This window comes from Leucoraja erinacea, chromosome 21, assembly GCF_028641065.1.
Source record: "Leucoraja erinacea ecotype New England chromosome 21, Leri_hhj_1, whole genome shotgun sequence".
Lineage (NCBI taxonomy): Eukaryota > Metazoa > Chordata > Chondrichthyes > Rajiformes > Rajidae > Leucoraja > Leucoraja erinaceus.
Genome location: NC_073397.1, coordinates 33444765 through 33516853, shown reverse-complemented (window position 1 = coordinate 33516853; position 72089 = coordinate 33444765). Strand labels below are relative to the sequence as shown.

Genomic DNA, 72089 nt, shown 5'->3' with positions numbered 1-72089 from the left:
TGACAGTTTCTAGTATTAGTTTTCTTCATTATAAAGTTGTCACTACAACTTGTCAGAACTTGAGTTTTCGTAACATACTAAGAATGGTCTAATGGGTGATAATAGCATACTGAGTATTTTTGGGTTGAAAACTCTAGTTACTGGAGCATGCATCCAGTTTTCTAGAAGGTGTTTGCAATATTTAGCTGAATACAGTTCTGTCTCATAATTGCCTCTTAAGGGCCTGTCCCATTTGGCGGTCATTTGTGTGCCATTTACACGACCTGCTAGCATGTGGGTAGCGCGGGACGGGCGCATGGAGTGGCGTGGAGGAGTGTGGACTACGTCCTGAACGAAATCTTCGCGCACCACCGGCCTGTCGCGTAACTGACGGCCAAAGTGGGACAGGTCCAAGACCCTGGCGCGACGCAACGTCTCACCTCCAACAGCAGCAGAAGCAGGCAAACGATCGCCGGGCTCACGGCCATTGCGGATCTGGATCTGCCCCCACTCCTACGACCAGAGGGGGGCCAAAACGATTGGAGGTAGACACAAAATGCTGGAGTAACTCAACAGCAGCATCCCTGGAGAAGCACAATGAGAAAAAGACTGTTGAAGAAAGGTTCCAACCAAAAACATCATCCATTCTTTTTCTCCAGAGATGCTGCCTGACCCGCTGAGTTACTCCAGCACTTTATGTCTATATTCATGATTCATTTTCTGCTGTGCACAAGTGCAAAGCAACATGGCAGGGAAATAACGAATCATTTTATTTAGAACACAAAAAATATTTTCATTGCTCAATATAATGTATTGGTATTTTATTTAAATCATGAAGTGTTATATTCCAGTATCTTAGAATACCAATAATAGGCAGTTTGATTACTCAAATTATAAAATATTATAGCTGCATCATATATCTTCACTGATATGTAACCCATTCTCAACCTAAAGCATGATTTAAAAAAAATCTTTATTGCAGCATAGTTTTTTATCTCTGTCACTACTAAAGATGTGTATTTGTATTTTGTTTTTGTAGTTCTAGACCTAAACAAAATTCCGCCTTATCCTCTGATAATATGTTTGAGGACTGGTTGAATGACGATAATTCCTACCAAAGGTAAATGGATGCATCTCATGTTATATTGCTGTTCTTGCTCTTGTTTACAACAAAGCACTAGCGATTAATTACCTTTCATTATTTCAAGTGGTGGAGGACAAGCAAGTCCGGATAATCGCTACGTTGGATTTGGAAACACCGTTCCCTCTTCGAAAAAGGACGACGATTTTCTCAACACCGCCATGACTTCTCTCTATTCGGTATGAAAATATCACCGTTTGTTCCGGTTATAATTCTACTTCTGGATTACAGTAGATGATTTCTGTGGGTGCTAGTTAATGCTTAATTTTAATTGAGCATGACCATGCAGTGACATAGTTTCATATAAATTTTATCTTCTAATTCTACAATGATTTTGGATTAACCATGTATCTAATCTTAACTATGCACTCAATGTAAACGAGTTAAGAATGTTTATTGAAGAAACTTAATCTTTTATTGGCTTTTAACAACCTGTCTTCAGACTAGAGATTTGTTTTGCTGGGAATTGATATTGAGGGTTTATTGCAAGCTTTCACAAATAAAAAGAATGTGAAAATATGTTGCAGGCATTTTTATGAAATGGGCAATTTCTGAAGATCAGCAACAGTGGAAGTTGTGGCAATATTACTGCGCTTATTGTAGTATTAGGAAAGGGGAAATGTACAGAAGCTATTATAAATTTGTTTATAACCATGTTCAGTATATCTATTTACAGCAGCTATATTTCCTAACCTTAGAGATGACATTCTGATAACAATAATGTACTTGTATAATATAGGTTCTATTGGTACGTAATACCATGAGCGGGATAGAGAAGTATAAAGGGCCTGTCCCACTTGGGCATCATTTGCACGTCATGCAGGTAGCGTGCGAGGATTTTGAGAATCCCAAAATCCTAGGGCGCTGCGCGCTACTGCTAGTCACTGCCTACGCCACCACGTCTCACCACTCGCCATGCGCGCATAATGCACGCCGCGTGCGTCGTGGCACGTAAATTATGTCGCGTAAATGACACGCAAATAACGCCCAAGTGAGACGGGCCTTAAACTTACTGTTCCGTTCTCTCTTTTCTGTACTTTTTTTAAAAGACCTCACTTGGCAATGAATTACTTTAGAATTTGATTTATAAGCAAAAACAGTAGCCAGTTTATGCAAGGTTCTCTGAAGAAGAAAGGAGAGGAACGATAGTTACGGTGTTTCACAGTCGCCTGAAAAATCACCTTAGTGGGACATGCCCATAAGGGATCAATTTCGAGAGTCTCCATGTAACCCTCTAGTTTTCTAAAGTTCTCAGTTTTACCTACTGTATTTTGAGGTAAGCAAACCTCCAATAATAACTGGAATGTCTGCTCGCATACATAAATGTGTGTAATAATTTAATCTTCAGCGAAGGCTGAGCATTCAGGTCCCTCCTCTCCTCGCCCAGACCTCTTTGTGACCCTGGGGCACTCCTGGAGCCGACCTTGAAGGCGCTGGATGCATTACCCTCCTACTGGACCTTGCTCTTTAGACGCCCCATCTTCTAGTTGTCACCTTCACTGCCTGCCAATTGACTGCTTATTTGGAACCTACGAAGGACGGGGGGGGGGGGGAATTATTGTTTAGCCTGGACTAGAGGCTTCATGTGACTGACCATTTCTCAAACGTAACTACTTGTTTAATTACAAACCTAAATGACAGCATGGAAAAGCTAATTTAGTTAATATAGATGAACAAAGATTAATGATGCTGAAGCATTTCATTCGATTATATTCACTGATTTACAGGGTTGGAGTAATTTTACCGTTGGCGCCACCAAGTTTGCATCCGCAGCAAAAGAAGGAGTAAGTAATTCTTAATACAAATTCACTCGTATACAAAACTGTTGTCCAATTCGAAATGCGCAAATGGACAGTTTTTTAATTAATGAACATTCAAATGTATTAAATCTTGATCTTCTGAAGAGAATTTAATGTATTTAGTTTAGCAACTCACAGGTGGATATATGCTTTGGCAGGCATGTGTAGGAAAGAACTGCAGATGCTGGTAAAAATCAAAGGTAGACACAAAATGCTGGAATAACTCAGCGGGACGGGCAGCATCTCTGGAGAGAAGGACAGAGTGACGTTTTGTGTTGAGACCCTTCTTCAGACTGAAGAAGTAACTCGACCCGAAACGTCAAACTATCCTTCTCTCCAGAGATGCTGCCCGTCCCGCTGAGTTATTCCAGCATTTTGTGTCTACCTTTGATTTTTGATTACCAGACTAAATAAAACAGTATTAGAATGAAGGCATGTGGATAAATATAAACAATCTTATTCTATTCAAACAGGCAGTGAAGCTTGGAAGTCAGGCAACACAAAAGGTATGTTCTTTTAATCCACGACTATTTAGGGTGTTGGTTGGTCTGACTGATGTAGTTAACTATCTATAGTTAATAAAGGTTTATTTTTCTGCGACAACTCGAGCTCCATTTCTAATTTGATTATTGCAAAGACTTTCAATGATTTAACAGTGCTTCATTTGTCATACATGCAACCGCACAGTGAAATTCGTTTTTGCAAATCTTACACATACAGGTGCTGCCATTTTGGCGCATTATTCAAAGTCTGGTCCGCCCACGCGCTCGATGTACTGGGGCAGATCCTGCGACACACCGTCCCTCGCCGCTCCTCCTCGCCCGGCCATCTTTGTGTCCTGGGGACACCTCCTGCAGCTGACCTTGAAGGCGCTGGCGGCATTACCCCAGTTCACCCACCTTTGCTCCTCGTGTCCGGCCTCTCCAGCTCCCTCGCGGTTTCCGATGTCCGATGAGCCTTCGCGCGGGTTCCTGGACCCGCCGATCAGCGACCTCCTGCCTACTTTGGGGTCGGAGGGGGGGTGTTTGATTATCATTGTGGTGCTGTCCATCTATTGGTGGTTTTGCAGCTTGTGGTATATTTGTGGTGTATATCTTAATCGGGGCAAGGATGCAAATGCTGAGCTGCTAAAAGACACTTGTTCTGTCCTTATTGCTGTCCTGCTGGATAAAAGGTCTGGGGCTCCAAGCAGCAGCTAGAGCCGGTAAATTTCTTAACTTCTGCATGTCTTGTTCTTTAGTCCAACTGTATCCATTATCATTTGCCATCAAGATTTTCTCTTGCATTCCTCCAAATCACTTGATATTCCAACAGTAATTTTCGAGGCATTTAATTTAAGCCAAATGTTAGGCTATGGAATTAATACATCTTTATTGTATAATAAGGTAGTAACTTCATTATATTTGCTTAAGAAGTAACTGCAGATGCTGGTAAAATCGAAGGTAGACTAAAATGCTGGAGAAACTCAGCGGGCGAGGCAGCATCTATGGAGAGAAGGAATAGGTTCTCTCCATAAACTTTCTTTGGTTTTGAGGTCCATTGAGTACAAGATGAGCAAAAACTGGTATCACTAGTGTACTAATGATGGATAGAGACATACAGCACGTAAACAGTCCTTCAGCCTAAACTGTCCATGCCAACATACAGCACAGAAAGAGATCCTTCAGCCCAAACAATCCATGACCATCTCTGCTAGTCCCATTTGCGTACATTTGGCCCATATCCCTGTCCAAGTGCCTTTTAAATGTTGCCTCAGCTTTATCCTCTAGCAGCTCATTCCATGTACCCAACACGCCCTCAATGAAAACGTGTCCACTCAAGTTCCTATTAGATCTTTCCCGTCACACCTTAAACCTGCGTCCTCTGGTTTGTTGATTTCCCTACCGTGGACAAAAGCGCAATTCACGTCATGTTTTTATACAACTTTATAAGATCACCTCTCAGCCTCCTGCTCTCCGAGGAATGAAATCCTTGCCTGCCCAACCACTCCTTACAGCTCTGGCCCCTTTCACGTCCCTGCAACATCCTTGTAAGTCTTCTCTGCACTCTTTATACTCTGATGCAATATAACTTTCTTCCCTCAACGCATTTTAATTAATCTTGATCTTATCTTTGTGTCCGGTTTAAGTTAAAGTTGGCTGAAATATGGAAAGATGTTGGACTATATTCAGCAATCAATAGACAATAGGTGCAGGAGTAGGCCATTCAGTCCTTTGAGCCAGCACCGCCATTCAATGTGATCATGGCTGATCATCCCCAATCAGTACCCCATTCCTGCCTTCTCCCCATATCCCCTGACTCCATCATTAAGAGCCCTATCTAGCTCTCTCTTGAAAATATCCAGAAAACCGGCTTCCACAGCCCTCCGAGGCAGAGAATTCCACAGACTCACAACTCTCTGTGTGAAAAAGTGTTTCCTCATCTCTGTTCTAAATGGCTTACCCCTTATTCTTAAACTGTGACCCCTGGTTCTGGACTCCCCCAACATTGGGAACATGTTTCCTGCCTCTACCGTGTCCAACCCCTTTATAATCTTAAATGTTTCAATAAGATGCCCTCTCATCCTTCTAAATTCCAGACTCTACAAGCCCAGCCGCTGCATTCTCTCAGCATGTGACAGACCCGCCATCCCGGGAATTAACCATGTAAACCTACGCTGCACTCCCTCAATAGCAAGAATGTCCTTCCTCAAATTAGGGGACCAATATTGCACAAATTGTTTTATTTTCCTTTATAGTCAGTCACCTGAAGTGTAGAATTCTGATTAGCAGTCCTGGTGACTAACTGTGCCTTGTGTCAGCCTGGACACTTGACCTACAGTAGACTATTTAACCTTAGTAGTCAACAGATCGTTTTCACACAATGACCTTATGCCCAACTGTGTCTGATTAGCAAGCTTGAAAATAATTGAAAACATTTATTTTGCCAACTAAATTTCTATACAAAATTTAAAATAATATTTATATAATAAACGATATTAGCACTTTTCTAACATATTCTTCCTGTTCCTGTGGAAGAATGTTTATAACTATTATAGCTTTATTACTGTTTCAGATAGAAAGCTTCAAAGGTCATAGTGTCAAAGTAATTTCAAAAGTTAATGGCTTACAAATGTGATTACATACTTGTACAGAAATTCTTTACAACAGTGGAAGTTTAGCCAACTAGTCAATAATTTTTGTTAAATGGATTTGGAGATTATCCAGTAAAATTTATTCCAAGGCCTTGGGGTAAAATGCAGCTTCTGATTTACAGTAAAATAACACACCACCTCATAGTAGAGGAAGCCCATTTTTGTTGGTAAAAATTTGACTGCTTTGTATTAAATTTTGTATTCATGCTGCAGTTAAAATTGCCCACTCCAACTGATAGAAAAATCAAAAACTTTAATGGTTTATTGGAGAAAAAAAGTGAAGTGAATGTCCATGTATTTTGAACTATTTTGTAATCTAACCTTGACCTTTTTATTGGGCCTTTTGGAATACTTTTCTCAACTGGAATAACATTAGGCTGTTTTTGCTGGCTGTCAGAAATACTGTGTGCATAGCTCGTCTTTCTTGCACTGAGTAGAGTTCAGAGTGCAGTGGGATAGATGTCTGGCTGAAGTCTTGCTTGCATGTCACGAGCCTGCAGCATTGGCTTTGTCTTTGTGTCCAGTCTGCATGTAATGTGACAGTGGTTCATGCTGAAGTTGGGCTGTGTGTTTCTTATTGTTGTTCAACAATCTAAAGTGCCTGTTTCAGTACTGATGACTTCTTTTCCTTTAAATAGGCAACAGAACTAGGACAGACGTTGAATGAGAATGTTATCAAACCTACTCAAGACAAGGTAACATTGAAGAGCTCAAACTGATGATCCGCAGACATTTTTTTCATTAGTCATAGGAGCAGATATAGGCCATTCGACCCATCGAGTCTACTCCGCCATTCAATCATGGTTGGTCTATCTTTCCCTCTCAACCCCATTCTCCTGCCTACTCTCCATAACCCTCGACACCCTTACTAATTAAGAAAGTTATTAGAAATTATGATTAGCAAACTTGGATAGGATACATTTTCTTCTGAGGGAGAGTACTAGGTCTTGATGTATTCAATGTAAAGGTAAACAGCAATTTATTGTAACTTTCTCTTTAGATCTGTCAGCCATTTTGCAGTTCACACTAAAATATCTCCCCAAATCTGCACGGTCTTTCCGTAATATTCTTTAATGTGGCACGATATGAGATGCCTACTGAAAATGAAGATTTATCTCATCTACAGCTCTCCCCTTATTATTTACTAACAGTAGCAGTCACAAATAAAAACTCTTGGATTTAGTTTAGGGATCAGTGTGGAAATAGGCCCTTTGGCCGACTGAGTCCTCGCTAACCGTCAATCGCCCGTTCACACTAGTTCTATGTTATCACACTTTGTATTCACACCCTACATGTCAGTGGCAATTTTACAAAGACGAATTAACCTACAAACCCATACTACTTTGGGATGTGGGAAGAAACCGGAGCACCCAGAGAACAATAGGTGCAGGAGTAGGCCATTCGACCCTTCGAGCCAGCACCCCCATTCACTGTGATCACGGCTGATCAACCACAATCAGTACCGCGTTCCTGCCTTCTCCCCATATCCCTTGACACCGCTATCTTTAAGAGCTCTATCTAACTCTCTTGAAAGCATCCAGAGAATTGGCCTCCACATCCTTCTGAAGCAGAGAATTCCACAGATTCACAACTCTCTGGGTGAAAAGGTTTTTCCTCCTCTCCGTTCTAAATGGCCTACCCCTTATTCTTAAATTGTGGCCCCAACATTGGGAATACGTTTCCTGCCTCTAGCGTTTCCAATCCCTTAATAATCGTATATGTTTCAATAAGATACCCTCTCATCCTTCTAAATTCCAGTGTACACAAGCCCAATCGCTCCATTCTATCAACATATGACAGTCCCACCATCCCGGGAATTAACCTCGTGAACCTACGCTGCACTCTCTCAATATCAAGAATGTCTTTCCTCAAATTTGGAGACCAAAACTGCACACAATACTCCAGGTGTGGTCTTACTAGTGCCATGTACAATTGCAGAAGGGCCTCTTTGTTCCTATACTCAACTCCTCTTGTTATGAAGGCCAACATGCCATTAGCTTTCTTCACTGCCTGCTGTACCTGCATGCTTACATTCAGCGACTGATGAACAAGTACCCCCAGATCTCGTTGTACTTCCCCTTTTCCTAACTTGACACCATACCGATAATAATCTGCCTTCCTGTTTTTGCTGCCAAAATGGATAACCTCACATTATCTGCCATGCATCTGCCCACTCACCCAACCCGTCCCAAGTCACCCCGCATCCTCATAGCATCCTCCTCACAGTTCACACCGCCACCCAGCTTTGTGTCATCTGTAAATTTACTAATTTTACCCACGTGGTCACAGGGAGAAACACCCTGTGTTTCTCCCTGTGACCACGTGGGTAAAATTAGTAAACACCACACAGACATAGAAATTAGCAAACACCTGCAAACACCACACAGACATAGAAATTAGGTGCAGAAGTAGGGCTTTCGGCCCTTCGAGCCAGCACCGCCATTTAATATCATAGCTGATAATCCAAAATCAATAACCTGTTCCTGCTTTCTCCCCATATCCCTTGATTCCGTTAGCCCTAAGAGCTACATCTAAATCTCTTGAAAACATCCAGTGAATTCGCCTCCACTGTCTTCTGTGGCAGAGAATTCCAGACAGCACCCAAGGTCAGGATCGAATCTGGGTCTCTGGCGCTGTGAGTCAGTGGCTCCACTACTTACGTCACATTGCTGCCATGTGTTCTGGGGAAGGGGTGGAAATATCTTTCCAAAAATGGCTCCACGTTAAGAGTTCTCTCTCTTTATTTCTGCCTATCTTGCAATGGGGCTATCACCAGATTTCATCAATATGATGAAGACCACATTGCACATGGTACTGTTCATCGATAACTGAAGGCGATTTTTACATGCAGGTTAAAGATGGAAAATTTTTAGATGACGTTTCTGTTGGCATGTCACAGATTGCCAATACGGTATGCAGAAGGTTGTCACTGGGCATGAGTCACAGCCAGCTTTCATATTTTGTGCATCTTCTGGAAACTCAGTCCTAGTTGGAAATCGAGCACCATTTTTTTGGAAATGGTTCAATGTCGCACTGAAACTGTATTAAACTAACTCGTGAACCAGGGCGAGTTCTCAGAACACACTGTGCATCGGAAAGAAGTGCAGATGCTGGTTTAAATCAAAGACAGACACAAAATGCTGGAGTAACTCAGCGGGACAGGCAGCATCTCTGGAGAGAAGGAATGGGTGAAGTTTCGGGTTGAGACCCTTCAGACTGAATCTGTCTGAAGAAGTGTCTTGACCCGAAACGTCACCCATTCAGAGTTACTCCAGCATTTTGTGTCTATCTTCTAAGAACACATTACTACATTACATCTGCTACATTACAGCTAACCCAATACTTGTCGTGTAAGTAAGGTGCTCAGTTGCCATATATGAAGACTGGCTTGTGGACGCGCAGACGCTTTGAGTTTGTTGCTAATCTGTTTCCTTTTCCTTTCTTTGTGGCTATCATTGATAATTGCTGGGGTGAGTCTCTCCCTTGAAAACTTTGCCGGTCAAAATTAAAGTCTTTTTGTCTCCTCCCTCATAATTAAAATTGAAGCTGTGCTTATTATTTGTAATTTCATAGGGTCGCGGGGTCATACAGCACTTAAGGTCAAAAGGTCAAAAAGGATAGGGGTAAAATTAGGCCATTCGGCCCATAAAGTCTACTTCACCATCCAATCATGGATGGTCTAACTCTCCTTCCTAACTCCTTTTTCTTGCCTTCTCCCCATAACCTCTGACACATGGACTAATCAAGAAACTATCTCTGCCTTAAAAATATCCTCTGCCTTTGCCTCCACTACCTTCTGTGGCAAAGAATTCCACTGATTCACCACTCTCTGACTAAAGACATTTCTCCTCATCGCCTTCCTAAAAGGACGTTCTTTAATTCTGAGGTTATGGACCTCTAGTCCTAGACTCTCCCACTAGTGAAAACATCCTCTCTACATGCACTCCATTCAAGCCTTTTGCTATTATGTGTGTCTCAATGATGACCCCCCCCCCCGCATTCTTCTAAACTCCAGCGTGTACAGGCCCAGTGCTGTCAAACGCTCATCATATGTTAACATACTCATTCCAGGGATCATTCTTGTAAACCTCCTCTGGACCCTCTCCAGAGCCAGCGCATCCTCAGATATGGTGCCCAAAACTGCTCACAACAGGCCCTACAGCCCAAATCATCCATGCTGACCAAGATGCCACATCTTAGCTCGTCCCTTTTGCGCATATCCCTCCAAACCTTTCGTATCCATGTACCTGTCCAAATGAATTAATACCACTATTATTTGTCATTCCCCAGATTTCCTGCTAATTAATTTTGTTTACTTGTTTGAACTGGGTCCATCGTTCTCCAGTATTTTTGAATTCAGACAAAAAATATCTATTGAATTCCCATCATTATTTTTTTAACCAACATTATATTTTAATTGACAATATTAATGAATAAGTACTCATTGGAATGGGTCATGATTTGGGGAGGTCATTATCAAGTTTAAAATGAAGGATGAATCTGTGGTTAACTGAAGTCTACTTATTAATGTTGGAAATGTAATTTTCTCAGCCTAATGCTTAGTGAGCTAATTACTAATATTGTGAGTTTTTTTTCCCTCTGGTTTATCCGTTTTATATATATTTAAACATGATCTTTGATTTACACAACTGTGAAAGGTCTATTCATCCTTTTAATGTTCCTAGGTTCAGGGAGTGGGTGTGAAAGGATGGCAAGATGTCAGCTCCCTTTTTACCAATAAAGAATCGGTTCCACAAAGGTAACATATATGAAATGATCACATGTCTACATTACAATGCTTTGATATGTAACGTTATGAACTCAAATTAAAAATATTATTTCTGTATTTGGATTTAAGTCATGAATGCGTTTTAAAAGAATTCCTCCAAACTAAAGTATAAATTAGAGTGTGGAGCAGTGCAGCACAGGAACAGGCCCTTGAGCCCACAATGTCTGTGACAAACATGATGCCAAAAATTGTATTGCAAATTTACGGGTGGCACACCAGTAGAGTTGCTTCCTTACAGCGCCGGAGACACAGGCTTGATTATGTCTACGGGTGCCGTCTGTATGGAGCTTGTACGTTGTGACCTGCGTGGGTTTTCTCCGGAATATCCATACTCCAAAGGCGTACGGGTTTGTTGGTCAATTGGCTTGGAGTAATTGTAAATTGTCCCTAGTGTGTGTCGGATGGCATTAGTGTGCGTGAATCACTGGTCAGCGTGGACGCGGTGAGCCGAAGGGCCTGTTTCCGTGCTGTATAACTAAACTAAATTCTTGTTGCAGTTCATCTTTGAAATGGCTGGAACATTGCCATTCACTTTTCAGTGGCCCGAGCATTTACGGTTTGCGGTGTTCTCTGTGTTACAGCCACTCGGTCGGAGAAAGTTACCAGAACAGTGGGTTTGACGACGGCTTCTGGGATAGCTTCGGTGCGAACGAAGATTCTAAAACAAAGAGTCCCTCGAGTGCGAACGCATGGGGCTCTGGGGAGAAGAACGATGAAGCTTGGGGTGTGGTGGACACTACAACAAAGCAAAGCAACAATAGTGACACCTGGGACGACTGGGACAATAACTGGGCTGCAAGCGGGGAAAGCAAGAATAAAAAGTCCCCAAAAAGAGAAAACAGAGGAGCAGTAGATGAAGGATGGGACAACCAGAACTGGTAGCGGTGAGGGGGGGGGGGGGGACGGGACGTGCCTCGAATTGGAACCACCCGCACTTCACTTTACTTAACCTTGCTTTGTTGCTGTCATAAGCCATTTGGTATTCCTGTTCATAAAGAATCAATGTTTCGGGAAATATAACTCTCTAGAGACTGGTTACTTGCGTATCTCAAACAAAAAGCAACTTGCACAAAGACCAGTCAGTATTGTAACCAGAGAAATCTCCTTTCAGTATGTAGCTTAGGCTCAAGTGTTATATTTTTACACTGAATGCATTGACAATACATTTTTCTATTTAAGGGAATATGTTTTTTTCCATTAACTCACAGATTTATTTTTGTGTACATAAATAGTTAAATCCACAGGGTATCATGGCTAAAAAAAAAATTAAATAGGGCAGTGATTATTTTTGTTGTTAGCTCAGGTTTTCTTTTGAAATGCAACAAACAGCATTTGCTGCATGTGCTATAGTGTGTCTGTGTGCGTGTGTGTGTGCAGCTTTGGTATGTATGGTTGTACAGAACGAATAGTGTTTACAGGTTCTTTCTTTGTGTTCTCTGTGATTACTGTAGGTTTGGTGCCTAGCCGATTGAAGTAACGTTTTAAGATTCCCCACTCCAATAATAACTGTCTCTACCTATTGTCTAACCCTACCTGCCTTACCAAGCGATCCGTGATCTTGAAGTGGCTAATGCCGGCAAACAAATGCTCTTTACATTTACTCACCATTTCTTTGTCTACTCGACTCGTACAGCGTTTGAAGAGAATAACACTATGACGAAATTAGTAGATAGAGGAATGTTGGAATGTATTCAATACTTGTTACCAAATGCCGAAAGCAGCCATTTCTCTGCCTGTATCGTTTAAAAATGTTTTAAATTGGATCACTTTATTAGCTTATTGTTATCCGCCTAGGGTAGAGGTCTCCATTCCTGCCTTTTAAATGTACGGCATAGCGTATACAATTACATCTATTACTTGTGTAGTGCTCGGAGATTACCTGCATTCTCTGATCATTCCATTATAATCTTCAAAAGTACGTTGATCTGCAACTGTGAGCGCGTTGTGTCTGATCTGTGATGGCCCCAGATCTTAACTCTAAACATTCCAGTTGCTTATGATGTGAATGCCAATCTAGTATGGGCGGTTGTTCTTTTAAGTATTGGAGATATTTTTAAGTATCTGTGCAATATTTTCGAGCATGGGCATCGGACTAATCTTTCTGTAACTTGGAGATTATTGAACACTTATGACCTAAATTATTATGTGGATTTTCCCTGATATGATGGTCGTCTGGAATTATAGCAACTTATAAGTTGCCGGTAACTTTGCACCCATTTTTGTGTGTGATTGCCTTTGATGATGTATTACAATAAATAAGATTTAAAACAAAATCATTTTGTTTCCTTTGATTCTAAACTATCCATTTCTGTGTAAAATTTCATTTGTTCGTTGAACATTGTCTGGAAGCTTATTTTTGGCACAAATATCTTGGAACATTGTAGTAAACTTAATTCAAAAGATCTCCTTGGTGGAATAAAGCAATCTTTCAAAATTATTTGTAGCTTTTCATTCACAGTTGAAACCTATTGTCTATTCTGTTATTTTTTCACCACATTTTTAGATTCTGATCCACACAAGGTCTTGGCCTCTGGTACTGAAGCGAATAGTTTTATTATGTGGATAATGATATATTAATGTTATAATATAAAGAGGTGTTCTTTGTCAATATGAATATGATTTTGGGCTCTCACGTGTAGGAATTAAATATGATTTTGATTTTACAGATAATGATATCTACAAGTTATATAAAGAGATGTTTTGTTAAAGTGAATGGGATTTTGGCCCCTCTCAACTGTCAGAATTACAATGGTAGAGTTGCAGCGAATGCAGCGCTGGGTTCGATCCCGATTACGGGTGCTGTCTGTAGGGTGTTTGTACGTTCTCCCTGTGACCTGTTTGGGTTTTCTCTGAGATCTTCGTTTCCTCACACACTCTAAAGACATACAGGCATGTAGGTTAATTGGCTTGGTAAATGTAAAAATTGTCCCTACTGGGTGTAGGATGGTGTTAACGTTCGGGGATCGCTGGTCGGCGCGGACCCGGTGGGCCGAAGTGCCTGTTTCCGCACTGTATCTCAAAACTAAAATGATCTTTCGATATTTGTTTATAAAGATCCCTTTTGACCCATGATAGACACAAAATGCTGTAGTAACTCAGCAGGACAGGCAGCACCTGTGGAGAGAAGGAATGGGTGACGTTTCAGGTGGAAGTCTGAGGAAGGGTCTCGACCTGAAACGTCACCCATTCCTTTGCTCCAGAGATGCTGCCTGTCCCGCTGAGTTACTCCAGCATTTTGTGTCTATCTTCGGTGTAAACCAGCATCTACAGTTCCATCCTACGCCCCTCTTGACCCATCTGGACTTACTCTGATGCGTAATGTACTTGGACAATGTGATTCCAGTCCTCCCCTCATACAGGTACTCTATCTTTGAAACTATCTTGTAGGAAAGTTATCTGTGAGGAATTTGGGTGCTAATAATTTTGATCAAAATGGGGTTACTTGTTTGTAGTCTTTCAATTGGAGAGGGTGGGTGAGAAGTAATCTTGTTTTAGTTGGAGGAGGAATATCATTGGCCATTCGAGGAAGAGATCTGGAGTAGAATCTGAACAATTTATCTAATTAAAAAAAATATTTTTAATTGGGCTGAGGATGAATCTACGAGGTTGGATAGTTTAAATGAATAACAATATTGAAATTACAGGTATATAAATTTTTGGAGAGACGAACTGAGGAACTGGGATCTTGAGTCGAACATACAAAGTGCTGGAGTAACTCAGCTGAAGGGCATGGATAGGTGACACAGCAGGTTGGGACAATGCAACTTGTATATTCTCTACCACTAGATGGTGTTTCAATCAATTTTAAAACTTGGTTAATTTGATTCCATCTTTTATTTAACTCTGACACAGCTGGTTATTATTCACGGCAGCATTTTGTACAGGAGATATGGAGACAAATATTTAGAATTGGACTGTGAAATTGAAGTACTCTTAAGTTTCTATTTTAAGAGAATATTTGAAGGAAAGATTACCCATTTCAAAGTAACTAATTATACCAGTAGCTCATGATTTTTTTAAATCATTTTATGTTCCAAAATTGTATGTTCTGCAAACAGCTACTTTGTAGCTGAATTATTTAAAATCAATTTAAATTATTTTTTAATTTTTCAAATAACAAAAGCAAGAGAATTGGCAAGAGGAATTTAAATGTAGTCAACCTTGCTTTTCTGAGGGTTTGGTGGTCATTATTAGGTGGACTGAATTTGAGAACCTTCGAAAAATGATTATTTTCAAATTTTAGATCTATAGCTAATAATCCTACTAAACTATGCAAAAAAAGAATGTCACTTTACTGTGGCGATAAAAAGCCATTGTACAACTGTAAGGCAGTATTGTTCAAATTGTTGAGAATTTAGTTATGAATAATTGCACCTGACTACAAATTATCAGGCATATTGAACATGTGAACTCAATATTCACTCATAGTGAATATACTTTCATTACTTGTTGGATCTGATGACAGTCTGAAGAAGGGTCTCGACTCTAAATGTCACCCATTCTTTCTCTTCAGAGATGCTGCCTGTCCCGCTGAGTTACTCCAGCATTTTGTGTCTTATCCTCGACAAACTGGACAAGGTAAGTTTGTTTAAGAAAGAACTGCAGATGCTGGAAAAATCGAAGGGAGACAAAAATGCTGGAGAAACTCGGCTGGTGAGGCAGCGTCTATGGGACAAAAATGCTGGAGAAACTGATAAGTTGTCAATTATTTGTGTGCATGCTGGATGTTAAAAGTGCAAATGGTTAAAATTGTTACCAGAATCATATTTATGATTAGTCAGCACTTTTATTATTTATTGTATTTGTGCTGCGAAGTTATAGACAGCTATTTGATATGACTGGAAAAAGTTGAGTTGATAATTGTTAGTCTTGCAATCCTTGAACCTTGATTTTAATAGGATTAAAGGGTGCCCTCTGCAGGCTACATCGAGGGATTACAAAATCACTTGGTTTGGTCTAGGATGAATTTCCTGTGAATTCTCAGCCATAAACGGTGCCACAATTTGGCAAATTCACTGAGAGAGGAGAAAGGTGACTGCTGGGGAAATGAAGAGAAAGCAACTTTAGGTTCAGGTTTATTATTATTGCCGCGTGTGCCGAGGTATGGTGCTTTGCATGCTATTTATCAATAGACAATAGGTGCAGTAGGCCATTCAGCCCTCCGAATGGCCCATTCAATGTGATCATGGCTGATCATCCCCAATCAGTACCCCGTTCCTGCCTTTTCCCCATATCCCCTGACTCTGCTATCTTTAAGAGCCCTATCTAGATCAAATCAGATAACACTACCGAATACCTTGACCCAAAATATCACCGATCCACATTCTTCAGAGATGTTGCCTGAACTGCTGTGTTACTCTAGAACTTTGTGTCTGTACATGAATAAAATCAAGTCAAACTCAAGTACAATAGATAAAGCAATGGGGAAGATACAAAGTGTAGAATGTGGTTCTCAGCATTGTTGCGTATCAGTTCCAGAGGATAAAAGGGTAGGGGTGAATCAGACGGTACCTTCACTTGCGGAATAACCGTTCGGAAGCCTGCTGACAGAAGGGAAGAAACTGTTCCTGAGTCTGGTGGTGTGCACCTTCAAGCTTCTGGTAATAACACTGTCTCTGTGTGCATGCTAGCATTCTACAAGGTGGTGCATGGTGATTCTAGGCTGAGGGAGTTTCGGTAGATTGCTGCAGTGCACCATGTAGAAACGAACCGCATTCCTGGTAATGTCAACGGGTTCAACCATGCTTTTTTGGTCACAAATGCGTAGTGCAAACACACAGGCAAATTATTTCCTTACAGACAGTCCAGTAGAGCCATACCCAAGAACTTCCCCGATTAGCAAATTGTTCAGAAATAGTTTACTAATCCCGCATGCAAGAGGCACCAAGTTTTGGTATATTGACACAAATATCGCACAGACTTTTTTCAATACTTATATATTTTTTAAATCAATCATCCATCATTTAGACTTTAGGGATACAGTGTGGAAGTTCTCTGCCACAGAGGGTAGTTGAGGCCAGTTCATTGGCTATATTTAAGAGGGAGTTAGATGTGGCCCTTGTGGCTAAGGGGATCAGGGGGTATGGAGAGAAGGCAGGTATGGGATTCTGAGTTGGATGATCAGCCATGATCATATTGAATGGCGGTGCAGGCTCGAAGGGCCGAATGGCCTACTCCTCCTGCACCTAATTTCTATGTTTCTATGTTTTGGTTCCATTTTCAATGTCCAATCCAGGCTCCAGGTCTTTTGAGTGGTCTCTTTTCAGGCAGTGGTAGAGAAATGTGGAATCGTTAATCTAGTGTGCGGAGCATGGATCCCATACACCAGCTCTAAACATTCCTGTTGCTAATGTGAATGCCAATTAGTACAGGACAGCACTGCGGTACCATTCCTGCCTTGCAGCACCTGATACCAGGGCTCCATCCTGACTCTGGGTGCAGTCTGTATGGAGTTTGCGTGGTCTTCCTGTGACCGCGTGGGTTTCCTACAAGCCTCGTGTGTAGGATGGTGTTAGTGTACAGGGTGATTGCTGGTCGGCATGGGCTCGACGGGCTGAAGGGCATGTTTCCACACTGTATCCCTAAAGTCTAAAGTATGGATGATTGATTTTTTGAAAATATAAGTATTGAAAAAAGTCTGTGCGATATTTGTGTCAATATACCAATTTTCTAATGTATAGACTATGCCAATTTTTATTTTCTAATATTTATGAATAATATTTTTAAGTTTACAGAATTCTGTATTGCTCCATATAATATGCTTTCCATGTTGATAAACAAACTCAATTGTTCTATTTAAAAAAAATATTTCAAACACTTTTTTTCCCCACACTACAAAATATTTTATGGGAAGCTTTTAGAAATGCAAGTTGGTTCCTACATTTGTGGGTCGCTTGATTTTCATCTCATCTCTTGAACGCTATTTCTGGGGTAATTTTCCATCAGTTGTGCTCTATGTAAGCAATGGCAACCTATAACATCAGTTGAACCTTGGTGGAAGATTTACAGAGCTGAGCCACAGCAACCGGCAAGTGGGAGACATCTGATGGATACCATTATTAACACACGGGCCAATTTACTGGTCTACTGCTCTTGGGCAATAACAGTTACCTGGACACGAAGAAGTGGAAAGGTGAATGGAGACAGCTGTCGTCTCAAGCCATCAATGTCCCCCCGCGTTTTAAATCCTTGATAGATGCAGCATTTCTCAAATTTCATGTTCAATAGCCTTTGGGATCAAGTCGTTGCTGACCTTGCATTGGGCCATGCCACTCACACCCTGAGGACTTCTTGTCCCAAGTCTTGTATGACTTGTATGAAGGATGGCACAGCGGCACAGTGGTAGCGTTGCTGCCTCGAGCACTACAAACCCAGGTTCAATCCTGACTCCGGGTGCTGTCTGTACGGGTTTGGTACGTTGTCCCTGTGACTGCGTGGGTTCACTCCCGTTTCCTCCCACATGCATTCCAAAGACGTACAGGTTTATCGGTTGCCAACTGTAAATTGCCCCTAGCGTGAACAAGCGATAGCGTGCATGGATGATCGATGGTGAACATGGATGAGGTGGGACGAAGGGTCAGTATCCATTGCTGTAAACTATCACCAGGAGACGGTGTGTCTTTACCGTGTAGACAAAACTGGTTTAAGAAGAACTCCTTGATCGTGCCAATAAGCGGCCCATTTTGTCCAGAGGGTGCCTTGTCCTCCCTGTTACATTGGCCACCTGTATAGGCAGTAAGGTGGTGGCATAGTGGTGCAGCGATAGATGCCATAAGGGCCTGTCCCACTGCAGGGACCTAATTGGCGAGTTTAGAAGAGTTTGCCCTCGACTCATACTCGCAGCGTGGTCGACATGAGGTCCTAGGATGTCTTTGTAACTCTCCTTCATGCTCGAGAGTGGTCCCCGCGTACTCGAGGCCTTAGCTAGGTCGCGGCGTATTTTTCAACATGCTGAAAAATGCCCGCAAGTAAAAAAAAAGGTCGCCACGGAAAAAACTGATATTATTTTTATTCGTCGGATCAGTCGGAGTAGGTTGGCATATTATTCGTAGGTAATCGAGGGTAGTCGAAGGTAGTTGTAGATAGTCTTCATCATAGTCGAAGGAGATCGAAGGAGATCGTCTTCACTCTCCACTATTCGGTGTCCAATTTTCCCGAAGCTGTGTGTGTGTGTGTGGGGGGGTCACGTGTACTGAGCAACAATGAAAAACTTTGCTGCGTGCGATCCAGTCAGCGGAAAGACTACACGATTCCAATCAAGCCGTCCACCACAGTGTACACATACACGATGAAAGGAATAACTTTTTGTGCATTATTTATATGGAATCTGAAATCATTTTGCCAAATAGTTTGGTCAGCTGTATTTAAAACCCACGTCAGCAGATAGAACTGTGACTGCATTTTAGCCGTCTCCTGTGAATCAGAATGCAGGAAGAGTTACCTGAGATTTTCTGAAAAGAACATGAACCAATCAAGTGGTTGAAAAAACTTTTGAGATTAATTGCACTATCAAAGATATTCTTGATTTAACAGACAAGGCATTATAAGGTCATAAATGAAAGGAGCAGAATTGGGCCATTCGGCCCATCAAGTCTACTCTGCCATTCAATCATGGCTGATCTATCTCTTCCTCCTAACCCCATTCTCCTGCCTTCTCCCCATAACCCCTGACACTGTACTAATCAAGAATATATCTATCTATCTATGCCTTGAAAATAACCATTGATTTGGCTTCCACAGCCTTCTGTGGCAAAGAATTCCACAGATTCACCACCCACTGTCTAAAGAAATTCCTCCTCATCTTCCTAAAGGGACATCCTTTAATTCTGAGGTTATGACCTCTGATAGCTTAAGGATAAGGGGAAATCCTTTAAAACCGAGATGAGAAGAACTTTTTTTCACGCAGAGAGTGGTGAATCTCTGGAACTCTCTGCCACAGAGGGTAGTTGAGGCCAGTTCATTGGCTATATTTAAGAGGGAGTTAGATGTGGCCCTTGTGGCTAAGGGGATCAGGGGGTATGGAGAGAAGGCAGGTACGGGATACTGAGTTGGATGATCAGCCATGATCATATTGAATGGCGGTGCAGGCTCGAAGGGCCGAATGGCCTACTCCTGCACCTAATTTCTATGTTTCTATGTTTCTATCCTAGACTCTCCCACTAGTGGAAACATCCTCTCCACATCCAAAACATCCTCACCACATCATGTTATCCTGTTGTGCTATGAATTTCTATAATTGCTTTTGGAAGTTTGTACATTCTTGTATGACGTTTCAGAGAATATTCGGTATGCTTTATTGCAAATTGGGGTGGGTGATTGCAACCTTCACCTGGTCCGCCCTGTTTCGATGAATGCAATCAACCTAGTGTGCACAATCAAATAAGATCATATAGAACAAGTTGTCCTACAACTTTAGGCTGTGCACGCCATACGCAAGAACAAGAAGAGAAGATTGCAAATTGAAATTCAGAATGGGGATTAATTGACAGCTGTTTGAATTTACTGCAACTTAATGTAGCAAAATACCCCCTGCCATATCAGAGGCCAAGTAGAAACTAATAATTAAAATCAGGAAGGAACATTTTTGCATATATCGGGTCCCAACACAAAATGTCAAGTGTCCATTCCCTCCACGGATGCTGCCTGACCCACTGAGTTCCTCCAGCACTTTTTTGCTCAAGATTCCAGCATCTGCGGTTCCTTGCATCTCCACTTTTGCTAGTTCATCGGTTTTGGCCGAGAACAAAATATTGCATTAATTTTAATAAGGAGAATGGTGCCCTTTTTTTGCTGTCTTAAATAGTTAACATTTTATGTGCTTATATTAGATTGTTGACCTTCATATTCTTATCACTAATTGTAATTGCACAGCAGCCGTAAGTAATCGGTGAATAGTAAATAGACCATGCACACAAACAGCTGTCTGCAGTAGGTGAGATTGGCCATTGGTAGAAAACGGAGTGACCTATTTATTAGCAGCAAATTTCTTTGTACTAAGAACCTGTTATTTGAACAGCAGCCTTATCTGTAACCTGAGAAATCAGTTCTGCACAGTGAATAGTGGCATATTAATGTCAGGAGAATGTATCTAAAACTTTACGATGAACAAGATGGGCGACTCGATTGTCATCATGTATTGTCTTTCTGCTGACTGCTTAGCACGCAACAAAGGCTTTTCACTGTACCTCGGTACACGTGACAATAAACTAAACTGAACTTGTGTTTATTTGTTTAGTTTAGAGATACAGCGCGGAAACAGGCCCTTCGGCCCACCGGGTCCGCGTTGACCAGCGATCCCCGCACATTAACACCATCCTACACCCACTGGGGACAATGTTTATATTTACCAAGCCAATTAACCTACAAATCTGTACGTCTTTGGAGTGTGGGAGGAAACCGAAAACCCATGCAGGTCACGGGGAGAACGTACAAACTCTGTACAGATGGCACCCGTAGTCGGGATGGAACGCGGGTCTCCGGCGCTGTAAGGCAGCAACTCTACCGCTGCGCCACCGTGACTGTCATATGTGCTGGGTATGAACTGGAACAGTGATATTAGAAACATAGAAAATAGGTGCAGGAGGAGGCCATTTGGCCCTTCGAGCCAGCACCGCCATTCATTGCGATCATGGCTGATCGTCCCCTATCAATAACCCGTGCCTGCCTTCTCCCCATATCCCTTGACTCCACTAGCCCCTAGAGCTCTTCCTTGCTGCAGCTTCATCTGCAAATTAGAGCTACCAGCAGTAAACATATGAATGCGAAACATGAATATGAATAATATATGAATACTATCAAAAATAAACAAACTAAAGATAAAATTGTCAGTTATTCTAAGTCAGCCAAGTTATGAGAGTGGAAAAAACCAAAGAATGACCATAATAGTGCAAAGTCTGTAGTGGACAAGGACGGCATGGTGGTGCAGCGGTAGAGTTGCTGCCTCTCAGCGCAAGAGACCTAGGTTTGATCCTGACTACGGGTGGTGTGTGTACAGAGTTTGTATGTTCTCCTCGTGACCTCGTCGGTTTTCTCCAGGTGCTCCGGTTTCCTTACTATCTGAATGGTGGCCGATTAGGAAAAGGGGAGATGCAACGAGACCTGGGTGTCAGGGTACACCAGTCATTGAAAGAAGGCATGCAGGTGCAGCAGGCAGTGAAGAAAGCCAATGGTATGTTAGCTTCATTCATAGCAAAAGGATTTGAGAATAGGAGCAGGGAGGTTCTACTGCAGTTGTACAGGGTCTTGGTGAGGCCACACCTGGAGTATTGCGTACAGTTTTGGTCTCCTAATCTGAGGAAAGACATTCCTGCCATAGAGAGATTACAGAGAGGTTCACCAGACTGATTCCTGGGATGTCAGGACTTTCATATGAAGAAAGACTGGATAGACTCGGCTTGTACTCACTAGAATTTAGTAGATTAAGGGGGGGGGGGGGTCTTATAGAAACTTACAAAATTCTTAAGGGGTTGCACAGGCTAGATGCAGGAAGATTGTTCCCGATGTTGGGGAACTCCAGAACAAGGGGTCACAGTTTAAGGATAAGGGGGAAATCTTTTAGGACCGAGATGAGAAAAACATTTTTCACACAGAGAGTGGTGAATCTGTGGAATTCTCTGCCACAGAAGGTAGTTGAGGCCACAGTTCATTGGCTATATTCAAGAGGGAGTTAGATGTGGCCCTTGAGGCTAAAGGTATCTGGGGGTATGGAGAGTAGGCAGGTACAGGATACTGAGTTGGATGATCAGCCATGATCATATTGAATGGCGATGTAGGCTCGAAGGGCTGAATGGCCTACTCCTGCACCTATTTTCTATGTTTCTATGTCTATGTTTCTTACACACTGCAAAGACGTACAGGTTTGTTGGTTGGTTGGTCTGAAGAAGGGTTTCGGCCCGAAACGTTGCCTATTTCCTTCGCTCCATAGATGCTGCTGCAGTTTCTCCAGCTTTTTTGTGTACCTTCGATTCTCCAGCATCTGCAGTTCCTTCTTAAACACAGGTTTGTTGGTTAATTGGCTTTGGTAAAATTGTGAATTGTCCCGGGTGTGTAGGATAGTGATCGTGTATGCGGTGACTGTTGGTCAGAGCGGACCTGATGTGCCTGTTTCCGAGTGTTATCTACAAACTCTAAAGGATCGGTGTGGAGGTAGATTGTGGTGGAGTGGTTCATGGACCTGAGAGTTGATGGGAAGAAGCTGTTCTTAAATCAGGAGATAATGGTTCAGGGTCTCCTGCCCTTTGACTTGACTTGGTCATGCACTCAAAGACTGCGGGAGTTGGTGAGAGAAGGAATGGGGGGAAAACTAAGAACATATCGGGGTGCGGAAGAAAATATCATTTAAATAGAAACATTGAAACAAGTCACTGGATGGATTTAAGAGAGAGTTAGATAGAGCTTTAGGGGCTAGTGGAGTCGAGGGATATGGGGAGAAGGCAGGCACGGGTTAGCCTACTCCTAGAAAACATAGAAATTTGCTATGTTTCGGCCCTTCGAGCCTGCACCGCCATTGAAATATGATCATGGCTGATCATAAGACTCAGTATCCCGTACCTGCCTTCTCTCCATACCCCCTGATCCCCTTAGCCACAAGGGCCATCTAACTCCCTCTTAAGGATAGCAATGATGATAGGGGATAGGGGATAGGGGACGATCAGCCATGCTCACAATGAATGGCGGTGCTGGCTCGAAGGGCCGAATGGCCTCCCCCTGCAACTATTTTCTATGTTTGTATGTGTATGTGGTAATAATATCTAAACGTCAGATTGCAGAGGGGAGAAGAAAACATTGTCCAGTGTCAGTGTGTGTGATAGACCGAGAGAGGGCAGAATGGGAGCAGTTGGAAGGGGAGGGGGGGGGGGGGAGATATCGGGCATGGAAGCGTGGAGGTTGAGCAATCGTTCTTGCAGAGGCTGTGAGACTGACCGCGGAAAGCCCTCTCTCGCTCTCTCACTCACTCTCACTCTCCGTGTGACCATCAGCCGCCAGCACTGAGCTCAGAGCAGCGTTGAAGTTGAAGGAAGCTCGTATGATCCACAAATCATGGACAGCCTTCAGAGCAGCGTGAAGAAGAAAGCCACCGAGATTCATTACAAAGCCGAGGTGTTGATCACCGGCGAACAATTAAGGTAGGGGGTGGGCAACACTGGGGGGTGGGAGAATGCACCCAATTCCTTTTGATCCAGGAGTCTGAAGTAAGGGAACTCGACCCGAAACACCACCCATTCCTTCTCTCCATAGATGCTGTGTTTAAGAAGGGACTGCAGATGCTGGAAAATCGAAGGTAGACAAAAGTGCTGGAGAAACTCAGCGGGTGCGTTAGCACCTGCTGAGTTTCTCCAGCACTTTTGTCTACCTCCATAGATGCTGCCTGTCTCGCTGAGTTACTCCAGCATTTTTGCGCCTGTCTTCAGTGTAAACCGGCATCTGTGCAGTTCCTTCCGACACAATTAAGGTAAGGGGGAACAGTTGAAGCCAGCTGGGACGTCTATTGTCGTGCTGTGAGATGCCAGGACATCCCACAACGAGTGCATTAAAAAAAAAACTAGTGGGAAAGAGCCTCTTCCCTCATCAGGGTTGTGTTTGCGACTATTTACAAATCGGGCACTCTGGTGCAAAGATCTTATAGCTGAGCTCTGCTATAGGATCTTTGCTCTGGTGGAATGATGCACCTCCCATAATTAAGTTTGTACATTGAGGGCGATTTCAGTACAGGAAGGAACTGCAGTGCAGGAACGCCGCAGATAGAGACACAAAGTGCTGGAGTAACTAACTCAGCGGGACAGGCAGCATCTCTGGAGAGAAGGAATGGGTGACGTTTCGGATCGACTGGTCGAGACACTTCTTCTGAAATCGTCTTTGGTGTTTAATGCAAAAAAGTAAAGAGTGCGTTGTGTAAAGCTGGATAACAAGTTAAACTGCGTATTACTGGAATCTGGAAACATAGAAAATAGGTGCAGGAGTAGAGGCCATTCGGCCCTTCGAGCCTGCACCACCATTCAATATGATCATGGCTGATCATCCAACTCGGTATCCTGTCCCTGCCTTCTCTCCATACCCCCGATCCCTTTAGCCACAAGGGCCACATCTAACTCCCTCTTAAATATAGCCAATGAACCGGCCTCAACTACTTTCTGTGGCAGAGAATTCCACAGATTCACCACTCTCTGTGTGGGGAAAAAAAAAAATTCTCATCTCGGTCCTAAAAGATTTCCCCCCTATCCTTAAACTGTGACCCCTTGTTCAGGACTTCCCCAACATCGGGAACAGTCTTCCTGCATCTAGCCTGTCCAACCCCTTAAGAATTTTGTAAGTTTCTATAAGATCCCCCCCCCTCAATCTTCTAAATTCTAGCGAGTACAAGCCGAGTCTATTCAGTCACCCCATAGCGATCTCAGCCAGTGGGGGAGTCAGTCAGCATCTGTGGGGAGAGAAGGCAGCCAATGTCAGACTTGGGTCGGCGACGCTCCACGTTCACAAGCTACAGGAGCAGAATTAGGCCATTCGGCCCATCGAGTCTACTCCACCATTCAATCATGGCTGATCTCTGCCTCCTAATCCCATTTTCCTGCCTTCTCCCCAAACCCTTGATACCCGTTCTAATCAGGAATTTGTCTATCTCTGCCTTAAAAATATCCACTGACTTGGCCTCCACAGCCCTCTGTAGCAATGAGTTCCACAGATTAACTACCCTCTGACTAAAGAAGTTCCTCCTCACCTCCTTTCTAAAAGAGCGCCTTTTAATTCTGAGGCTGTGACCTCTGGTCCTAGACTCTCCCACCAGTGGAAACATCCTCTCTACATCCACTCTATCTATGCCTTTCATTATGTAAGTTTCAATGAGTTCCCCCCTCAACCTTCTAAACTCCAGCATGTAGAGGCCCAGTGCTGTCGAACGTTATCATATGCTAACCCACTCAATCTTGGAATCATTCTTGTAAACCTCCTCTGGACCCTCTCCAGATCCTACACATCCTTCCTCAGATACAGGGCCCAAATTTGTTCACAGTACTCCAAATGTGGCCTGACCAGTGCCTTATAGAGCCTCAGCATTACATCCCTAACAACTAATAACCATATAACCATATAACAATTACAGCACGGAAACAGGCCATCTCGACCCTTCTAGTCCGTGCCGAATACATATTCTCCTCTAGTCCCATATACCTGCGCTCAGAGGGTGATCATAGGGTGATACAGCGTGGAAACAGGCCCTTCGGTCCAACTTGCCCACACCAGCCAACATGTCCCATCTACTCTAGTCCCACCTGTCTACGTTTGGCCCATGTCCCTCTAAACCTGTCCTATCCATGCACCTATTTAAATGTTTCTTAAAAGTTGCGATAGTCCCTGCCTCAACTACCTCCACAGCAGCTTGTTCCATGCACCCACCGCCCTTTTTGTGAAAACATTTCCCCTCAGGTTCCTATTAAATCTTCCCCCCCCCCCTCACCTTAAAGATATGTCCTCTGGTTCCCGATTCCCCTACTCTGGGCACAAGACTCTGAGAGAGTGTAGGAACTCGTATGATCATGATAAGATCATAAGTGACAGGAGTAGAATTATATCATTCAGTCCATCATGTCTCCAACCCATTTTACTGCATGCAGTACATGTTTACTGATCTCACTATAAGATCATGTGATGGGAGCAGGATTAGGCTATTCGGCCCATCATGGCTGATCTGTCTCTCCCACCCTAACCCCATTCTCCTGCCTTCTCCCCATAACCTCCAACACCCGTTCTAGTCAAATCTATGGTTTTCAAGGCAGAACTGGGTGCAGATTGATGTGTTGGGCAAAGACAACATGGAAACAGTTGATGAAATAGGTTGAAACCATTCAGACGAGAAGAACATGATAGTTGACCATTACCCAGGCACAAGGTGCAAGTGTGTAGGCAGAAGATGGGATATCATAAAACTAGTGTGGATGGCCAAAGGGCCTGTTTCCCTGCTGTATCTTTAAACTAAATTTTATACATTATGTTTGGAAAAAGACGCCTTGTTTATAATAATGACTGCATTCAGCTACCAAAAGGTGGTAGCCAGGAGGAGAAGTGGGAGTCCAATACTGATGTCCAGATCTGCAGGAAGTTTACTTTTCATTGTTGACACAGCAGGTTGAAACAAAAAGCCTCCCCGTGTCATTGTACTGAACAAACAGGTCCACACACTGACAGAGATTTGATTAATGCATGGGGTTTAGGAAGACGTGAAATTTATTGATTGATTGAATGTAAGATACAGCCTGGAAACAGGCCATTCGGCCCATTGAGTCCAGGCCGAACCTCATCCACCTGCTCACGCTAGTTCTGTGCTATCTCCCTTTCTCCAATCCCTACACACTGAGGCCAATTAACCATTTTGTGGATAGGTAGAAACAAAGAACTGCAGATGCTGGTTTAAACCAAAGACGGACACAAAGTGCTGGAGTAACAACGGGTCAGGCAGCACCTGTGGAGAAAACGGATGGGTGGCGTTTCGGGTCGTGACCCTTCTTCAGACTGACGCGAGATATCACCCATCCTTTTTCTCCAGAGATGCTGTCTGACCCGTTGAGTTACTCCAGCATTTGTGTCAGTCTTTGGGATGCCATACATAAATGCAACCAAGTCAAACTTAAGGACAATTGGTAGACAAAAGTGAAGGTACAGAGTGCAGAATATAGTTCTCAGCATTGTAGCGCATCAGTTCCAGAGATGACATAGAAACATAGAAAATAGGTGCAGGAGTAGGCCATTCGGCCCTTCGAGCCTGCACCGCCATTCAATCATCCAACTCGGTATCCTGTACCTGCCTTCTCTCCATACCCCCTGATCCCTTTAGCCACAAGGGCCACATCTAACTCCCTCTTAAATATAGCCAATGAACTGGCCTCAACTACCTTCTATGGCAGAGAATTCCAGAGATTCACCACTCTCTGTGTGAAAAATGTTTTTCTCATCTCGGTCCTGAAAGACTTCCCCCTTATCCTTAAGCTGTGACCCTTTGTTCTGGACTTCCCCAACATCGGGAACAATCTTCCTGCATCTAGCCTGTCCAACCCCTTAAGAATTTTGTACGTTTCTATAAGATCCCCCCCTCAATCTTCTAAATTCTAGCGATCCTAGCGACATCATCTTGTGTACGGCGTGCACAGCCTAAAGTTGTAGGACAACTTGTACTATTTGATCTTATTTGATTGTGCACGCCAGGTTGATTGTATTCGTCAAAGCAGGGCGGACCACACGAAGGTTGCAATGTCCCACCCCACGTTCTATAGACAAAGTCCAATGTCTGTAATAGGACAGAGGTGAATCGGACAGTAACCCCAGCTTATGGAAGGACCATTCAGAAGCCTGATCTCGGAGAGGATGAAGCTGTCCCTGAGTCTGGTGGTGCGCGCGTTCAAGCTTCTGTCCCTTTTGCCGGTCGGGAGCGGGGAGAGGAAGGAATGGCCAGGGGTGGGACAAGTCTTTGGTTACTTTATCTGCTGTTCTGTGACAGCGTGATCTGTAAATGGAGTCAATGGAGGGAAATCTGGACAGACTAATACGCAAGAGTTATAACTGATGTAGGTATGGCAACAGAGAGAGGAATTTTCCTTGACATTTAAAAGCAGGGAACCGCGTTGCCCTGTTAGTTTATTTAAAGCTCCGTGCATGGAAAGCTAAATATGTAGACATAGACCATCTGTAAAATGATGCAAGTTTCAGCGTTATACACAACATTTGTTTTGTTCAGTCTAGTTTAGAGATACAGCTTGGAAACAGGCCCTTCGACCCACTGAGTCCGTACTGGCCATCCCGCCGAATAGGGTCGCCAACTTTCCCACTCCCAAATAAGGGACAAAAGGTCAAAATAAAGGACGAATTCCCAACCGAATTCCCAACGGAATTCCGAACTCATTATTCACCCAGCCACGGCCGACTCGGGTGAATGATGAGCTGGCCTGGGTGCTGGACTGCACACAAAGCCCAGCTAGTGGGCCAGCTGAGGAGTTTGGCCCGGGCCGCGCGATGTTGCGCGCAAAGTCCGTCACCCCGTCCAACTCGTGAACCGACGATCGACCATCGGTGGTGGTGTCGGCGGTAAGCGAAGGTCCGAAGGTCGGACAGTTGGCCGGGCTGCCGACCAACGGGGCCACGGGCGAGGCGCTGCTGCTGCACTCCATGGGCTGCACTACGTCGGGACGGGTGAGGCGGGGCCGGACGCGGCGTTCCCACCCGACAGTCCCCCTCGACCCGAGTAGTAGCGGTCAAATACGGGGCAAGGGCGGTCCCGTACGGGACAAACCAATTTACCCCAATAACTCGGCAACCCCACCCTCCGAAACCCCAGCCTTGCACAATTTTTCACACAGAGAGTGGTGAATCTCTGGAATTCTCTGCCACAGAAGGTAGTTGAGGCCAGTTCATTGGCTATATTTAAGAGGGAGTTAGATGTGGCCCTTGTGGCTATAGGGATCAGGGGGTATGGAGACAAGGCAGGTACAGGATACTGACTTGGATGATCAGCCATGATCATATTGAATGACGGTGCAGGCTCGAAGGGCCGAATGGCCTCTACTCCTGCACCTATTTTCTATGTTTTCTATGTTTCTACCCTACACACACTAGGGCCAATTTTTACAATTATACCAATCCAATTAACCTACAAACCTGCACGTGTTTGGAGTGTGGGAGGATATCAGAGATCCCGTAGAAAACCCACGCAGATCACGGGGAGAACGTACAAACTCCGTACAGACAGCACCCGTAGTCAGGATCGAACCCGGGTCTCTGCCGCTGTAAGGCAGCAACTCTACCTCTGCGCCACCGTGCCTCCCTTGTTCATCTACTTGAATTCTATATTCCTACTTTTACCCTTACACGTTCTAATATTTATTGGGATTCCCTTTAATGCCAATATAATTTGGCTTTAATAGCTACTCGTGTCGAATGCGTTCAGTGGTTTAATCAGCCTTGGCGGGTGGAAGCATTCCTCGTTGCAACCCCTTCATGCTTCCAGTACTAATCCTTGATTCATTGTTACTGATGCAGCGCTGTGGAAATAATCTTTCACTAATTGCCCCTTTTCCGATTTCACCATTTCGATCATTTTATTAGATTTTCATTGACCTAGTCCTGGATAAATAGTTATTTGTCCCAACTGTACATTGCTAGTGTTAACCTTCACGGGTTTGTGCGTTCAGATGAGTGCCACACATAGTTCTGCATGAATTATTTTTAACTCCTTATTTACGTACTGCCCTTAAAATAAACAGTGTAAAATATGGGCCTCTTTCCATGGAAGTCGATCTATTTTTAAGGATCGGTATATTTGTACCACTTGACCTCTCACATGTTTGACTTTAGAGATACAGAGTGGAAACAGGCCCTTCGGCCCACCAAGCCCCTGCCGACCAGCGATCACCCCGTACACTAGGAGTCCAGAACCAGGGGCCACAGTTTAAGAATAAGGGACAAGCCATTTAGAACGGGGATGAGGAAAAACTTATTCACACAGTGAGTTGTGAGTCTGTGGAATTCTCTGCCTCAGAAGGCGGTGGAGGCTGGTTCTCTGGATGCTTTCAATAGAGAGTTCGATAGAGCTCTCAAAGATAGCGGAGTCAGGGGATATGGGGATAAGGCAGGAACGGGGTACTGATTGTGGATGATCAGCTATAATCACATTGAATGGCGGTGCTGGCTTAAAGGGCCGAATGGCCTCCTCCTGTGCCTATTTTCTACTGTCTATTGTCTAACTGTGGATGCTGGTAAAATCGAAGGTAGACACAAAATGCTGGAGTAACTCAGCGGGTGAGGCAGCATCTACGGAGAGAAGGAATTGGCAAAATGTCGCCAATTCCTTCTCTCCATAGATGCTGCCTCACCGGCTGAGTTACTCCAGCATTTTGTGTCTACCTTCGTGCTTGCCTTTGATATTCTTTATACAATCAGCTGTTTGCCATTTTAATTATGTCTTCATTTTTCTCCAACTTTCCTATGTGATTTTCTCATTTTTCATATATCTGTTTTCAACTATTTAAAAAAAAAAAATTGTTTTTGCTGTGGCCCACCTTCATACACATTGTAGATGTTATAGATGCAGTGCAGAAACAGGCTCTTCGGCCCGTCGACTACGCTCCTACCAATGATCACCCCATACTTTAGACTTTAGAGATATAGCATGGAAACAGGTCCTTTGTTCCACCAAGCGGTGCTGGCTCGTAGGGCCAAATGGCCTAATCCTGCACCTATTGTCTATTGTCTATTGCCCATTCTGACAGGCAATCACCCCGTACACTAGCACTATCCTACACTAAAGGCTGGAGTAACTCAGTGGAACGGGCAGCAGCTCCGGAGAACATGGATGGACAATGTTTTGTGCTTGGGACCCATTTTCAGTCTGAAGAAGGGTCCTGACCCGAAACGCTGCCAATCCACATTCTCAGAGATGCTCCCTGACCTGCTGAGTTACTCCAGCACTGTGTGTTCTGTGCAAGATCCTTGTGTTCTATTAAAATATTTATCCTAAAATGACCCTGTTTATACAAATCTTTCCAGGAAAGCTACTCGAGAAAACTTTGCACGGTTTTCTGTGTATCGCATCATAGTATTGACAATAAACACAAAAATATTGAAAGCATACAGAGAAGGTAGACACAACATGCTGGAGTAACTCAGCGGGACAGGCAGCATCTCTCGAGAGAAGGAATGGGTGACGTTTCGGGCCGAGATCCTTCTTCAGACTGATATCATGGGAGTGGGCGGGACAGAGATAGAATGTTGTCGGAGTCAGTAAGACTGGTGGGAGAACTGGGAAGGGGGAGGGGGTGGAGAGAGAGGGAAAGCAAGGGCTACTTGAAGTTAGGGAAGTCAATGTTCATACCGCTGGGGTGTTAAACTATCCAAGCGAAATATGAGGTGCTGTTCCTCCAATTTGTGCTGGGCCTCACTCTGACAGTGGAGGAGGCCCAGGACAGAAAGGTCAGATTGGGAATGGGACGGGGAGTTAAAGTGCTGAGCAACCGGGAGATCAGGTAGGTAATGACGGACTGAGCGGAGGTGTTCAGCGAAACGATCGCCGAGCCTGCGCTTGGTCTCGCCGATGTAGAGAAGTTGACACCTGGAACAGCAGATACAGCAGCTGAGGTTGGAGGAGGTGCAGGTGAACCTCTGCCTCACCTGGAAAGACTGTCGGAATCCTGGGATGGAGTCGAGGGGGGAGGTGAAGGGGCAGGTGTTGCATCTCCTGCGGTTGCAGGGGGAAAGTATCTGGGGTTTGGGTGGGAAGGGCCAAGTTGACCAGGGAGTTACAGAGGGAACGGTCTCTGCAGAAAGCAGAAAGGGGTGGAGATGGGAGGTTGTGGCTAGTAGTGGGATCCCATTTAACTGTGGGCTTGGACAATGGATCTTCAACAATATTAGATGCGTAGAAAATATTAATTTACTGGTAATTCATAATGTGGCTTTGTTGTATTATTCAGGCTTCGCCTACATGACGGAAAGTTGATCAAAGACCGCCGCTACAATCTACGAACATACCCGAACTGTTTTGTTGCAAAAGAGGTGATGGACTGGTTGATAGACCATAAAGAAGCACCGGACAGAGGAACAGCCATTAAACTAATGCAGAAGTTAATGGATCATAACATCATTCATCATGGTATGTTACCGTCCAAGTCCATTTGCTCTGCCACACCAAATGGGCCTAATACGATAACGAGGAAAGATTAGTCATCGTCAGTCACATTTATTTATATAGAACATTTAAAAAAACAACTCTCGTTGGCCAAAGTGCTTCACATTTGTTATAAGAATAGTATAAACAAACAAACTACATACATATATACATATAGCCCTCGCTCAGTGGACGTCAGGAAAGGCTTGGGAGTATAGGTAATATTTTAATCTTGACTTAAAGGTGTCGGTGGAGGGGGCAGTTCTGATGGGAAGATTAGTTCCCTTATTGGCGGTGTTCTTAAGACCAACAAGCCGAATGAAAGATGAGTGATTTGGGCTGAATGTCATTGTGTTTTCTTCTTCTTTCATGTCCATCTTCCATGTTACAAATGTTGACATCGCTGTCATCGTTCGTCCTGAACAGGACGCAATCTTCCGGCGGCAATCAGTGGGAGCCATCACTTGTTGCAATAGATGATGGTGGTAGCAGAATTAGCTCAGGATACTTACAGTTTCCAGCCCTGCCACGTGGACAATTCTGCTATGGGGCCTTGTATGTCGAATATTCGCTCCTGCTTTGCATGACACTGAGTCTTTGGTATAAAATGAAAGATATTAAGAACTTCTTTATTAATCCATTAGGGGTTCAGGAAGGCTTCTTTTACACAGAGGGCTGCGGGAGGCTGGAGTTGGTCTACTTGTGGTGGTGGTGGTGAAGGCAGATACGATTGTGGCATTTACGATACTTTTGGATAGGCAGATGGTTATACAGGGAATGGTTCCTCAGCACTTTAAAACCCCTGTCCCACGGTACGAGTTCATTCCAAGAGTTCTCCCGAGTTTGCCCTGATTGGAACTCGGAGATTTACGGTAATGGCCACTCGTCGGTACTCTGGGCTCTCGTGGACATTTTTCATCATGTTGAAAAATCTTCACGAATCTTCCCGTGCTTACCTGCCGTTGGCGAGTCTTCCCGAGTACCTGCCGTTAGCGCTAAGAGACGTCCCCGAGCTCCGACATACCTGCTACGTTCATTCTCCGTGCTTACCACGAGTTTGATTTTTTTAAAACTCGGGAGAGCTCTTGGAATGAACTCGCACTGTGGGACAGGGCTATTATTCCCCCTCCCATTCCCAATCTGACCTTTCTGTCCTGGGCCTCCTCCATTATGTTCAGGTAGATAAGAGATGGTCTTGACATCATGTTTGAATTGAATTCTGTCTTTACTTTGTGTACTAGTCATGTCTCTACTATTTATTTCATTCCGCTTACATGTTTTTCCTCTACTTGCTAAATTTTTGTAAGGTGTCCTTGAGACTCTTGAAAGGCGCCCATACATAAAATGTATTATTATTATTATTATTATTATGTTTGGCACAGACATTGTGGGCCGAAGATCTTGTTCGTATGTAGTGCTGTTCGAGGTTCTATAAGGGTAGCACAGTGGCACAACAGTAAAGTTGCCAGAGACACAGGTTCAATCCTGACTATGCGTGATGTCGGTGCGGAGTTTGTACGTTCTCCCTGTGACTGCGCGGGTTTTCTCCAGGTGCTCTGGTTTCCTCCCACACTCCGAATACGTTCAGGTTTGTAGGTTAATTGGCTTTGGTAAAAAGTGTAAATTGGTTTTAGTTCAAGTGTAAAGTGTTAGTGCACGGGGTAATATTGCTGGTTGGCACTGACTCGTTGGGCGAAAGGTTCTGTTTCTGTGCTGTATCTCTGAAGTCTAAAGTTTACAATACTCATTTACAAACCCCAGGAGAAGCTTAAAACGACTCTTTCAGCTGCGAGGACATTAATAGACATGTTGTTATCTTTCTTGAATGCATTTTCAATACTTTACCTCAATAACTTTGGCTTCAGCTAGTTAAAACTATACAGTAACTAGCAGGGATTGGACTGCAGTCTCTGATTTTATGCGAAAATATTGGCAGCACTTTATTATTCACTTTAGTGAATTACAGCATTGTGCTTAACTAACAGCCTCATTTAATTCTGATGCAGTATATAACTGCACATATTATATGGAGGGGAATGATGAGGAGAGGGGCAGCAAGCACACTCATGAAAGGCTGCTCCTCATCTGACACAGTGCTTCCCTCTTCCAAGATGTAAGAGCAAATAAACGACAGCCATTCATTAAAAATGAAAGCTAAGTTTTGAGGGGGGATCTTATAGAAACTTACAAAATTCTTAAGGGGTTGGACAGGCTAGATGCAGGAAGATTGCACCCGATGTTGGGGAAGTCCAGAACAAGGGGTCACAGTTTAAGGATAAGGGGGAAGTCTTTTAGGACCGAGATGAGAATTTTTTTTTTCACACAGAGAGTGGTGAATCTGTGGAATTCTCTGCCACAGAAGGTAGTTGAGGCCAATTCATTGGCTATATTTAAGAGGAAGTTAGATGTGGACCTTGTGGCTAAAGGGATCAGGGGATATGGAGAGAAGGCAGGTACAGGATACTGAGTTAGATGATCAGCCATGATCATATTGAATGGCGGTGCAGGCTCGAAGGGCCGAATGGCCTACTCCTGCACCTATTTTCTATGTTTCTATGTTATAGTTGCTCCCTTACAGCGCCACAGACCCGAGTTCGATCCTGACTGCGGGTGCTGTCTGTACGGAGTTTGTACATTGTCCCCATGACCTGTGTGAGTTTTCTCTGGGATCACCAGTTTCCTCCCAGGTTTGTGGCTAATTGGCTTGGTAAAATTGTAAATTGTCCCCAGTTTGTTATTAAGCCCCTGTCCCACTTAGGAGACCTGAACGGCAAACTCTGGTGACCTTGCCCGCACGATCACCCAAAAAAAATCAAGGTCGAGGTGACCTGCAACCTCCTACCACCTCCCACGCATATGTTGAAAACCTTCCTCGACTATGAAGAAAACCGGCTTCGACTAGACCTGCGACTAAAAAATGATAGATTTTTAAAACGGCAACCTATTTTTAGTCGAGGCCGGTTTTAGTCATGATGAAAAAATAGCAGCGACTTCGATGAAGCCTCGACCACGCGGAAACCACTTTCGACCATTAGGGAGAGTGACCAAAACCTCCGGTGACCTCATGGAAACCTTGGGTGGCGGGCAAGGTCACCAGAGTTTCCTGTTTAGGTCTCCTAAGTGGGACGGGCCTAGTGCGCGGGGATCGCTGGTCGGCGTGGACTCGGTGTCTCCGCGTTGTATCTCTAAATGAAACTTTTAGTTTAGCCGACCAGCGATCCCCGCACGTTAACACTACCCTACACACACTTGGGGCAATTTCTACATTTATACCAAGCCAATTAACCTACAAGCCTGTACGTCTTTGGAGTGTGGGAGGAAACCGGAGATCCCGGAGAAAACCCACGCAGGTCACGTGGAGAACGTACAAACGATGTACAGACAGCGCCCGGAGTACGGATTGAACCCGGGTCCCTGGCCCTGTAAGGCAACACCTCTACCGCTGCGCCACCGTGCCGCCCATGTTAATTAGGCTGAAGTGTCCTGTCACTTGTAAGGAAATCCTTGTGAAGATTTTATTTTTATTAAACGTTGCCCTGGATTTTAATGGTTGGAAATCATCCGATGACTGAGTGGAAACTTGAGGGGGAAAGAGAGAAAACACTTCTTGAAACTGACGCAAGCGGAAATTCCAGACGATTATGATTAGTTCACAAAGTAAAATATTAATAAGGGTGTCCACTTAACAAAAGCTTTTGAAGGGAGCTTACTTCATAACGTTAAGGAATCCTTTGGGGCTCTACCGATGTCTCGGCTAATCTCCTGCACTGTCGTCTGATTAATTTGATGTTTCAGCTAAACAGAGAGTTGGACTGCACACATTATGCAGGTCTTTATAAACCAAGTCACCTGGTGCTGCTGGTGGTGGCTGAGGAAGCATCATTAACATTCCCCGGAATTCAGGAGCGGGGAAAATTGATTTGACCTATTGTTCAACTCTGGGTGATGACGAGGGTTGGGGCAAGTCCACTACAGATCTTGGATGCCAAGTAGATGAAACCTGTTTGTGAAGTTCACTGTGATCACACCGACCAACGTGTCCCATCTACACTAGTCCCACCACCTACCCAAATTTGTTCACAATACTCCAAATGTGGCCTGACCAGCGCCTTATAGAGCCACAGCATTACATCCCTAGCAACTCAGGTCATAGAGTGATCCAGCGTGGAAACAGGCCCTTCGGCCCAACCTGCCCACACTGGCCAGCATGTCCCATCTACTGTAGTCCCACCTGCCTGCGTTTGGCCCATATCCCTCTAACCCTGTCCTATCCATTTACCTGTCCAAATGTTTCTTAAATGTTGCGATAGTACCTGCCCCATCTACCTCCGCCGGCAGCTCGTTCCATCTACAGGGATGTTTGAGGATCTGACCCTCACTGCAACAGCCAGGGTGCTTCCTTGAGTAAATATCCTCTTTGATGTTTCTCTCTCAAAGAACACTGGCCCAGTGATCTCCTCAACCCTTGTTTGCAAACTTGCCTTAGCATTTCTGTGTCTTCACTCGGAGAGCGGTGGGCAGATGGAATGACCTGCCGAAGGAGGTAGTTGTGGCAGATACTATAGCAACATTTAAAAGACATTTGGACACATACATGGTTCGGAAAGATGTAGAGGGATCTGGGCCAAACCTGGGCAAGAGGGACCGGCTTTGATGGGTAGGGTTGCCAATTGTCCCGTATTAGCTGGGACACCCCTTATATTGGGCTAAATTGGTTTGTCCCAAACGGGACCGGCCTTTGACTGCTACTACTTGGGTGGAGGGGACTGTCGGGTTGAAGTGCCGCGTCCGGCCCTGCCTCACCCGTCCCGACGTAGTGCAGCCCATGGAGTGCAGCAGCAGCACCTCGCCCGTGGCCCCGTTGGTTGGCAGCCCGGCCAGCTGTCCGACCTTCGGACCTTCGCTTACCGCCAACACCACCACCACCCCTCCTTCTCATGGCCGATCATCGGTTCATGAGTTGGACGGGGTGCAGGACTTTGCGGTACCCGGGCCAAAACTCCTCAGCTGGCCAGCCGGCACGACAATGAAATTCACCGAAGTCAGCACCGGCGACAACCTACGCCATCCCAGCGACAACCTACGAGAACAGGAGAAGACAAGCTACGACAAGCCAACAGTCGCCGAAAAGTTTAAAACATTTCAAAATCCTGAAAAATGCTACGATTCTTTGAGCGACTGAAGAGACTACTCACGCCCATACAGGCGACATCCTGGCGACCATGTGGAGACAGCCTGTAGTCGCCTAAAAAATCGCCCAAGTGGGACAGGCCCTTTAGTCTTTTGTTTTTGACTGGGTAGCACGGAAACAAAAACTTTTCACTGTCCCTCTGCACACGTTCCAATAATAAACAAAACTAAACTAAACTAATGGTCCTGTTTCCTTTGCTCCATAGATACTGCCTCACCTGCTGAGTTTCATGACAATAAAGGCTACTTGTTACTTGTTACTTGTTCTCCAGCGTTTTTATCTATATTCGATTTTTCCAGCATCTGCAGTTCTTTGTTAAACTAATGGTCCATTACATGTAAAGGTATATGTGTGTTATGATTGTGTTTATAGGTTGTTTGTCTGTGTGCACAAAAGTCCGCGAGCATTGCCACTTTCATTTCACTGCACATCTCGTATGTGTATGTGACAAATAAACTTGACTTGACTTGACTTGGCAGAAACCGCAGTTCAATTACCCATTTTCTCAAGAGAAATCTGTACCTTTCACTTGCAACTTACTTAGTTTTTAACGCTGTAGAATCTGTGTTAAGACCTTGCCAACTCTTGCACTGAAAATATGTTGTCACATCTATCATTACCGATCAATGAAAACAGTACGTTCCTGTATTGTGTTATGCAGAGTAACAAATCAAATTCCATGTTTAATATCTCTCTCTCCATTGTTTGTGGGAGCATTTATAGAATTGTGACATTTTGTCCTGAATTAAAATCACTAAGCAGAAATGACTGAAGTCTGTGGTACAAAACATCGATGTCATTCACCGCGTGACTTCAGAAGTACTTACTATTTACAATGTTTGTAATTATTAATGAAGTGTAATTCAATGTCACCTTGTATGTAGGTTAATGGGACACGTGACAATTGGAGTGGACTCGGGAGGAGAGCAAGGGCATTGGGGGTGTGGTGTTTTTACAATTAGATGTTTCCTACATAGCTTTGCACAATGCAAGGGCAGGTTGAAAACTTGGAAGCAAAGGCTTCAAGTAACGACTGCATTTCAGACGACGAAAGAATGGATCGACTGGGCTGATACATTCACTGGAATTTAGAATGTGAGAGGAAAATCTTGTCAAAACATTGGAAATTCTGAAAGGATTGGACAGACTAGATGCGGGAAAAATGTTCCCCATGTTGGGGGAGTCCAAAACCAGAGGTCACGGTTTAAGAATAAGCGGTAGGCTATTTAGGACTGAGATGAGGGAAACCTTTTGTCCCAGAGTGTTGTGGATCTGTGGAATTCTCTGCCACAGAAGGCAGTGGAGGCCAATTCAATGGAATCAAGGGTTATGGAGAGAAAGCAGGAACGTGGTACTGATTTTGGATGATCAGCCATGATCATATTGAATGGCAGTGCTGGTTCGAAAGGGCGAATGACTTACTCCTGCATCTATTTTCTATGCTTCTATGTTTCCCCCTCCTCCCTTCTCTCCCCCCTCCACCACCCCAGTCGTCCTACCAGTTCCACTGTTCACATCTTTGTATCCCTCTTGTTAGTGTACCTTCCCCAGCCAACAATGGACCATTGTGGGCTCCACCCTTCCTGAGGTCATCTGTTGCCGGCCCTGATTTGTTCTTCTTCTCCCCCCCCAGATAGCACGCAACAAAAGCTTTACACTGTACCTCGGTACACGTGACAATAAACTAAACTAACCAATAACCACATTTCTGCAATAATACTAAGCAATGAAAAAAATATGTTCTCTTTGCAGTTTGCGATGGACATTCAGAATTCAAGGATGCCAAACTTCTCTACAGATTCCGAAAAGACGATGGAACATTTCCCTTAAGTAAGGAAGTGAAGGTGTTCATGAGAGGTCAAAGCTTGTATGAAAAGTGAGTTCCCCATAAAATCTTCAGCTATAGACTCAAATCTGAGTTTGAAGGGCCTTCATCACCCTTCATTGGCAGCACGGTGGCGCAGAGGTAGAGTTTCCGCCTTACAGCACGAGAGACCCGGGTTCGATCCTGAGTATGGGTGCTGTCTGTACAGAATTTTTACTTTCTCCCTGTGACCTGCGTGGGTTTTCGTTGAGATCTTCGGTTTCCTCCCACGCTCCAAAGACGTGGAGGTTTGTAGGTTAATTGGCTTGGTATAAATGTAAAAACAAAATTGTCCCTTGCGTGAGTGTGTAGGATAGTGTTAAGGGCCAGTCCCACTGTACAAGGTAATTCAAGAGTTCTCCCGAGTTTCCCCTGATTCGAACTCGGAGAATTACGGTAACAGCCACTCGTCGGTACTCGGGGCTCTCGTGGACATTTTTCACATGTTGAAAAAAACTTCACGAGCTTACCGCGTTTCCCAAGTACCTGCCGTTAGCGTTACGAGCCGCTAAGAGACTTCCCCGAGCTCCGACGTACCCGCTACGTACATTCTACGTACTTACCACGAGTTAGATTTTTTTTTAAACTCGGGAGAGCTCTTGGGTAAACTCGTATAGTGGGACAGGGCCTTTAGTGTGCGGGGATCGCTGGTCAGTGTGTTCTCAGTGGGCCGAAGGGCCTGTTTCTGTGCTGTATCCCTATCACTAAAGTAAACTAAATTCTTTTATTCAGAATCCTCTGTATTTTATACTAAAAGTATTAACTTTTACACTAAAATTATTAACGTTTTCAATTTAAATTAAGTTGATCGTTCCCAAAACTTTGAGTTGGAGGCAAGTGGAGTCAAATTAACCAGTAACTTGAGCACGAAAGAAGATAGTACAACACTGGCTTGAAGGGCCTGAAGGGCCGAATGGCCTACTCCTGTCTTGAAGGGCCGAATGGCCTACTCCCGCACCTGTTGTCTATTGTCTAACACAAGAACAGGTCCTTTGGATCACAATGTCTTTGCCTTAAATGATGCCAAGATCTACAGTGCTCTTAACTGCACTTAATCCCCATCCCTCCATGTCCATGCGCCTCTCCAAATGTCACCTAAATGCCACCATCGTCTCTGCCTCAACCTCAACCTCCGATAGTTCATTCCAGGCACTCAATCATACTCGATATTTTAAAAACCGTTCCCTGTAGATGTCCCTTAAACTTTGCCCCTCTCACCTTGAAGCTATGCCCTCTGGTAGTTGACATTTCCAACCAGGGAAAAAGGTTTTGACTATCTACCCCATCTATGCCTCTCATAATTTTATATACATCTATCAGGAAGGATCGGGAAACTTTGGAAAGGGTGCAAAGGCAGTTGACCAGCATGCTGCCTGGATTAGCGGCTATTCGCTATAAGAGAGTGTTTGGACAAACTTGGATTATTTTCCTCGGACCATCATAAGCGATAGGAGCAGAATTAGGCCATTCGGCCCATCGACTCTATTCTGCCATTTAATCATGGCTGATCTATCTTTCCCTCATAACCCCATTCTCCTGCCTTCTCCCCACAACCCCTGGCACCCGTACCAATCAAGAGTCTACTGTATCTATCTCTGCCTTAAAATTATCCACTGACTTGGCCTCCACAGCCTTCTGTGGCAATTAATTCCACCAAGACCATGCCAACCATCAAGCATCCAGGCACACTCATTCTGCACTGTATTTTATCCATACAGTTCTACAGCCCAGAAACATCCCAGAGAGCGACTGCCTGTAGTTTACCTACAGCGCTGCCCTGCATTGTGCCTGGTGAACTTGCACTAGCTTGCATGAATCAATCGCTCCAGGGATATTCAGTGACAAAGTCAATCGCAAGATTGGGCAATTCACTGCTGCCTGGAAATTCTGGCCCATGTTCCACATGCAATATTTCTGCAATGCAGAGACACGAGAGCTGGCTCAGACTGACATAGAGATTTCTATTGGCAAACACTACCGTGGAAGTTGCTGAACTTGTTTTGAGCATGGTGCTTCAAGGTAAGGCTTGAGTATGAGCCAAAAGGCCAGGGAGTCTAAGAAGTAGGTATTTAATGTACTGGTTTGGATCCAATGTTGATGCTTATTTTAGAAAATGTTCTGGACATTCCTAGTACTAGTTTAGTTCAGAGAATCAACGTGGAAACAGGGCCTTCAGCCCACCGAGTCCACACTGACAATATCAATCACCTGGTATAGAGTGATTTCACGAAAGGTCACTGGAGCGTAGATCCGCACCCACGTGACCGAAAATCTGAAGTGGAGTACATGCTGTACATCCGGTACATGTTAGTGAATGGGAAAACACGCACTTTCACACCCGTTAAAAACATCGAAAATGGCCAGTTTTTGAGCTGCAATTTACTGTGCCAGTCGGGGTGACCGTGAGGCACAGCTACCTAAATTTACAGTCCAAAAAAAAGATAGAAACTAAGGTAAATTCAAGAGGGAGCTGAAGGTGCAAATCCAGCGGAAATGACCAGCGGACGTTTGCCGTGGAGATTTAAAGATCCAAAATATTGGGAATTATCGCGTTTGCTCGCTGCATTTCATCAAAAGTAAGGCATTATTGACTTTTTTTATCTTTATTCATTTATTGTATGAAAAGTTTTAAAAGTAAAAAATCCCTCAGTAAAATTGCAGAATCGCCCATGGTTCTCAGGTGGGGTTTAACATGCAAAATGAAAACGCTTCTGAAGCTCCATTTACCATTTAAATAATCGTAAACTATCAATGCGTTGTGAATTTATTTATTTCGTGTGTGCGGATCTACGCTCCAGTGACCTTTCGTGAAATCACCCTATTAGTGGCGGCGCAGTGGTAGAGTTGCTGCCTTACAGCGCAAGAGACCTGGGTTCAATTCTGACTATGGGAGCTGACTGTATGGAGTTTGCACATTCTCCTTGTGACCGCGTGGGTTTTCTCCGGGCGCTCCGGTTTCCTCCCACTTTCCAAAGACCTGCAGGTTTGTAGGTTAATTGGCTTCTGTAAATCGTCCCTAGTGTGTAAGATATAACTAGCGTACAGGTGATGGCGGCTCGGTGCGGTCTCGGTAGGCCAAAGGGCCTGTTTCCACGCTGTACCTCTACAACTATAATCGACCATCACACTAGTCCTATGTCATCCCACTTTCTCATCCACTCATGCCACACTAGGGGCGATTTACAGAGGCCAATTGACCTGCAAGGATGGGGATGAGACGCGCGCAGTCACGGGGAGAAGGAGCAAGGTCCCGGCCGCAGTGACGTGACCGTTTTGGGATCTGTACATCTCTGCACTCTTGTTCCTACTGTTGGCAGGCTCATTAACTCCGAGAACACCATCATGAAATTGCAAGAGGAAAATGGCGTGAAGTATCACCGCAGTGTCTCTGGCTGCGATATGATCGACTGGCTGATGAAGGAAGGTGAAGCTTCCTCAAGAAAAGAAGCTGTGGAGTTATGCCGAAGGGAACTTGAACACGGAATTATTCAACATGGTGAGAACCTCGTGATAATTGTTGTCTCAATATTATTTCTAATCTATTAAATATGAGGTCATGCATTTGCGTATGTTGCCTTTATATTTCAAGAGACAAGAGTCCATTGTGTTTGATCATCACAATTTATAACTCCCCCTTCGATCGACCTGTTGCACCTGAGTTGGGTTTGGTTGTAATGATGCATGATTTTATTTTAGTTTAGTTTAGAGATACAGCACGGGAACAGGCCCTTCGGCCCACCGGGTCAGCATCGACCAGCGATCCCCGCACATTGACACTATCTTACACCCACTAGGGACAATTTTTACATTTACACCAAGCCAATTAACTTACAAAGCTGTATGTCTTTGGAGCGTGGGAGGAAACCGAAGATCTCGGAGAAAACCCAGGAGAACGTGCAAACTCCGTACAGACAGCACCTGTGGTCGGGATCGAACCCGGGTCTCCGGCGCTGCATTCGCTGTGAGGCAGCAACTCTACCGCTGCGCCACCGTGACCGCCCTATCTGATGCATGCTCCAGGCCAAATCCACAAGCAAAGCTTTTCTCTGTATCTCGGTACAGGTGACAATAGTTATCAATCTAATCCTAAACAGGAAGGGAAACCTGTAGGAATATTCCCCACCCTCTCCCCTGTGCCCAACCTAGACTCGCCCCACTCTCTCCCCACTCTCTCCCCCCCCCCCCCCCCCCCCCCCCCGCCCCCTCCACCCACATTCCTTCCTCTGGCTTCACAATTCCCGTCTCTTCAATCCTTTTCTCACACACGTTCTGTGTCATCTCTGGGTCTTTGTTCAACCATCTACCTATCAAACACCCCTCTCTCCTTGTTCACTAAGTATTAGGAGTTGTTCACTTATCCTCACTCTTCTTTAATTCTGTCTGTCCTTTCTTCCTAACGATCTCCTCCCTCCTCCCCCCTCCCCCTCCCCCTCCCCCTCCCCCTCCCCCTTCCCCCTCCCCCTCCCCTCACAATCAGTCTGAAGGAGGGTCCCGACCCGGAACGTCACCTCTCCATGTTCTCCAGAGATTGTTCCTGGCTTGCTGGGTTAATCCAGCACTTTGCGCTTTTTCTTTGCAAACCAGCATCTGCAGTTCCTTGTTTCCGACAATAACATTTCCACTGGGTGGATTGCAATAGGGCCTTGGGGGAGGGGCGGCACGGTGGCGCAGCGATAGAATTGCTGCCTTGCAGCGTCGGAGACCCGGGTTCGATCCTGACCACGGGTGCTCGTCGGTACGGAGTTTGTACGTTCTCCCCGTGACCCGCGTGGGTTTTCTCCGAGATCTTCGGTTTCCTCCCACACTCCAAAGACGTACAGGTTTGTAGGTTAATTGGCTTGGTGTAAATTTAAATATTGTCCCTAGTGGGTGTAGGACAGTGTTAATGTGCGGGGGATGGCTGGTCGGTGCAGACTCGGTGGCCTGTTTCCGCGCTGTATCTCTAAACTGGTCTTAACCCGAAACGTCGCCCATTCCTTCTCTCCAGAGATGCTGCCTGTCCCGCTGAGTTGAGTCACTCCAGTATTTTGTGTTTATCTAAACTAAACTAAAGGGAGATCTGTGTTAATAGTTGGTACACAAAAATGCTGGAGAAACTCAGCGGATGCAGCAGCATCTATGGAGCGAAGGAAATAGGCAACGTTTCGGGCCGAAACCCAAAGGAAATAGGCAACGTTTCGGGTCGAAACCCAAAGGGTTTCGGCCCGAAAAGTTGCCTATTTCCTTCGCTCCATAGATGCTGCTGCACCCGCTGAGTTTCTCCAGCATTTTTGTCTACCTTCGATTTTCCAGCATCTGCAGTTCCTTCTTAAACACTGTGTGAATAGTTGTTGCGTGCTGATATTACGAGGGAATTGGAAGAGTCTGTAATGACGAGTAGGCCTCCATTAAGAGCGTGGTTTGTTTGCTCTGCAGTCTCAAACCGCCACCACTTTTTCGACAGCAACTTGCTCTACCACTTCCGCATCAACTTCCGCCGCAGACGCCGCGTGACCGAGCTCCTCAACGAAGACTCGTGGACGGTGCAGGAGTCCAACGACAGTCCCTTCTGCCTGCGCAAACTCAACCCGGAGCAGGACGGCTCCAGCTTCCTCTCAGGTGCACCAGAGTTCGACTAACGCACACTCGTGTAACGTGTGTCTGTGCGGAGTTTGCACGTTCACCCGCGACCGCGTGGGGTTTTTTCTCCGGGTGCCCCAGGTTTCCTCCCACATCTTCCTCATTGGTGACCCTCGGCCAATCGTCCTACCACAACCAGGGAGCCGCGCTGAACTACTATCCACCTCTTTGATGACCCTCAGACCAGGGGCGGAAAACCTGGGGGGGCCAGAGGGGACCCGTCCCCCCCATGTTTTGTAGGTGGGCGACATCTCCCCCCCCCCCCAAGTTTTTGTGACCCCGATTTTAAAATCTCCGCTTTTAGCGCTGGATTGAGCCTCCGAAGCCTCGCGCGCGCGTGCGTGTGTGTGAGTGTGCACATGCGCGGGTGGCCCCGCCAAAAAAATGTGCCCCCCCCGTCCCCTTGATGTTTTGATAGTGAGTTCCATTCTTGCCTCAGACGATCCTTGACCAGACTTTACTGGCTTTACCTTGCACTAAATGTTATTCCCTTATCATGTGTCTAAACACTGTGAATGGCTCGATTGTAATCATGTATTGTCTTTCTGCTGACTGGTCAGCGCGCAACAAAGGCTTTTCACTGTGCCTCGGTACACGTGACAATAAACTAAACTGAACTGAAACTGAACATTCCGAAGATATGCAGGTTTGTAGGTCAAATGGCTACTGCAGATTGTCCGTAGTGTGTAGGGTAGTGTTTGTGTAATGGGATCGCTGGTCGGCACTGACTGTGTGGGCCAAAAGTGCCTGTCTCTGTGTTGTATTGCTAAACTAAACTAAACTTAACTGAAATGTACATCAATTGGGCATCTGTTTCTACTTTGGTATAATATATAACTTGTTTAATCAATCAAATGTGAACGCTCAGCATTTTTAATTTAGTTTAATTTAGAGATACAGCATGGAAATAGGCCCATCGGCCCACCGAGTCCATGCCGACCATCGATCACCCTAGTTATAACACTGGTTATATTGACACTCTAGGGACAATTTACAGAGGACACTTAACCTACAAACTTGCCCGTCTCTAGAACGTGGGAGGAAACTGGAGAAAACCCACGCAGGTCAAGGGAAGAACATGCAAACTTTGTACAGACAGCACCCGTAGTCGGGATCGAACCGGGGTCTCTGGCGCTGTAAAGGCAGCAGCTCTACCGCTGTGCCACCGTGCCGCCGATGCAGTTAGCTTTGTGATAATGGATGGGCTGGTGTGATGAGGGCCTAACTCGCTTGTTGTTTGGATTTCCAGTGCAAACCAACAAGGAGATCAAGGTGGTATCAGCTGTGCGTCGAAGCAGCCTAACCCCTGTTGTCACGGGAACCACCGCCTTTTACAATGCAGGCCCAAGCCTGGCCTGTGAGCCTTCAGTGGAGTGCAACCCGAAATCAGGTTGGAGCAAGCAACATTCAGTAATGTGTGTACATTTAATTTAATTAATAATCAGTAGACCAGGGACAAGCCGAGCATGCATGATTGCTAAATTCAGACTGCGCTTTTCCATTCATTGTTTCGGTTTAGTTCAGAGACACAGCTTAGAAACAGGCGTTTTGGCCCACCGAGTCCGCGCCGGCCAGCGACCGCCACGTGCACTATTTTCACCAATGGAGACATATAATAGTAAGATTAAACGAGTACTTACCAGTACGAAGTTTGATCTGTATTTTATGAGGAGTTACGATGAGGGATTACGTGAAGAACCCACCCAGCGCGCAGGCGCGGCATACTTCCAAGCAGCGGTGTGGAATCACAGATAGACACTAGTTGAAGTAAAGATAGTGAAGACCAACGAGACATTAGTCCGAATTTGATCTATATAATGAGGGTGGGAGCGGAGGGCACGTAATCCCTCATCGTAACTCCTCATAAAATACAGATCAAACTTCGTACTGGTAAGTACTCGTTTAATCTTACTATTTTACTTCGGAGTCACGTGAGTGACTACGTGAAGACTTCAAAGGTCTGTGATTTCAAACCGTGTAACAGTTATATCACTCACTGCCGAAAGGTCATCGAGGGAGGAAGTGGTAGCTAGAGACCAACAAGTTTGTTTAGTTATAAAAGAAATATTTATTAACTATAACAAAAACAAAATAGCTCCCATGGGCTTTAAATCATAACTTTGCGGTTTGTAAAACAGTATCCGCAAAGACGTCCTGTTCCATCAGCGGTTTGTTGTAAAATCGTTGGAATGTCGATTCCCTTGACCATCCCGCTGCTCTGAGGATGTGGTCGAGGGGAACCTGCATCCTATCCGCCGCTGAGGTGGACGCTGCCCTGGTTGAATGGGATTTAAAAACATTAGTGTTAATCCCTGCCATGCTGAGGACCTGTTTCAACCATCTGGATAATGTTTGGCTGGTTACCCGTCCAAAAGGCTTCCTGTGGCTAACCCATAAGGCTTTCTCTCTCCCTCTTAGCGTTTGGGTAGTGTCTAGATAATGTTGAAGGTGGGTCACCACACACAGCCTAGGTTCTGGAGGGTAAGCCCGGAAGATCATCGGGGAGTTTGATGTACCTGGTCTACTTTGTTTTACCAACCCCGGCATAGTGAAAGTAATGGTATCTGGGGTGGTCACCATGTAGTTTAGATTAAGCTGATGGAGCGACTGGACCCTTTGAGCTGAGACAAGCGCCATGAGCATGAGGGTTTTGTAAGTGGCCTGTTCCAGGCTCAGGGATCCCACCGGAGGCCAACCTCGAAGGTGTGTGAGAACTACACTCACATCCCACATGTGAGTGTATCTAGGCGTAGGGGGTTTGGTATTAAAGATCCCCTTAAGGAGTCTGATGACTAGAGGGTGGGATCCCACACTATGCTGTTCTATCGGCATTAGATATGCGGACAGTGCGCTCCGAGCCGTGTTGATGGCACTGTAGCTCATCTTGAGATCATGGTGCAGGTGGGCCAGGAACTCCAGCACATCCGAGATCGAAGTCGTCGTGTAGGATGTCCCTGCGTCCAGACAGTACTGTTCCCATTTCCTGATGAAGGTCAGGTACTGTTTCTTGGTGGAAACTCGCAGGGATGCCGACATGGTGGTGATTGTTCTGTCTGATAACCCCAATCCCCGGTAAGGCCTGTTCAAAATCTGGAAACCAGGAGTTTCAATTTTTGGTGGCATGGATGGCTAATGCCAGTTACCGGGTGAGTCAATAATTGGGGGTGGTGTTGAAGGACCATTGGTGTCTCTACCACCATGTCGTGGAACATTGGGAACCATGGTTGGGTAGGCCAGTCGGGCACGACCAGAATGCCAGAGGCTGAGTCTGCCTGAATTTTCTGGAGTACCCGACTGATGAGGCAGAAGGGAGGGAAAGCATAGAAAAAGAAATTTCCCCAGTCCAGCGTGAAGGCATCTACCGCTGCTGCCTCTGGGTCTGGTTCCCAAGCCACATACATGGGTAGTTGGTGATTTAACCTAGACGCAAACAAATCTATATCTGGCGTACCATATTGCTTGATAATTTTAGCAAATGATTTTGGGTCCAACATCCATTCGATGTTGTCGTTGAATTTTCGTGACCTGGTGTCCGCCACTAAATTTAGCTTGCCTGGTAAATAGGCAGCTGATAGCCAAATATGTCTCTCGACACACCATTGCCAGATTATAGCAGTTAATTTGTCGCATGATACTGATTTAATGCCACCCATGTGCTGGATATAAGATACTGCCGTAGTGTTGTCGATCATAATTCTAACATGCACGTGTCGCATACCAGATGCATATGCTTTTAGCCCATAAAAGGCGGCGAGCATTTCCAAAAAGTTAATGCCCAGTGAGTGTAGTAGCGATGCCTCTGAATTAGTCCATCTGCCACCTGTGCTGTCTTTGGAGTTAGTAGCTCCCCAGCCTAAAGCACTGGCATCCGTTGCAATGGTTATGTTAGGATTGGTTACGGTGATAGGACTGTGACTGTGCCAAATATTGTCAACCCACCACTGAAGTTCTAATTTGGCTTCAGCGGGTAAATCCATTTTGCGATCATAATGCCCCCTATGAAGGCGTAATGCATGAGTCCTTGCTCTTTGGAGATTTTGATAATGCAAGGGCCCATGTTGGGCAGCCGGAAATGCTGCTACTATAGAGCCAATAACTCTGGCTACATGCCGTATTCTAGGTTGCGGTGTGGCAATTAAATGGCTACAAGCTTCAATGAGTGAAACTGTTTTGTTTCTGGGCAGAGTGACAGTCATGTGAATCGTGTCAATAGTGAAGCCTAAGTATCCATGTTAGTAGTAGGCTCCAATATTGATTTATCTGGGTGGAGGATAAAACCCAAAGTTTCAAGGAGTTGTTTAGTGGCTAACACTCCTGCGACAGCTTGATCCCGTGTTCTTCCTAATATGAGAACATCGTCCAGATAGGCCACTACTAAATGTTTTAATTCTCTCAATTTCTTCATGGCCACTTTAAGAATTTTCGTAAATAGTCTGGGAGCTGTCGTTAAACCATTGGGCAAAGCTCGGTACTGCCATAGCTGGCCCCTCCAGATAAATTTCAGATATTTAAAGTAATCTTTATGAATGGGTACCAAATAGTAAGCATCTTTGATATCTATGCTTGCCATGTAGTATCCCTTGGAGATCAGTTGTCTGGCAGTGACAAATGTCTCCATTTTGAAATGTTGATACTCAACAGACTGATTAAGTGATGTCAGGTCAATAATAATGCGACATCCACCATCTTTTTTAGTTTTGAGAAAAATATTTGATACAAATTCTTGCGGCTCGTGTGTGGTCATTTCTATGATGCCTTTAGCCACGAGCCGATCAAGTTCAGCTTGTCCTTCTACCTACCTTCTCAACTGCCGAGGGAAGGAACACCCTTTGGGGGATGTGCTGAACTGGCGGTTCTACGCCTGGTTTGATTTCAATCTTGTATCCACTAATACTGTTGAGTATAAACTGATTGTTAGTATGGGAGCACCAAACATGCTTGAAGACCCTCAAACGTCCCCCTGTTAATACTTCACCCTTTGTCTGTGTATGTTGACAGGAACCAGACCCACCTACCTCCATGTTCACTTGTGGGGTCGTTTCCGGTGGGTCTGGCCCAAGGTTGTCCGTGTTGGTGCTGCGGTGGGGCGGCGCATCTTCCCACGGCTCCGCCCTGGGCCCCGCTCTAAAAAAGAGCACTGGGGGTAGTGGGAGGCGGTCACCAGGCTTTCACCAGCTCGGTATCTGCTGGTGGCTGCCGAGGCGTGCGGCCAACTGGGTGTCTTCGCCCTGCTCGGTCCTGGCCCTGCCCTCATGAGGCCTACTGGTTTTGCCGCCTCTTCCAACTCCTTCAGCCTTTTGGGGCAGGTCCGCACCAAATAGCAGCGCCTGTCGTTCGGGCGCTGGAGCTTTACAGAGGCCCGCATATGTTGGGTTGAGGGCAGGCCTGATGTTGTCCCGCCGTAGGTTGTTTAGCTCGTACGTGGTGCCGCACATCAGTGCGAGGGCATCTTGCTGGGGTATGGTCAGGTCTTCCTCCCCAACTGACCGAGCAAAGGCGGTGACGGCTGCTGAGTGTAGCTTCAGGACTCGCTGCATTTTTACCTCCTGAGCCCTTATGTGCTGCCCCAGCTGGTTCCAGATCTGCCCATTTACCGTCTTGACCTTCAGCGCCTCGCAATTTTCGGGCGCGATGTAGTTGTCAAGGGCCTGCTGGACAGCCTTGTCCTGCAGCGGGTTGTTGGACAGCCTGTTTATAGTTGCCGCCATTCTGGGTGGCAACACCATCCCAGTTGTTGGTGGTGCCGCATATCGGCCCACTACACCCAGTAGCTCTTCTTCCGGCACGCCCGGCATGCTGACGATATCCTCCGCCTGCCCTTGGGATAGGCCAGCCCAGTCCTGGCCTCCCTTACTGCCCTCGAATATAGAGGGTACAGAAGGGGGTGGAGAGGAGGAGGCCAAAGCCCGTCCTCCTGGGAGATGCCGCATCTCCTCATTAATCATACGTTCGAGGAGCTGCCTCATGCAGCTCATCCGAACGTCTCCCCTTTTCGGTGGGGGAGAGTGTTCCCGTTCCTCCGAATCATCGGAGGACACCGGCCGGTCGGTTTTCTGTGTCGCCTTCCTCCCTGTGCGGGGCGTCGAGATTTGCAGCACTGGGGGCGGCTCGGTGTCGGGTGAGCGGGAGCGTTGAAAAAGCTCCTCCGCTGCGAGAGGCTGCCGTCCCGCTATGGACCCGTCCTCGGGTGGAGTAGGGCAGGCAGTCCTCCTGGCTGGTCGCTTGCGAGAGGCCATTATTCTCTCTAGCGCGACTCTGAAACAAAAAAGGCACTTACCTGAGGTCTCGTCTTTATGCTGCAGCTGGAGAGCCTGGCTCCAGCTGCTGCCGCTGTTGCACTGCTGACGTAATGCCGCGCCTGCGCGCTGGGTGGGTTCTTCACGTAGTCACTCACGTGACTCCGAAGTAAAATTGTAGCTCAAGGCATATCATCCCACTGCCACCAGTGTATTCACCACAACCAGAGTACAATACTCAACTGTTATCTCCCTCATTGGTGACTCTCGGACTATCTTTGATCGGACTTTATTGGCTGTATCTTGCACTAAATATCATCCCCTTTACCATATATCTACACACTGTGAATGGCTCGATGTATTGTAATCATGTATTGTCTGCCAACTGACTGGTTAGCATGCAACAAATGTTTTTCACTGTACCTCACTAGACAGTTTCCCTATACATCTGACAATAAACTAAACTAACCTCTGATGCCTTTCCTAATCAAGAACCTTTCAATCTCAGCTTTACAAATACTCAAGACTCCACAGCTGCCCGTGGCAATGAATTCCACAGATTCACCACCCTCTATCTGTAGAAATTATTCATCATCTTTATTCTAAAGGTACACCCTTTTATTCTGAGGCTGCGCACTCTGTTCGAGACTCTCCCACTACTGGAAACATCTTCTCCACATTCACTCTATGCAGGCCTTGCATTATTCGGTAGATTTCAATGAGGTGCCCCCTCATCCTTGTAAACTCCAGAGATTACAGGCCCAGTGCCGTCAAGCGGCCATCATGCGTTCACCCATGATCATTGTTGCGTTGTTATTTGTTTAGACCAGGGGTCGGCAACTTTGTTCTGCATAGGGGCCAGGACGCATGTCTGTGTGTGGATGGCGGGCCGCATCTATCACGTGTGGATGCGGCCCCTATCCCGCCCCGGATGGCCGGCATCAAATCACGTGCTCACGGAAGGTGCACGGACGTGCCGGCGGCTTTGCGCAGGATGAGGTACAGCCACAGTTCGCCGCTCAGCCACGCTCAGCGATCGGAGGGCCGGATGATTACGGGGGAAAAAATGATTTGGAGTTACGGGCCGCATTCGGCCCAGGGGCCGCAGGTTGCCGACCCCTAGCTTAGACCTCCAAAAGTTGTGAAATGCTATGTGGATATTAATCAACTTTAAGGATTCAAATACGTTCTATTTTGGACACGGGCAACATTGCAACCAGTCATGCTGACTCGTTAATAAACCTCTGCACGTTGTTTTGGACTAACATAGTCGGCTATTACCATAAATAGTTATTCATTAGACAACTCCGTCCTTGTTCTCATTCTCCCACCTGCAGTCTTTGTTTGACTTGGACCAAGTTCTAATTTTTGATCCCTTCTATGAGTTTTAATGCATGGAATTAAACTCCAAGCGCTCCAAGTCTGTTAAATAAAAGAGGTTCTGAGTGAGTTTGATTTAGTTTAACTAAAGCCAATTAACATAAAATGTGAAACTGAGTTCTTCATAGGGAATGTAATCCGTTTTTAATAGCTAACAGAAATAAAGCATTTCAGTCTTTCGAGGAAAACCAAAGCATAATATATAACTTGGTGATCAAAGGTAGAGATGGCTGTTTAAGAATTTTGAATTCCATGGCGTAAAGCTGAATTGTTCTTTTTATATCTGGGAACATCCTCTCCACGTCAGGTTGAGCAGGCTGGGACTATTCCTTGGAGCGCAGGAGGATGAGGGGTGATCTTATTGAGATGTATAAAAGCATGAGAGGAATAGATCGGGCAGATGCACAGAGTCTCTTGCCCAGAGTAGGGGAATCGAGGACCAGAGGACATAGGTTTAAAGTGAGGGGGAAAAGATTTAATAGGAATCTGAGGGGTAACTTTTTCTCACAAAGGGTGGTGGGTGTATGGAACGAGCTGCCAGAGGAGGTAGTTGAGGCAGGGGCTATCCCAACGTTTAAGAAACAGTTAGGTACATGGATAGGACAGGTTTGGAGGGATATGGGCCAATCGCAGGCAGGTGGGACTAGTGTAGTTGGGACATTTTGGCTGGTGTGGGCAAGTTGGGCCGAAGGGCCTGTTTCCACACTGTATGTATCTATGACTCTCCAGAGATGCTGCCTGTCCCGCTGAGTTTCATCTTCGGTGAAAACCAACATCTGCAATTTCTTCCTGCACATCAGCATCAAACAGCTTCAGCATTGGGTCCATTGGCCGGTTTGATTTGGGTGTTGTGTGGGCAGGAGCGTTGATGTCGTTATTTTGGGTCCTACAACATTGACCTCAAACAATTAAACTGGCACAGTATCCTGCAATCCCTTTTAAGGGACTGTTGCTTGAAATTCTAATCTTCTGAAAAGGTTGGCATGGTGGCTCAATGGTAGAGTTGCTGCCTCAGAGCACCAGAGACCCGGGTTCGATCCTGACTACGGATGCTGTCTGAATGTGTTCGGGAGTTTGTACGTTCTCCCCGTGACCTGTGTGGGTTTTCTCAGAGATCTTCAGTTTCCTCACACACTTCAAAGACGTCCAGGTTTGTAGGTTAATTGTCCCGTGTGTGTGTGTGTGTGTGTGTGTGTGTGTAGGATAACGTTAGTGTGCGGGGATCGCTGGCCGGCGTTGACTCAGTGGGCCGAAGGGCTTGTTTCCGCGCTGTATCTCTAAACTAAACTAAAGGCCGATTGATATTGTAACTGTACTAATCTTTAATTCACCCTTCCCGCAGACTGCCAGAACACGGCGCGGAGAATTTCTTGCATAATGTCCTTTTACTAGTTTGTAAAATGTAGGCATGCTTTGTGCAAACACTTACTGGTGTTAACTGTTGTAGTGTTGAAGAGACCAGTCACTAATGAAGAACTCCTCTCACCTGGAGCACCTTACTTAAAGAAAACATTGACAGTAAGTTTGCGTTCCTTGCCGCTTGAAGCAGTCGCTCCTGAGCCACCGAGGCCGTGACACAGCACAAATGGAAGCTTTGAACCGATTCAATTAAGATTCCTCCACAGGAGAGATACGCATGCCAATCACAAATTGCACAAACAAGTCGTGTGTTGGAGCCAATGTTATCCTTGGCCAGAAGTAGTTCTGTTAAACACCGGGCCTGTGTTCTGAGGAAGAACGATCTATCATAGAAACATAGAAACATAGAAAATAGGTGCAGGAGTAGAGGCCATTCGGCCCTTCGAGCCTGCACCACCATTCAATATGATCATGGCTGATCATCCAACTCAGTATCCTGTACCTGCCTTCTCTCCATACCCCCTGATCCCTTTAGCCTCAAGGGCCACATCTAACTCCCTCTTAAATATAGCCAATGAACTGTTGCCTCAACTACCTTCTGTGGCAGAGAATTCCAGAGATTCACCACTCTCTCCGTGAATGCACTCTCTCCGTGAAAAATGTTTTTCTCATCTCAGTTCTAAAAGATTTCCCCCTTATCCTTAAGTTGTGACCCCTTGTCCTGGACTTCCCCAACATCGGGAACAATCTTCCTGCATCTAGCCTGTCCAACCCCTTAAGAATTTTGTAAGTTTCTATAAGATCCCCCCTCAATCTCCTAAATTCTAGCGGGTACAAGCCGAGTCTATCCAGTCTTTCTTCTCTCCCAGTCTATCCCTCCCTTCATGCCAGGCTGTTCTTTGTTAACCATAGAACATAGTTTGAACAGTGCAGCAGAGGAAGAGGCCCTTTGGCCCACAATGTCCATGCTAAACACGATGCCAAGTTAGACACAAAATGCTGGGGTGACTCAGCGGGTCAGGCAGCATCTCTGTGAAACTGTAGGTAAAACAACACCCTAGAGGTGTTCCAGTTGCAAGGCAGAAAAGTGACTTTCTTGGATAATAGAACATCTTAATGTTATTTCCTTTTGTAAAGTTGTGGCTGGAACTTCAAGGAAGCTTTGTGGGTTAAAGTGGGTGGATCTGCCTGCCTTCTGCTGAGTGGATGGAGCAGTGAGTGTACGCTGGTCATCCTGTGTGAACTCAGCTAATATTGAGAAAGTAGATTAAATAAAAATATGAACGATATTGATAGATCGAGAATCCAAACTAACTAAACTCAGTTTTCAATGGTGCAGTATTTTAAGCTGAACTTTCAGAGTGAAATGTCTTGGACTCCACTTGCAAGAATAAATTAACTTTTAAGTAGGCAAAAGTGCTGGAGAAACTCAGCGGGTGCAGCAGCATCTATGGAGCGAAGGAAATAGGCAACGTTTCGTCCCGAAACGTTGCCTATTTCCTTCGTTCCATAGATGCTGCTGCACCCGCTGAGTTTCTCCAGCACTTTTGTCTACCTTCGATTTTCCAGCATCTGCAGTTCCTTCTTAAATAAATTAACTTTTAGTTCAGTTTACTTTAGTTCAGAGTTACAATGCAGAAACAGGCCCATTGAGTCCGCGCCAACCAGCGATCTCCTGCACACTAACGCAATCCTGCACACACTGGGGACAATTTACTGTTACACCAAGCCAATTAACCTAGACGCCCGTACGTCTGTGGTGTGTGGGAGAAACCAGAGCTCCAGGAGAAAACCCACGCAGGTCATGGGGCGAACGTGCAAACTCCGTGCCGACAGCACCCGTAGTCAGGATCGAACCCGGGTGTCTGGCGCTGTCAGGCAACAACACTACCCGCTGTGCCACCACCGTGCCGACCCACATTTGTGCATTCCTGAATGTCAGCTGAGCGACTTTCAGGCTTTTCCCGACCTTGTTGTGACCTCCCAGCTTCTGCTGTCAATGCCGAGTTTCTACTGATAACACCCCAGCTCCCAAACACACACACAATATCTCGTTACGGTTTTCTGATCTGCCCTGAGTTTGCATTCCTGCTCCACCCTTGAAGCAAACTAAGTGCCGATTGCCTTCCAGCAGCGAGTGGATATTGCTGAATCATCGGACGTCAGCAGAAAATATTGGCACGGCTCCTGCTATCCTTCAAATGACTCTCAGCGTGTGATATTTTCCATAGATTGATCGATTGAAAGATACAGCGTGGAAACGTCGACCATCAATCACACGTTCACACTAGCTAGAAACATAAACATTGAAAATAGATGAAGGAGTTACCTTCAAGCCAGCACCGCCATTCAATATGATGATGGCTGATCATCCACAATCAGTACCCCGTTCCTGCTTTCTCCCAATATCCCTTGATTCCGTTAGCCCTAAGAGCTGTATCTAACTCTCTCTTGAATACATCCAGTGAATTGGCCTCCACTGCCTTCTGTGGCAGAGGATTCTGATGTTATCCCACTTTCACATCCACTCCCTACGCACATGGGATAATTTCCAGAGGCCAATTAACCTTCAAATGTCTTTGTGATGTGGGAGGAAATACACAGGGAGAATGCGCAAACTTCCCACAAACAGCACCTGAGGTCGGGATTGAACCAGGGTCTCTGGCGCTGTGAGGCAGCGGCTCGATTGTTCCACAGCTGCTTTGCTAATGGTCGTACAACTTCAGTACAATGTCATTTATCAAAACACACTTATTTTTACAAAGTTAGAATTTTGGCATCCAGTCTTTGAAAGCACCATCAAAGAAGTTCTGGATTTTGTTTAACGATGGCTTTAATATCCATGACCCTTAAGGGGCTGTCCCACTGCGGAGACCTAATTGGCAAGTTTAGTAGAGTTCAGGAGAGTTTGAAAAAGTGTCATGTTGAAGACTTCTTTCGACCTCCCTTCGACTATATTGAAGACTATCTATGACTACCTTCGACTACCCTCGATTACCTACGACTAACATGCCGATCTACTACGACCTACTTCGACTAAACCTACAAGTTAAAAAAAACAAAACACAGATTTTTTCCATGGCGACCTTTTTTCACTCGCGGGCATTTTTCAGCATGTTGAAAAATACGCTGCGACCTAGCTGCGCGGGGACTACTCTCGAGCGTGAAGGAGAGTTACAAAGACCTCCTACGACCTCGTGTCGACCATGCTGCGAGTACGTTGAGGGCAAATTCGCAGGAACTCGCGGATAAGGTCGCCGCAGTGGGACAGGGACTTTAGGGTTTAAATCGCTGCTTGGTCATATTTATTTAACACATTATTTCAGGGCGGTACAGTGGCCCAGCGCCAGAGTTGCTGCCTCACAATGCCAGATACCTAGATTTGATCCTGAGTACGGGTGCCGTCTGTACAGAGTTTGTCCGTTCTACCTGTGACCACGTGGGTTTTCTTCAGGTGCTCCGGTTTCCTCCCACACTCCAAAGACGCACAGGTTTGTAGGTTTATTGGTTTCCGTAAATGTTTTAATTGTCCCTAGTGTTTAGGATAGCGCTAGGGTGCGGGGCGATCGCTGGTTGGTGCGAACTCAGTGGGTCGAAGGGCCTGTTTCCACGCTGGATCTCTAAAGTCTAAAGTGTACATTGAAGGGTGGACATTACAAGGTCATGCTGTTCACATGGAAGGTCCACGCTGTTATCAGGCAACTGAAACATCCTACCACAACCAGAGAGCAGTGCTGAACTACTATCTACCTCTTTGGTGACCCTCGGACTATCCTTGATCAGACTTTACTGGCTTTACCTTGCACTAAACGTTATTTGCTTATCATGTATCTATACACTGTAAAAAGGATCGATTGTAATCATGTATTGTCTTTCTCAGGCTGGTTTGCACGCAACAAAAGCTTTTCACTGTACCTCTGTACACGTGACAATTAACTAAACAAACTAACTAAAGGTAGACAGAAAATGCTGGAGAAACTCAACGGGTGAGGCAGCATCTATGGAGAGAAGGAATTGGCGATGTTTCGGGTCAAGACCCTTCTTCAGACTGATGCCTGATATTTTTGGATATAGATCATGGATATAGATTTTGGATATAGCCGGCTCGAAGGGCCTAATGGCTTACTCCTATACCAGTTTTTCTATGTTTCTAATGGCTATATTAGCGAGTTGCTTTCTCTCGCAATATCGTGGCAATGATTGAGTCGTGTGTACAGACACGAAATGCTGGAGAAACCCAGTGGAGAAAAGGAGTAGGCGACATTTTGGGTCGAGACCCTTCTTCAGGGAGGGTGTGGGGTGTGGGGAGGGGGGGGTGGGGATGTGGGGAAGGGGGTGTGGGGGAGGGGTGGGGGGACGGGGGTGTGGGGGGGTGTGTGAGGGGGTGTGTGAGCGGTGAGGGGGTGGGGGAGGGGTGGTGGGGGGGGAGGGGTGGGGGGAGGGGGGTGTGTGGGGGGGGGGAGGGGGGGGGGGGGGGGGGGCGGGAGGGGGGTGGGGGAGGGGGGGGGGGGGGGACCTTCAAAACCATAACTTTTGTACTATTTCACCAATCGGAGCAAAACTTATTTGACTTGAAGCAGAGGAGAATGGTGAGTAAGGCGGCGAAAAATCGTAGCGCTATGTGTGATTGTTTTTTCGCAAATTTAATTACAACGCAGAGCGGAAGTGGTCAAGATGAGAGTTTTAGTAAAATATAGATTTAGTTTAGTTTCTTGTCACGTGTACCGAGGTACAGTGCAAAACCTTTGTCGCCTGCTAACCAGTCAGGGGAAAGACAATACATGATTACAATCGATCCATTTACGGTGTGTAGATACGAGATAAGGGGACAACCTTTAGTGCACGGTTAAGTCAGATCAAGGGTAGTCCGTGGGTCATCAAGGAGGTAGATGGACGTTCAGTACTGCCCTCTGGTTGTGGTGGAAGTTGAGCAGCAAGGCCTTGCCCATTGGACCCAAGAGAATGCTCGCAGGATGGTACAGAAATACTCACTGTTTCTTTGTAAGATGGGGACGTGCGGATAACGCTGGGTTTTCATGGTCTGCTTGTCTTGGTTACAGATTGTGGGTGATGCAGTGGGCTGGGGGTTTGTGGTGAGAGGAGGAAGACCATGTTATGTCCAGGCCGTGGATCCAGGTGGACCTGCCGCTGCAGCGGGGATCAAGGTAATGCCTCCCTCCTTTCACACCCTCTTCTCAACTGTTTCATCAATGTCATCATGTTTTCTTATTAGCGGGAAGGCACGGTGGTGCAGCTGGTCGAGCCGCTGCTTCACGGCGCCAGAGACCCAGGGTCGACTCCAACCTTGGGTGCTGCCCGTGTGGAGTTTGCAGGTTCTCCCAGCCCCCAGCCACCACTCGGATTTGCTCTGCTGCCTCTGGTTTCCCCCACGTCCCAAAGACGGCGGGTTTGTAGGTTAATTAACCTCTGTAAATTGTCCCTGGTGTGTAGGGAGTGGATGAGAAAGTGGAATAATGCAGGACTAGTGTGGATGGGTGATTGTTGTGGACTTGGTGGGCTGAAGGGCCTGTCTGTCTCTACGTTGTATCTCTAAACTAAAACTCAAATATAAACAATTGAAATGATTTAAAAATGGAATTTAATGATTAGTAGCCCAGCCACACACAAAGTTAGAAATAATCAGTGATTATTTGACTTGTTATAATGAAAGATAGAGAGGATTATGAAAGTGAGTTGAAAATTCATGAGTTAACGTTTTGCGCTGATAATAGTTTTGAACTTATTAATGAGATGAAGGCTTTAATATTAGCTGATTTCTTTCTCCAAGTTCAAAGCTGAACAGGGATCTTATAGAAGCATATAAAATTCTTAAGGGATTGGACAGGCTAGATGCAGGAAAAATGTTCCCGAAGTTGGGGGAGTCCAGAACCAGGGGGTCACAGTTTAAGAATAAGGGGTAGGCCATTTGGGACTGAGATGAGGAAAAACGTTTTCACCCAAAGTGTTGTGAATCCGTGGAATTTTCTACCACAGAAGGCAGTGGAGGCCAATTCACTGGAAGTTTTCAAGAGAAAGTTAGATATAGCTCTTGGGGCTAAAGGAATCGAGGGGATATTGGGGAGAAAGCAGGAACGGGATACTGATTTAGGATGATCAGCCATGATTATATTGAATGGCGGTGCTGGCTCGAAGGGCCGAATGGCCTACTCCTGCACCTATTTTCTATGTCTCTAATGAAGGACAAGTAGCCTTGGATAGTTCATCGTAAAACCACACTCACGACTTGTTTACCTTGCCAAGGGCTTGGCAGGGTGGAATAATGTAATGCACTCAATTCAATATCACTGCTCCATTAGTTGCTAGGAGACGCACACACGGGAACTCTTCCGGTTTGTGTCTCCCTGTAACCGTACGCCTTCCTTGCACAGCAACTCAGGTGAGGAATGAGCAGAGCGTAGCAAATGCAAGCTCAGTCGCCTTGTTCTCTGACACCGAGTATAACTCCTCTAAAATGTGAGACTCAAAATGCTGGAGTAACTCAGCGGGACAGGCAGCATCTCTGGAGAGAAGGAATGGGTGACATTTAGAGTCGAGACCCAGTCTGAAGAAGGGTCTTGACCCAAAATGTCACCCATTCCTTCTATCCAGGGATGCTGCCTGTCCCGCTGAGTTACTCCAGCATTTTGAGTCTATCTTTGGTTTAAACCATCACCGGCAGTTCCTTCCTGCACATTCTTGACTCTTGACTCCGACCCTTCCTACACACTCCTCTAAAATGTTACTGTTTTATTATTATTTTGGAAACCTTTGGAAGTCTCGAGCCTTTTAGTTTAGTTTATTGTCACGTGTATCAACCGAGGTACAACGAAGACCCTTTGTTGCATGCTGACCAGTCAGCGGAAAGTCCATACAATCGAGCCAACCACAGTGTACAGATACAGGGTCTATCAATGAGTGCTGACACATATCTTGTACTTGACCAGTCTTCAGGTTAAACTAATGCAAGTTGTGCCAAAGGCCTTGATTCATTTACGTTTAGTTCAGTTTTGAGATACATCACGGAAACAGGCCCTTCGGCCCACCGAGTCCATGCCGGCCAGCAATCCCCGCGCACTTAGAAACATAGAAAATAGGTGCAGGAGGAGGCCATTCGGCCCTTCGAGCCAGCACCGCCATTCATTGGGATCATGGCTGATCATCCCCAATCTGTACCCCGTTCCTGCCTTCTCCCCATATCCCTTGATTCCACTAGCCCTGTAATTTCTTCCCCAGCTTTGCTCAGTATTCTTGAATACGACTGGTCATCCTTAAAGCCCCTCCTCTTGGCCTCCCTCTCATGGCCATCGGCCTGCTTTAGATCTGCCAGCGGGACATCATCTGCCTCGGGTTTTCCACTCCCCTTACTCACTTTAACCACTCCCCCCTCAACAGTACAGCACAGCCCTCTGCTCACTCTGCAACAACCCCGACGTGGTGATCAAACCCGTCGACAAGGGAGGTGCCGTGGCAGTCTGGCGCACTGAGCCTCTACTGGTTTGAGACCAGGCCCCAACTCTCAGACACCTCCCTCTCAGACACTTATCATTGGACCATGACCCCACGGATGAGCACCAGGCCCTTATCTCAAATACCAGCACTGACTTCATCGCTTCAATGTAGAGGCTGCTTATACTATCTTAAACACTCTCGGGCCAATTTACGATGATACCAAGCCAATTAACCTACAAGCCTGTACATACTTGGGATGTGGGAGGAAACCCAGGGGCAAGGGTACAAGCTCCGTACAGCCAGCACCCGTAGTCGGGATCATACTCGAATGTTTGGCGCTGTAAGGCAGCAACTCTACCACTGCGCCACTGTGCTGCCCATCTATCCAGTATTAACTAGACTGAGCCAGACAAGTAACCCCATATACAAAACTTGTTTTGATAAACTAAGTGCAGTGAAGTGTTTTTTAGAATAGTATTCTATTTTTATCTCTGTTTTTATTTGTTTATACCCTGAAAAACCTTCAGAATTATTTTTAATATATTCTAAATAATCTAAATCTTTTTGAGCTGTCTTTATTTAAAGCTTTTGTCTTTGATATTGGGGGAATTTTTGTTTGAATTGATCAATTGAAGGAGACGGTGAAGGACAGGCCCTTCAGCCCATCGAGTTGATGCTGACCATCGATCACCCGTTCACGCTAGTTCTATGTTATCCCACTTTTGCAACCACTCCCCTACACACTAGGGTACATCTTATTTGCCGAAGCCAATTAACGTACAAACCTGCACGTCTTTGTGATGTGGGAGGAAACTGGAGCACCTGAAGGAAACCCACGCGGTCACAGTGAGAACGTGCAAACTCCACAGACAGGGCTTGGATCAAACCCAGGACTCTGGCGCCATGAGGCAGCAATTCTACTACTACACCACTGTGCTTCACTGGTTTGGGCAGTTGGACATCATGCTAATGCCATCTGCCCAATGAAGATATCTACTCTCTGCATATTTCTTCATAATCTAATTCTGTGCTACATTCTGTACAATAGTTGCTTACTGCAATGGAGTTAGTATTCTTGCAACTCGTCGTGTCTTTCATGGGATGAGTTAAAAGAAAAATCAGTGATAAAAAGACTGTAGTGTTTACACATGTATTCGACATGATACTCTGTTGCTGCTTGTCGCTGATCTCCATACAACTCTTTCAAAGAAAATTTCACTTGAATCACAATCCGTCTCAACATGCACTTCTGCATTTGTCTTGTCTGGTGCTCCCTCTGCTGCCAGAGGTTTGCTATTGCAGTAAGTTCATCGCTTCAATGTAGAGGCTGTTTGCTATTCGGGCCAATTTACAGTGAGAAGAACTTTTGTCACACAGAACTGTGAAGCTCTGGAACACAGAGGGTAGTTGAGTGGTGGCTATATTTAAGAAGTTAGATCTTTGGCTAAGGGGTCAGGGGTCATGGTGAGAGACCTGTACGGGCAATTGGATGCTGCTGTCTATTGAATGGCGGTGCAGGCTCGAAGGGCCAAATGGCCTACTCCTGCACCTAATTTCTATGTTTCTATGTTTAAGTGTGTCAAACCGAGCTGAATCATGTGGTGGTGTCCAAAGATCTTTGGTGGTGTCAGTGTGAGACCTGTGGACATTGGCTGCTGTCAGAAGCACTTCACTCTATTTCCAAATGTCGCACATTTTTAGAAACAGCCAAAGAAGGATTTTGAACCTGAACTAAAAAATAAGTGGAATTTAGGGCGGTGATGGTGGGGCAGCGGTAGAGTTACTGCCTTACAGCGCTTGCAGCGTCAGAGACCAGGGTTCAATCCCGACTACCGGTGCTGTCTGTACGGAGTTTGCACATTCTCCCCGTGACCTGCGTGGGTTTTCTCCGAGATCTTTGGTTTCCTCCCACACTCCAAAGTCTTAAATTGTTTGTAGGTTTAATTGGCTTGGTGTAAATGTAAAAATTGTCCCCAGTGTGTGTAGGATAATGTTTATATGCGGGGATCGCTGGTCGGCGCGGACCCGGTGGGCCGAAGGACCTGTTTTCACACTGTAGCTCTAAACCTCTGCACCCCACCCTACCTCACCCTACTTGTCCTAGTAGTTCCACTGTTTGCTTCCTTGTTTCCCTATTGTTAGTATATCTTCCCCAGCCAACAATGGGCCATCATGGACTCCACAAGGGGTGGGGAACCTTTTCGTGTTGGAATGCCACATTGAGTTAGCTGTAATCTAACAAGGCCGCATCCAAGAAACTTCAATTAGATTTACTTCAAAATGTACATTATTTTGTAAAAATCTAACTACTATGTACTAACTTCAAGAAAATGAAAAAAAATTTGTTAATTCTAAAGCTAATTAACCTTTTAATGACTTTGTGGTGACTGCTTTTTGTGGGAAAGCATTTGAATATTTGGTTGCAACATGGAGGTACGCAGTTTCAGCTGATCTTCTAGATGGGGATCCGTCATTTGTGATCATAAGGGCGTCTTGATTTGGGTTAGGGAGGAGAATGTAGATTGGCAGCAATAAGTGGTTGAAAAGCAAGAAAGCATTTTCCGTGCATGTCAAAGTTAACGTACATTCTCGAGTCGCATTAGAACTAAATCTTGAGCATAAGTAAGTAAGTAAGTAAGTTAGTTTATTGGCCAAGTATTCACATACAAGGAATTTGCCTTGGTGCTCCGCCCACAAGTGACAAGACATACAGTGACAGTTACAAATGCCTCAGAAAACACTAAACATTAATAATAATAAAACATTTATAATAATTCATATAATTTATATATAATTCATAATAATAATAAAACATTATTTTAACGGGTGTTAAAATAGCCCTCATGACTTACTAATGTTTTAATTGGGGCCGTGAGTCAGGAAGGATTATATTGTTGAATCTTCTTTGACTCTTTGGTATTTTAAATACTTTCATTTTAAGATAAAAATAAAAATAATAAAAGAACAAAAACATATTAATAAAAATAAAAGGATTTGTTCTACAAAATTTGGATTTATTCAAAAAGCCGCACTTAATGACCTAGAAGGCCGCAGGTTCCCCACCCCTGGACTCCACCCTTCCGGAGATCCTCTGCTACCGGCCCTGTTTGTCCTGGCCCTCTCTATCTTTCAGTCTGAAGAAGGGTTGTGACCTGAAACGTCACCTGTTCTTTTTCTCCAGAGATGCTGCCTGACCCGCTGAGCTACTCCAGCATTTTGTGTCCATCTCCGATAGAAACCAGCATCTGTGTTTCCTTCCTACCCAAATAATACATTCAAAGACATATAACTAAATTGTAAATTAAAATACAGTAAAACTATGTATTTTGACCAATTTCAATTAACCACCTAATATAATTGGCAACCGAACTCAGATGGACTTGGGCCTATTAGTTTAGTTTAGTTTATTGTCACATATAACAGTGAAAAGTTTTTTCATTGCGTGCTACCCAGTCAGACAGGTAAGACTATACATGATTACAATAGAGTTGTCCACAGTGTACAGATACAGGATGAAGGGAATAATGTTTAGTGCAAGGTAAAGTCCGATTAAAGATAGTCCAAGGGTCTCTAACGAGGTAGATGGTAGCTCAGGACCGCTCTCTAGTTGGTGATAGGATGGTTTAGTTGCCTGATAACAGCTGGGAAGAAACTGTCCCTGAATCTGGAGGTGTCCTTTTTCACACTTCTGTACTTCTTGCCTGATGGGAGAGGGGAATAGAGGGAGTGGCCAGGGTGCGACCCGTCCTTGATTACGCTGCTGGCCTTGCCGCGGCAGCGTGAGGTGCAGATGTAGTCGATGGAAGGGAGGTAGGTTTGCGCGATGGTCCGGGCTGCGTCCACGATTCTTGCGGTCCTGCACGGAGCCGTTCCCAAACCATGCTGTGATGCAGCCCGATAAACAATGCTTTCTGCGGTGCATCTGTAGAAGCTGGTGAGAGTTGTTGGAGACATGCCAAGCTTCCTAATGCCCCTGTCCCACTTAGGAAACCTGAACGGTAAGACCTTCCACTACCTGCAACCTCCGACAACCACCTGCAACCTCTGGCAACCACCTTCAACTAGCATCGCAACTGGGCTTCGACTAAAAAATTACCGATTTTTAAAACGGCAACCTATTTTTAGTCGCAGCCGGTTTTGAATTTTTTGAAATAATCGCCGGAACATAGAAGAAGCGGAAACTACTTTCGACCACTAGGGAGACTGACAAAAAACCTCTGGGAACCGCACGGAAACCTTGGGTGGGGCGCAAAGTCTCCAGAGATCTCCGTTCAGGTTTCCTAAGTGGGACAGGGGCATAAGCCTCCTAAGGAAGTAGAGGCGACGGTGTGCTTTTGTGGCCATTGCTTCGACATGGCAAGTACCAGGACAGGTTGCTGGTGATATTTACTGCTAGAAATGTGAGGTGCAAGGTGTCATACAGTGTGCATATTGCATTAATTTGTGCATACTTAAAAAAAATATTTTCCATCCCACACCAGGTCCGACAGTTTGTTGTTTCCGTGAACAGTACACAAGTGATGCAATCGGACTATAAAGCCGTCAGCAACATAATAATGACAGGACCACGGACACTGGTGATGGAGGTGATGGAGATGATTGAGTGATGAACATAACACGTGGCTAATCAAAACGCTGCCTGATTCCTTTAGTAAATCTCAGAAATCAAAGCTGTATCAAATACCATAAGCCTGGAAATCGGTCCTGAAGATCTCACCAACCAAAACATAGCCATCATTTCCTTTAAATGCCATTCATTTTGCACTGCGTTCACTGACTGTCATTTCTATGTAGATATTCCATTGCTGGAAAACATTTTCCTGTGTTGATTTTTTTCTTAGAGGTATATAATTATGTCGTTTGGCCCTCATGATTAAGACATGTGTATTATATTGACAGCTGCTGTTATTCCATGTTGCCAACTTTGTTTAAAATTAGTTGCATCCTGAACAACCAGATTTGTACATTTTGCAGATTCATTTAAGCATCTCTGTATAAACTCAGTTATTTTGTTGGCATCCACTATAACCTTTGTTGGAATGTGACATTTGATAAAATGCTAATAATCCCTAACCCTTCCCTCCCCCCCCCTCCCCTCCTCCTCCCCTTTCCATCCTCTCCCTCCCCCCTCCCCCCCCCCTTCCCCCCACCATCTCACCCCCTCCCCCCCCCCCTCCCCCCCCCCCCCTCCCCCCTCTCCCCTCCCCCCCCACACCCATCCCACCCTACCCCTCCTTTCCCTCCTACCCCCTCTCCTACCCCACCCTCCCCCTTCCCCCCCCCTCCCCTCCCTCTCCTCCTTCCCCCCCACCCCCCCTCCATCTCCAATACAAGGAAGTTGGGTCTAAGCCAATTCGGAAACACTAGGGTCACAATGCCCCACTCAAACGGAAAATTGGAAAATTGGCTCTGCTCCAAGTTTTCAAGTCACCGCAGAAAACAATCCATGCTTATTTGAACACGGAGGGGGTTAGGATTTAGTTTTAACTAGTTTCTTTCAAAATTCAACAGAATTTCTTTCTGGACCTTCCACAACATTATACCGCGCCAACGCGCCTTACGTCCCAACCCTACGACTCTGAACAAGTAGGGTGCATCAGCCTGCGGAAGGGACTTGACCTGAAATGTCAGGTAACCATGTTCTCTGGAGAACATCATGTGTAGGAAGGAACTGCAGATGCTGGATTAAACCGAAGATAGACACAGAAAAGCTGGAGTAACTCAGCGGGACGGGCAACATCTCTGGAGAGAAGGAATGGGTGATGCCAAAAGGGTCGAGGAGAGGGGTCTTGACCCGAAAAGTCACCCATTCCTTCTCTCCAGAGATGCTGCCAGTCCTGCTGAGTTACCCCAGCTTTTTGTGCCTATCTCTGGAGGACATAGTTCATCTCTGTCCTTTGTCCAACCTTCTGCCAATCAGAAACCCCCTCAGCATCCACCTATCACTCAGTGTCCACCTGTCAGGCCATGTCCTGCCCCCTCCTCTCTTCCAGCTTTCTCTGCCTCTCCTCCCCACTGCATTCAATGTGAAGAAGGGTACCGAGCCTTAACGGCATCTTTTCATGTTCTCCAGGGCTGCTGCCTGAGCCACTGAGTTACTCCAGCACTTTGTGTCTTTTCTTAGGAAATCAGCATCTGCAGTTTCTTGCGTTTTCAAGGAAACGGAGTTCCTCGCCTTTGTTTTAAAAATCTTGCTGTTGGTATCGTGCCTCTTTGTTTCCTAATTTACAATATAATACAACTAGGCTGAGATGGTTGTACATTTTCAATGTAGTCTTGAAAGGAACCTTTACATGAATGAGGAGGCTTTGGAGAGGGTGCAGAATAGACCTTTACTAGAACACTGCCTGAATTAGAGTGTATCAGCTCCTGTATAAGGAGAGGTTGGGTAGACGTGGATTGTTTGTGCTGGGACGTCAGAGGTTTAGTTTAGTTTAGGTAAACTAAAAATGCTGGAGAAACTCAGCGGGTGAGGCAGCATCTATGGAGCGAAGGAAATAGGCAACGTTTCGGGTCGAGACCCTTCTTCAGACTTAGTTTAGTTTTAGTTTAGTTTTAGTTTAGTTTAGAGATACAGCGCGGAAACTGGCCCTCTGGGTCCGCGCCGACCAGCGTTCCCTGCACACTAACACCATCCTACACACACGGGCCAATTTTTACATTTACATCAAGCCAATTAACCCACAAACCTATACGTCTTTGGAATGTGGGAGGAAACCGGAGATCTCGGAATAAACCAACGCAGGTCACGGGGAGAACGAACAAACTCCGTACAGACAGCACCCGTAGTCAGGATCGAACCCAGGTCTCCGGCGCTGCATTCGATGTAAGGCAGCAACTGTATCGCTGCGCCACCGTGACTGAGGGGAAACTGGATGAAAGTATATCAAATTATGAGGCACCGATAGGGTGTGCAGTTAGAACCTTTTTCCCAGGGTGGAAATATCAAAGAGTAGAATGCATAGCTATAAGATGGGCGAGGCAAAGTTTAAAGGACATGTGCGGGGCGAGTATGTTTACACAGAGTGGCGGGTGCCTGGAACGTGCTAACTGGGATGGTGGTGGAGGCAGGTGCAATTGTGCTGTTTAACATGCTTTTAAATAGGCACTTGGATATAGACAATAAGTGCAGGAGGTGGACATTCGACCCTTCGAGCCAACACCGCCATTCAATGTGATCATGGCTGATCATCCACAATTAGTACCCCGTTCCTGCCTTCTCCCCCATATCCCTCGACTCCGCTATCTTTAAGAGCTCTATCTAACTCTCTTTTGAAAGCATCCAGAGAATTGGCCTCCACTGCCTTCTGAGGCAGAGAATTCCACAAAATCACAACTCTCTGGGTGAAAAGGTTTTTCCTCATCTCCATTCTAAACGGCCAACCCCATAGTCCGAAGAAGGGTCTCGACCCGAAACGTCGCCTATTCCTTCGCTCCATAGATGCTGCCTCACCCGCTGAGTTTCTCCTGCATTTTTGTCCACCTTCGATTTTTCCAGCATCTGCAGTTCTTTCTTAAACAAACCCCTTATTCTTAAACTGTGGCCCCTCGTTCTGGACTTCCCCAACATCGAGAACATGTTTCCTGCCTCTAGTGTGTCCAATTCCCTAATAATTTTATCTGTTTCAATAAGATCCCATCTCATCCTAAATTCCAGTGTATACAAGCCCAGACGTTCCATTCTTTCAACATTTGACAATCCCGCCATCCCGGGAATTAACCTTGTGAACCTAGGCTGCGCTCCCTCAATAGCAAGAATGACCTTCCTCAAATTTGGAGATCAAAACTGCACACAATATTCCAGGTGTGTTCTCACTAGGACCCTGTCCAACTGCAGAAGGACTTCTTTGCTCCCATACTCAACTCCTCTTGTTATGAAGGCCAACATGCCATTAACTTTCTTCACTGCCTGCTCTACCTGCATGCTTACTTTCAACAACAAGGATGAACAAGGACACTCAGATCTTGTTGTACTTCCCCTTTTCCTAACTTGACACCATTCAGATAATAATCTGCCTTCCTGTTCTTGCCACCAAAGTGGATAACCTCCCATTTAACCACTTTAAACTGCATCTGCCATGCATCTGCCCACTCACTCAACCCGTCAAAAGGGCCTGTCCCACTTTCACGACCTAATTCACGACCTTTTTAACTCGTGGACATTTTTCATCAGGCTAGAAAAACGCCCCGACCTACTTGATGCCACGAGTACCTACGACTAGCATCACGGCCTGCTACGACCTACTTACGACCTCCTACGACCTCGTGACGACCATGCTGCGAGCTTGAGTCGAGGGCAAACTCGGCAGAGGTCGTGAATTTGGTTGTGAAAGTGGGACAGGCCCTTTAGTCACCCTGCATCCTGATAGCATCCTCCTCACAGTTCACACTGCCACCCAGCTTTGTGTCATCCTCACATTTATCCATATGCAAGGAATGGAGGGAAGGCTCACCAGCAGGCAGGTGAGGGTTGGTGTATGTTGGTATTGTGTTCGGCACTGACAAGGGCAAATTCTGTGCTGAACTTTTCTGTGTTCTACAAGTTCTAACTCTAACCTCGACATCTTTTGCGGAGGAAACAAACTTTATTATACTTCCAAGAAATGTCTCACATATTTGAATACTGTGAGAACATATTCAGAGGAACAGTGGGAGAACTGTAAAGAAGCTCTGACCGATGATCTTAAAAACCAAGGCCTTGGAAATATGCCTGGCTCATTCCTTTGATCTGGGGGTGCGAGGAGATTCAGCCAATGGCCTCCCACAGCAAAAATCTCACTACGACCTTTTCTTGGATCGAGTGTGGATTTTAGTCCCTTGTGGAGATTTTACTGCAACAAATCCACAAGGTTGTAGATGTCAAATCCATTACGGTTTTAGTTTAGTTTAGAGATACAGCACGGAAACAGACCCTGTGGCCCATCGAGTCCATGCCGACCAGCGATCACCCTGTGCACCAGAATCATTCTACACACACTAGGGACAATTTACAACCTTTACCGAAGCCAATTGATCTATAAACCTGTACGTCTTTGGAGTGTGGGAGGAAACCGGAGCACCCGGGGAAATCCCACGCCTCGCAGCACCAGATCCTAACTACGGGTGCTGTCTGTGTGGAGTTTGTCCGTTTTCCCAGTGACCGCGTGGGTTTCCTCCGGGTGCTCCGGTTTCATAAGTCCATATGTCATAGGTTGCAGAATGAAGCCATTCAGCCCATCGAGTCCACTCCGTCATTCAATCACGGCGGATCTATCTCTCCTTCATAGCCCCATTCCCCTGCCGTCTCTAGGCACCGTTAATAATCATGAGTTTGTCATTTTCCACCTTAAAAATACCCATTGGCTTGGCCTCCGCAGCCGTCTGTGGCTATGAATTCCACAGATTCGCCACCCTCTGAATAAAGAGATTCTTCCCCATCTCCTTTCTAAAGGTGTTTAAGAAGGAACTGCAGATGCTGGAGAATCGAAGGTACACAAAAAAGCTGGAGAAACTCAGCGGGTGCAGCAGCATCTATGGAGCGAAGGAAATAGGCAACGTTTCGGGACGAAACGTTGCCTATTTCCTTCGCTCCATAGATGCTGCTGCACCCGCTGAGTTTCTCCAGCTTTTTTGTGTACCTTCCTTTCTAAAGGTGTTTCCTCACACATTCCAAAGACATGCACATTTGTTGGTTAATTGGCTTCGATTAATTGCCCTCAGTGTGTAGGATGCAAAGAAGGAACAACATTGAACTTGTGTGAACGGGTGATCGATGGTCAGCATGGACACAATGGGCCGAAGGGCCTGTTTCAGCCTTGTTTCCACGTTGTATTTCTAACTAAACTACACTAAACCAAGGGGTCATTTGCAAGGTTGGCAGCAGGCAAAGACCAGATTGATATCAGACGATCACATCTGGCTCTCAGTGTTGTCCTGAACAATGTGGGTGAAGGTTTGTCTCATGATCAAACTAAAATTATGTGTGTTGAAAAGTTGCCAAAGATTGTGATGTTGCTTGAGATTTAATCTTAAATGTTCCCCTTTGTTTTAGGAGAAACCTGGAATAAACTTCTTACTAATAAAAAAGAAAATGATGAAATATTCCTATGGAGTTTTTTTTTAAATTTAACATTAATTGAAAAAAAAAATCTGTGTGTGATTATTATATCTTTGCAAACTTACAGGTGAACACATTCAAAAACATTTACTGTTTAAAAGACTGTCAATGTTCTTGTTTAAGAAGGAACTGCAGATGCTGGAATCAAAATCAAAATGCTGGAGAAACTCAGCGGGTGAGGCAGCGTCTATGGAGCGAAGGAAATAGGCGACGTTTCGGGTCGAGACCCTTCCTCAGACCTCAAGGTATGCCTAGTTTGAAGAAGTTCTCCTCCTCTCTCTCTCTCCTCAAGATGTGCTATTTAGTTTAGTTTGGAGTTACAGCGCGGAAACAGGCGCTTCGGCCCACCGAGTCCACAACCGACCAGTGATTCCCCGCACACTAACACTATCCTACAATCGGGACAATTTTTAA

At 45.4% G+C, this 72089-nt stretch overlaps 2 protein-coding genes across 10 annotated transcripts in view; both read left to right on the top strand.

Annotated features, from left to right (window-relative positions):
* The window catches only part of arfgap1 (ADP-ribosylation factor GTPase activating protein 1), a 27745-nt gene extending 14470 nt beyond the window's left edge, over window positions 1-13275 (top strand). For 4 of the 7 annotated variants that reach the window (XM_055652595.1, XM_055652596.1, XM_055652597.1 and 1 more), the window contains exons 6-13: window positions 1019-1099; window positions 1188-1299; window positions 2848-2904; window positions 3393-3425; window positions 4094-4123; window positions 6691-6747; window positions 10738-10811; window positions 11423-13275. In XM_055652595.1, the coding sequence (XP_055508570.1) occupies window positions 1019-1099; window positions 1188-1299; window positions 2848-2904; window positions 3393-3425; window positions 4094-4123; window positions 6691-6747; window positions 10738-10811; window positions 11423-11723 (745 nt within the window). In that variant the 3' untranslated portion in view covers window positions 11724-13275. The remainder of the gene's footprint in view (window positions 1-1018; window positions 1100-1187; window positions 1300-2847; window positions 2905-3392; window positions 3426-4093; window positions 4124-6690; window positions 6748-10737; window positions 10812-11422) is intronic. The other 3 variants (XM_055652599.1, XM_055652602.1, XM_055652600.1) reach the window with 3 other exon arrangements.
* Window positions 13276-23726: 10451 nt separating this feature from the next.
* Window positions 23727-66596, top strand: LOC129707502 (DEP domain-containing mTOR-interacting protein-like). Of its 3 annotated transcripts, XM_055652592.1 has the most exons (9): window positions 23731-23965; window positions 32288-32466; window positions 39425-39548; window positions 42854-43032; window positions 44952-45134; window positions 46405-46545; window positions 54219-54289; window positions 59191-59295; window positions 66061-66596. In XM_055652592.1, the coding sequence occupies exons 1-9, from the start codon at window positions 23880-23882 to the stop codon at window positions 66184-66186; spliced, it is 1194 nt and encodes a 397-aa protein (XP_055508567.1). In that variant the 5' UTR covers window positions 23731-23879; the 3' UTR covers window positions 66187-66596. The 3 variants fall into 3 exon arrangements, with proteins under 3 accessions (XP_055508569.1, XP_055508568.1, XP_055508567.1); XM_055652594.1 differs by lacking the exon at window positions 44952-45134 and having other exon boundaries at window positions 23727-23965; XM_055652593.1 differs by lacking the exon at window positions 46405-46545 and having other exon boundaries at window positions 23728-23965.
* Window positions 66597-72089: the final 5493 nt, after the last annotated feature.

Bases quoted from the DNA above. Each gene is read 5' to 3' on its own strand.
- LOC129707502 (XM_055652592.1), top strand. From the start codon at position 23,880: ATGGACAGCCTTCAGAGCAGCGTGAAGAAGAAAGCCACCGAGATTCAT. The intron at 32,467-39,424 runs GTATGTTACCGT...TTCTCTTTGCAG, and splicing joins TCATAACATCATTCATCATG to TTTGCGATGGACATTCAGAA. The intron at 45,135-46,404 runs GTGCACCAGAGT...TTGGATTTCCAG, and splicing joins CGGCTCCAGCTTCCTCTCAG to TGCAAACCAACAAGGAGATC.